The sequence below is a fragment of the Clarias gariepinus genome, chromosome 1, assembly GCF_024256425.1.
Source record: "Clarias gariepinus isolate MV-2021 ecotype Netherlands chromosome 1, CGAR_prim_01v2, whole genome shotgun sequence".
NCBI lineage: Eukaryota > Metazoa > Chordata > Actinopteri > Siluriformes > Clariidae > Clarias > Clarias gariepinus.
The window spans coordinates 42,447,952-42,520,040 of NC_071100.1; the positions used below are offsets into that span (position 1 = coordinate 42,447,952).

General features: G+C 37.0%; 3 protein-coding genes across 3 annotated transcripts in view; 2 read left to right on the forward strand and 1 right to left on the reverse strand.

Annotated features, from left to right (window-relative positions):
• The first annotated feature begins 480 nt into the window (after window positions 1-480).
• c1h14orf119 (chromosome 1 C14orf119 homolog) lies at window positions 481-10,035 on the forward strand. Its single transcript, XM_053495931.1, has 4 exons — window positions 481-764; window positions 8,190-8,264; window positions 8,442-8,855; window positions 9,479-10,035. The coding sequence occupies exons 3-4, from the start codon at window positions 8,445-8,447 to the stop codon at window positions 9,650-9,652; spliced, it is 585 nt and encodes a 194-aa protein (XP_053351906.1). The 5' UTR covers window positions 481-764; window positions 8,190-8,264; window positions 8,442-8,444; the 3' UTR covers window positions 9,653-10,035.
• A 5,953-nt stretch (window positions 10,036-15,988) lies between these two features.
• LOC128527738 (cilia- and flagella-associated protein 91-like) lies at window positions 15,989-33,476 on the forward strand. The gene is made up of 14 exons (XM_053500275.1): window positions 15,989-16,064; window positions 18,262-18,338; window positions 19,026-19,152; window positions 19,895-20,072; window positions 20,483-20,640; window positions 21,278-21,457; window positions 24,998-25,128; window positions 26,243-26,356; window positions 26,771-26,842; window positions 27,055-27,201; window positions 28,300-28,521; window positions 29,988-30,136; window positions 30,329-30,420; window positions 32,894-33,476. The coding sequence occupies exons 1-14, from the start codon at window positions 16,043-16,045 to the stop codon at window positions 33,085-33,087; spliced, it is 1,863 nt and encodes a 620-aa protein (XP_053356250.1). The 5' UTR covers window positions 15,989-16,042; the 3' UTR covers window positions 33,088-33,476.
• A 34,868-nt stretch (window positions 33,477-68,344) lies between these two features.
• Window positions 68,345-72,089, reverse strand: part of LOC128521291 (uncharacterized) — a 9,740-nt gene continuing 5,995 nt past the window's right edge. The window contains exons 2-3 of the mRNA XM_053495543.1: window positions 69,294-69,395; window positions 68,345-69,080 (exon numbers count right to left, since the gene is read on the reverse strand). Coding sequence (XP_053351518.1) covers window positions 68,544-69,080; window positions 69,294-69,395 — 639 coding nt within the window. The 3' untranslated portion in view covers window positions 68,345-68,543. The remainder of the gene's footprint in view (window positions 69,081-69,293; window positions 69,396-72,089) is intronic.

The following is a 72,089-nucleotide window of genomic DNA, read 5'->3' on the forward strand; positions in this document are numbered from 1 at the left end:
GCAATATAATCATGGGTGCAATAACAAATGTACAAGAGACAATTCTGCACCTTTGTGTACAGTCTGTAGTTTTTTAGTTTTCTCTATATATTTTTTTATTCTATTTATATCTGTCCCCCCCCAAAAAAAAAAAACCAACAACAAAAAAACTTTAACACTTTAACAATTAAATTTAACAATTTAACTGTAACAAATAACCAATTTACACATAAAATGTAGCAGTTGCACCCACTTACCATGCAGTAAAGAACACCAGAAATAAAGGTTTCAACGTCATTACTTTGCCACCAATGAGATGAGTTGTGGGAGTTACGTGTCTCGATATTATTAATTTGCCTACAACCAATGAGAAGACATGTGGGCGGGGCGACATGTGCAGCCCCGCTCCAGATTCAGCCCCCGGTACTTGGAATAAAGCGATATAGACGAGGAGTGAGTGAGTAAGCGACGAAAAGGTAGGATTTCGGCCAGAAGGGGCAGTAATGCACCCTTGTGGATGCAAACTGCCGCTAAACGCCAGAAAAGAAGAAGAGGAGCAGGAAGACGTGTATCTATGCATTGTTTTTTCCTGTTCTTGTTTGTTTTTGAGGAGACAAGTCCTAAAGATATAACGCAGCCTACAGGCTGTACCTGAGCAAACCGCCGTGTGGTGATTAGTGCCTCTTCTACATATTTTGCATATGAAAATTGGTTTGGTACAGAAAGCACATCTTCCTGAAAGAGAAACAAAGGGGACAAGTTGTTTTGTTCTGCATCCAGTGCATGTAAGTATTTTTTATCTCCGATTTAATTTAAAAGCTTCTGCATGCAGTTTATCAAGTGTTACTTTAAAACTTCTCCTGTAAAACACTCCAGACTCTCAGATGTCAGTGTTTTCCCTCACGGTTATTCATTTATTTGTTACGGGGGTTTAAACATTCAATTATTTATTAATCACTATAATTGTTAGTTTGATTATTAAACTGATTGTGTAGCAAATATTACACCCTAATAACCTTACTATTCTCATGCTTTTATGGACACAAAGTGACAAAAAAAATAATTTTAAATGTAAATTTTTAATGACATCCCTCACTGAGTTTCAGTTTTGTCTTCAGTAAATGAAAAGCATGGTCCTTTGGGCTAATTGGGTTAATTCAATTAAATTTTGTTTGTTTAGCGCTTTTGATCAATTGTCATTGTCGCTTCAGTCAAAAGAAAATTATAGAAATTTGTATAAAATGTAAAGAAATGTGTATGAATAAAAATGATCAGGTTGTCCCTGATGGGTTGCTCATGGCTGTTCAAGAACAGTCCATTTCTTTGACTTGTGTTGCTTTTGTGGTACGTTTGGGCTGTTATCCATCAGTTCTGTAAAGCTCTGTACTATCAATTTTGCAACATTTAACTGAACCTGGGCAGAAAGCATACTGCTTCAGAATTTGTCTATTTTTATCACTAGTCACATCAATGAAGTCTCCAAAATGTTTGACAGATGATGTGGTATGCTTTGGATCATGGGTCCTTCCTTTCTTTTGCCATATTTTCCTATTCCATTCTTTCTGGTACAAGTAGTCAGATACTACTAAATACTACTAACTATACTTTGGCATTAAGTGCTAATTTCCAGGTAGAATTAGGTAATTCTTTTTGTTAGCAACATGCTAACTTGGGTGAGTGATGTATATTTTTTTTCCCCAAAACAGCAAACTGTATAGACTTATAGGTTTAGCAGTCTGTATAGATTTAGCAAAAAAAAAAAAACATTAAATGAGTTATACTGTACATGCAAATATTAACCTTAGGATTAATTAAAATACAGTTTTGTATTTTAATTAATCCTGAGTTAATATTTGCATGTACAGTATAACTCATTTAATGGTAAGACGTTTTACTTTCTTTCTTCTTGGTGCTGTGTACATATGTAAATGATAACGACAAATCAGTCTGCAGTTTACCCCAAATCAATGTTTTGTGCTTTAAGTGAATTGTAAACAAGGGGGAAAAATAGTGTAACCGTCTACGTAGGGGCCTGGGAGTGCAGTTGAAATTCAGACAAAGACACAACGTCAGTTATATGGAAATGGTTTGGATATATTGAGTCAGTTTTTATTTAAAAAATAAAAACGTTTTTCACGATGGCCTATTTATTTCATAATGCAACTTTTCAGCAGAACGAGTCGTTCTGTCAATCAAGAGCGATAGGGCGGAGCCAGCTGTGTGATTGGTTGCTCCTTTATTCGAGACAATATTAAACGCTATTGTTTTTTCTAATGCGTTTTAGTAATGCAGCCAACATAATCCTTCATATTAAAATTCCATTCTTTTCCTGTAAAATATCGATATTACAAATATTCCTTTCTAAACATTCCACTGCGTTGCCACGGGTTACTGACGTCATCCTCGCGCGTTTGAGCCATGGTCGTGGCTAAAAGGGAAATATACCTCCTGTACAACATGTATACTTTTGGATGTTTATTTTCTAATAAAAATAGTTTACTCTAATTTTTCATCATAAACAATATATATATTTTTTTATATATATAAATGCTTATTTGTATATTCATGATAAAGCCCTTAAAAATAAATGTGCCACAAAATAAACATGAATTTGTATTCATGGTCTTGATGGCTGTCATGTAACTAGGGTTTATTTATTATAATATTAATATCATATTTGATAATAATAAACCTATGAATTTATGTTCTACTATAATATTTGATAGTGGTTATGTATGGGAGGGCAATCCATGGCAGGGGGGCATTTTAGCGCATAACACCGGAAAGTAACAATGAAATTAATTGGTATACCTATTGGATCATTTTTCTGTAATACAAAAAGTTTTATCGTTGTATAGTGAGAGAAAAAAAACGTTAGATTGATGTGCGCATGCCCAATAGAGCTCGAGCTGTATTCCTTCTAGCCTTAACTGTATTAAACCCATAATCAAAATCAAATTACAATTATTTAAAGAATATAGTACCACAAGCTGTTCATAAATTTTTGTTTATGTAATTTTAATATTTTTGGAATACTATTAACTGTGTATTGGTTAAACAAGACCAAAAAAAGTTACAGAATTAGTCATTCAGAAGGTTTTGAACTGACAGTTGTTTTCTGTAGTTTTACTAGAAGTGCAACTACATTAAAAAGTATAAACTTTCTTGTTTATACTGTTTTATATTGCTCTTTAAAATGTCACTTAACTTAACTAAAATAAGCACACTTGCACTATTCTTATTGCACTGTTCCATTTTTAACCATATCAGCCTTGTGTTGTAAACTGTCCCTTTTTGCAGAACAGTAACTCAATTATCTTACCTCTGTTGTTCTCCAGTGTTAAAGTTTTTTCAGTGTTACTTGTAACAAGGGTTGAGAGAAATGTAATTTCAATTCTCTATATGTATGTACTGTACATGTAGCAGAATTGACAATACTGTTAACTTTGCCTGATAAGGACAAATATTAGATTAGATTAGATTCAACTTTATTGTCATTACACATGTACAAGTACAAGGCAACGAAATGCAGTTTAGGTCTAACCAGAAATGTAATTAGCAGAAAGTGCAGGATAAAGGTATAAAGTCTAAGTACACTTAAGAGGGATATGTGCAGGGAGAAGCTATGGGTAACTATTACAGAAGGATATTATGGTAACTGGTATGGCTGGTAATTATACTTATGTGCAGGATATTATGTAAGCATAGTTTACATATTGCAAGTAACTATAATTATAAATTTACAGTGGGTGGTCAATATATATATACAAGTTGTTCTTAACTATTTACAAATAGATATGAGCATAATGAAAAATGTATAATGTAATAGTTCATAAAACACCACAATAAAGAGGAGGATGGGTACAGTTTAGTAACCTTTGAAGTGGCACTTATTCAGTAAACAGACACAATTTTAGCCAATAAAACATTTTATTTAGAGGCAGAGCTGCTCCGTTTAAGAGTGTACTCCACCCAACCTGTACACTCAATCTGCTCATTCATTCATTTATTTATGCTGTAGTAGCAGTCCATGGAACAGAATCCTTCAAACTCTCGGTCAGAATAAAATGACGAGACCTAAAACATTTCACGAGGCCTAAAAACATCTGTAGCGCAAAACGGACACCGATACAAACTGCAAAGTCTTACTTCGAGTGAAAGCCTGTCCGTGTTTCGTCTCATAGTAATATGTGTCTCTCGACAACAATTAAACAAACAATTAATTGACGAAAATAAAGAAACTAATTATTTATATTGACTAACCACACCAAGCCTTACCGCCGCCATGTTTTTCCACGCTAAAATAAAAGTACTTACATATAAATAAGATTACCGCTGATTGGCCAACGCAGAAGCTCCTTTCACCAATGAGAAACCTTTCGGCACGTCCTACCTTTCGACACGCCTTATTGCTCCAGCCTGCAGTTATCCCTACTTGCTTTATTCAGACGTAAGTACTTGCGCATGAAGTATCGAGTTAGGTCTAATGTTGCAATACATATTTTATGCAGTAGGTGGCAGTACAGTGTTTACTGGTAAATTATCCCTCTCTATCTGATCTGCTAAAATGAGCAGAACTGGCTGAAGTTCACACCAGTCCGCCATCTTCCGTGACTTTTGACTTAGCACACACCTTAGTATAAACATATATTGCAATACAGAAATAAATGCTTTTTAAGTATATTATTTAAAGTATCACTGAACATACACTACTGGTAAAAAAAGTTTAGGGTCACTTTCTAACTCCATGATCGTCCCTGAATTTGATTAATTTCTAGATTGTAAAGGAATGCTAAAGGCGTCCAAAAAATGCATTAATCTCTTTTGAACATTTAATGGTGAGATGTGTCTGCTACTTCTGCTCTGTAAAGACTTCATAACGCCTCTAATCTGAGGTGCTGTTAATTTGTCATTTTTCAGGCTGATAACTCTAAATGAATTTCTCGTCTGCGGCAGAGGTAGGTTTTGGTCTCACCCTCCTTGAATGGCCTTCATGAGAGCCAGTTACTTTATGGTGCTTCACGGATTTTGCAAATGCACTTGACAATACTGTTCTTGCAAGAACTATTACAGAAAGGCTGACCTCTGTGTATTAAAATTACAACTGTTGTTTTTGTTGTTGTTACGTGAAAACCTAATTCCATATGTGTTATTTTATAGTTTTGAAATCCCCAGTATTGTTGTAGAATGTAGAAAATAAATCACTAAAGAAAAACAAAGAAATTTGCAAGTGATCTAAAACTTTTGAACAGTAGTGTATATTGGGTCATATTTGTAAAACAAAGGAAAGAACATTAAGACAAACAACATATAAAACTATAAAGACAATATTTTAGCAGGTCAGGGAGGATCATCGTGATGCAGTCAGTGTAAGATACACCACTCAGTGTATCAGCAAGCAGGTATACACCAATCAGTGTAAGCTGCAAGTGCAGCAGGTCAGTGATGATGAATCAGTGCCTGCTGATGATGAACAACACCTCCCCCTTCTCTACCAAAGTGAAAATGATGCCAATCAAACTGAACAGGTAAGCTGGAATAAAATCAGTAGCAGCATCAGCTCATGCTAGTAATTATTATTGTAGTCAATATTATTTCAAAATAATATTTTCTCAGCCTTATTTTGAATTACACATTTTAATTAGTATTGTATACAATTTTAAGTTTACTAGCCCGAGCTAATGCTGCCTCTGATTTTATTCCAGTTTATCTGTTCAGTTGATTTTCACTTGGCTCGGGTACAGAAGGGGAGAGGTGCTGGTCATCATCATCACTGACTCTGAGGCTGCTGGATCCAGACTCGCTGTTCCTGACCGTATGTTAGAGCTGTCAGAGCCTGTGGAACTGTAATTTCCTTTCACGCAAAAGGGATAATCTGCTAATTTGAAGAATTTCACAGCATCTGCTTTTAAAGCTTTTTCTTCTTGTTGCATAAATTTGTAGCTTCACCTTTTCCTTTTTTTTTTTAATTTTCATCCATGACAATTATTCATTCTTTGCTGTATCAAGAAATGATCCATATCTCTCCCTCTGTAAATTAAAAGTGAATGGGGGCGTGGTTTTAGAACACGTATGGAATAGGATTACAATACATTCACATGCACACAAACTGTGCTGCTTTGGGCTGAATAGCTGGGGAAAAAAGAGCTCAGAGCCAACAATAGTGTTCAGCACAAAAACTTTATCAGCCTTTTTCAGCGTCACAAAATTATAATACAAAACATACAGAAAAAGTAAAGAAAAGGGTAAAACAATAGAGCATTTCGGTGGGGAGCAGCACAGCTAAGCTCCTGCTCTGTTCTCTCCTCCTCACGCGCACACATTCACCTCCTCACGCGCACTCCTCCTCAGTGGACACGCGCTGCAACTCATAAAGGGCAACATACTGTACATACATAATGTGATATACAACATAGTGATGGCCGTTACAAAACACACGCACTTTTTGCCGTACGATTAACGCAGTCATCTATCTGCGTAAAAAAGAGATGCAATATTATAGTTTCCGTGATTTTAAAAATAAATTCACATACTGACTGGGCCAGCCACATTGACCAGCGACCCACCGGGAGAACGCCCGGTACTCCAGACGGCCATTCCGCCACTGCCTAGCACTTTATTGCTAGCTGTAGCGGCGGTCCGCGAAGCAGGTATCCAGGTAAACAATAGGCGCGCAGGTCCAACCCACTGGCGCTGATTGACAGAACGACTCATTCTGCTGAAAAGTCATAAGATTTATTTCTTATGAAATAAATAGGCTATCGTGAAAAACGGGATTTTGAAATAAAAACTGACTTTAAAAAAATGACATCTTGAAATAAAAACAACATGATTAAATAAAATGCCTCTGCAATAATCTCTGTTATTGGGGAAAAATAATGACCATAAAAATTATTTCATAATAATAAGTAAATTTATATAGCAGAGTGCAATATATTTCACAGTAATAAGCTTTTTTTCAAAATATGTTTCATTATTTCACAATATCATTCATTCTCATATTACATATATGTGTCTTATTTATTCATAGAGTTATTTATTTCATCATGTCCTATTTGTTTATTTAATTTTGAACACTTTGGAGTTCCATATCTATGATGTGGCGGTGCGTGTTCACATGAATGATTAAGTTGAGGGTGAGTGTTATAGCAAAGATGATCTTATATAATCATGTAAAAGAAGGAGAAAATAGCAACATTAGAACATTATTGCAGGACCTGTAAAACGTGCACTATTTTGTGCAGCTGTTACAGGTCCTGCAATAATAAGTTTTTTAAACTACAGTACTCTGCTGTTTCTGAAAGGTTTGTTGAAATATATGTACAACAGTGACACACTGAGCCTAGGTCTGATTTTATTATCACTGTTTAACTAATGTTTATTGATTTTTCTTTTTAACCTTACCTCAAAATGATTAGCTGTTTTTTTTAATTTTTATTAGGTAGCATTAGGTAGCAACCCAGTTATAATCAGTGTTCTGCTAAGAGAATACTGGCAGCTTTGAAGGTGGAAGGATCTCTATGCCTATGCCATGCCGGAGAACCAATAAACTAAGGAAATGCTTTCTGGTTTAGAAATTTTAACGAACAGACTCTCTCTTTAGGCTTTAGTCATTTTCATGATAAATATCAAGACTAATTGAAATGGAAAAATATTGTGACCATATGTGTTTGTCATATTGGCCAGCCCTATCTGCTGGTACAACCTTCTTCCTATCTGTCCTCAGCTGATGCTTGACCTGCTGTCCCTGCCACATTCTCTATTTGAGATAAACATACTCTTTACTGGCTTCATTACTGAAACAAAAACAAATGTCATTAAGTGATTTATCATTACATGCAGATTGCTGTTGCATTAGCTGTTGGAGATGTTGACTCACCTCATAGCTTCCACAAATTTTATTTGCTAACTAGTGGTAGGTAGTTACTAACTAGTAAAGAAAATTCAGAAAGTACTAAAAATTATACAAATGATAATTAATTGTATAATTTAGTCAGGTTCTTTTCAATAAAGTATTACCTTACCTACAGTAATTGCCACTGTCTTTACCACTGACACTTTGCAAGTAAAATTCAGGTACACTTGTCAGATATTAAATTTTTTTTAACTTGATGATAGGATAACATAATTTTCAAACTAGCTACATCTTGCTTAATGTCTGTATCAAACTTGGATTGCTATGGCAAGGCTTTTTAATTTTTTTCTTTAAGGTGGCAGCACCCCAGCTCACTCCCATGACACCCTGCTAGGTCAATTCCTGGAGCTTATGTTGATAATGGTCAGAGGTGTGTATAAGAGAGATTCCACATTTGCATGTAAAATACAGATTTAACTAATATAATGTATGCAAAGCAGAATGTCTGTGTTAATTGATCGGATATCGGTTTGCATTAATTTATCAAATACTTGAGTATTATAATGGTCATCAGTTTTTTTTAATAGTGCACTTTTTTCCACCTTAGATAATGGCCTGGTTTCATCATGCCATGCAAGACGCAAGCCTACCTCAATCACATTCCATGAAGAACCATACACTGGACAATCATGCATGCCTTGAGTCAAATCCCAGATCAGCTATACCATTAGCTTTATCCGAGAGCCAAGCTTTGCCTCAGCTCCTTCAGTCCTCCAATACGTCCTACCCTACTGATTCAAATAAAATTGTATGCCCACAAGAGGGGGAGCAGATCTCTTCCCTTAACCAGACTAATGGTCCAGTGCATATGTCATACGTGACTCTCCAGGAACAGCGTTGTGTGATTAACTGGTTTCTTGGCTGGGGTTGCCCCCAAAAAGAATGCTTTCTTCAAGACCTAATTTCAAAGGCAGTACCAGGAAAAGTCTGCAGCTTACTGGAGCACCTTAACAAACTACAGGTGCTTTATTTCTTCTTCTTTTTTAAAGTAAATTAAATTAAATTTTGTTTGTATAGTGCTTTTAGCAATTGTCATAGTCACAAAAGAAGCTTTACACAATCAAAAGAAAATTATGGAAATTTGCATGAAATGTGAATTCTTCTTTTTTATTTTTAATAATAATAATAATAATAATAATAATAATAATATATTTTTTAGATAAAACACCATTAAACTAATACCTTCTATAATATTTCTCCTTTATTCATGAATAAAGTGGATAATATGAACTCAGTGGAGCTATTAAAACAAGTCTATGACAAGGTTCTGGAACAAAAAATATTCATAAAGGTTTGATAATAAAAATAAATAAATAAATAAATAAATAAAAATCTACTAACAGTCACTGGGAAGAGAAGGAAACCACAGAAGCAACCAAAAGCCCAAGAGTAATGTTCAACGTGATATTGCCACATGCTTCACTATGGGATCATTCTTTTAAGTTATTATTGACCCTTGGTTGTTTCTTTAAGTAATCTAATCCTTAGCCAGTCTGAATTTACCCTGTAGCAATTACACTTTATTACATATATGTAATTTGGCATGATGGCTGTTCAAAAATGTGTTTTTCCTCTGCACTTAAGGTAAAGGACCACTCTCCCAATATTTTTGACTGTCAGTTGAGGCTATGGACACAGTGGTTTGACACATGGACTGAGGAGGAAAGAAATGCCTTCTTGACCAGCCTGGAAGAAAAGGATCCAATGTTTGTTGGTCAGTTCTACAAAGAATTAGCTAGTACTGCTGGAAGAGATTAATTACTTCTAGATAAATATTTATAAAAATGTATTATTTCATGTATGCCTCATCTAAAAGTGCATTCAACAACGCCTTTTCTTTTGGAGGAGTAAATTCTTTTGGCAAAGTACTTAAGATTAATATTAGAAGGCAGCTGATCACCCAAAGGAGACTCAATGTAATGACATTTAAATGACAGACTGTAATAACATGAATGAATATTAACAGTGATCATAAATAAAATCTAAGGGCATGATGTAAAACATGATTAAAATAAAAGCATATGATTGCCAAATGGTCTGCATGGTCACTATCTTTTTAATGACAGGTAAACTGTTATTTTGTATTTTTATTTACATATACTTATAATATTAATTTATACACTTATTATAACAAATGTTATTTTAAATTTTTGTAGGGATTTTCCTTATATTATTTTTGTTGTTGTAATATGACATCCATAAATTGGGTTTTATTTATCTGTTTACTTTGCACATGCCTGCATTGACTAATTACTATTTGTATTAATTTTTTAATATGGTGATAATAAAAAAAAAATTATCTACAATTAATAGTTACAAAATTAATAGATGGCTGGAATTTGTTTGGTAATCAGAGCAGCTCTGTCGTTCAGTTGAATTTTTGTTATTGTCAAGAGCAAAGGGGCCAAAACATGTTGCATGTGAAAGTATGCCCCAGGCAAAAAGTGAGATCACTAGACATGTTATGCACTAAGTTACTTGATTTTTTTGCTAGTTTAAGGATGTGTTGATGAAATCTCAGCTTTGCAGATGACATCGCACTCCTATCAGCCATCAAAAAGGGCAAAAAGGCAAGGACGTCAAATCTGGAGAGGGAAGTGGCCAAGATTGGACTTCGGATTAGTGGGAGCAAGACCAAGATCATGAGAATTGGATACGCCTCTATAGACGATCCCACAATGGTGGGGCAGCAACAGAGGTCCCCAAACTCACCTACATGAATAGCATCATAGCTAGTGTTGGCGATGTCAAACACGGCGTAACTTGTCGTATTGCAAAGGCTGAGCCGATCTTCCAGCATCTGCAGCCCCTGACAAAAGTCTTGTTGCTTGGGTTCAAATTGACCTGAAGTGCCCCTCAAATATATTACTACTCAAATTTTTTTTTTTTTTTTACAAGAAATGGCTCATTTTAATCCCAACAGCTTTTGTAATAATGTTTCGGTGTAAAACTAAACTGTTGAAAAGTATTATAATATTCACAGCTTGGTAAAGCCCATTGAGTCAATTTTTGCAAAGACATACAGTGGTGTAAAAAACTATTTGCCCCCTTCCTGATTTCTTATTCTTTTGCATGTTTGTCACACAAAATGTTTCTGATCATTAAACACATTTAACTATTAGTCAAAGATAACACAAGTAAACACAAAATGCAGTTTTTAAATGATGGTTTTTATTATTTAGGGAAAAAAAAATCCAAACCTACATGGCCCTGTGTGAAAAAGTAATTGCCCCCTGAACCTAATAACTGGTTGGGCCACCCTTAGCAGCAATAACTGCAATCAAGCGTTTGCGATAACTTGCAACGAGTCTTTTACAGTGCTCTGGAGGAATTTTGGCCCACTCATCTTTGCAGAATTGTTGTAATTCAGCTTTATTTGAGGGTTTTCTAGCATGAACCGCCTTTTTAAGGTCATGCCACAACATCTCAATAGGATTCAGGTCAGGACTTTGACTAGGCCACTCCAAAGTCTTCATTTTGTTTTTCTTCAGCCATTCAGAGGTGGATTTGCTGGTGTGTTTTGGGTCATTGTCCTGCTGCAGCACCCAAGATCGCTTCAGCTTGAGTTGATATTCTCCTTCAGGATTTTTTGGTGGACAGTAGAATTCATGGTTCTATCACAGCAAGCCTTCCAGGTCCTGAAGCAGCAAAACAACCCCAGACCATCACACTACCATGTTCTTTTTCTGAAATGCTGTGTTACTTTTACGCCAGATGTAACGGGACACGCACCTTCCAAAAAGTTCAACTTTTGTCTCGTCGGTCCACAAGTATTTTCTCAAAAGTCTTGGCAATCATTGAGATGTTTTTTTAGCAAAATTGAGACAAGCCTTAATGTTCTTTTTGCTTAAAAGTGGTTTGCGCCTTGGAAATCTGCGATGCAGGCCATTTTTGCCCAGTCTCTTTCTTATGGTGGAGTTGTAAACACTGACCTTAATTGAGGCAAGTGAGGCCTGCAGTTCTTTAGATGTTGTCCTGGGGTCTTTTGTGGCCTCTCGGATGAGTAGTCTCTGCGCTCTTGGGGTAATTTTGGTCGGCCAACCATTTCTGGGAAGGTTCACCACTGTTCCATGTTTTTGCCATTTGTGGATAATGGCTCTCACTTTGGTTCGCTGGAGTCCCAAAGCTTTAGAAATGGCTTTATAACATTTACCAGACTGATAGATCTAAATTACTTTTGTTTGTTCCTGAATTTCTTTGGATCGTGGCTGATGTCTAGCTTTTGAGGTGCTTTTGGTCTACTTCTCTGTGTCAGGTAGCTCCTATTTAAGTGATTTCTTGATTGAAATAGGTGTGGCAGTAATCAGGCCTGGGGGTGACTACAGAAATTGAACTCAGGTGTGATAAACCACAGTTAAGTTATTTTTTAACAAGGGGGGCAATCACTTTTTCACAAAGGGCCATGTAGATTTGGAGTTTTTTTTCTCCCTTAATAACGTAAACCTTCATTTAAAAACTGCATTTTGTGTTCAATTATGTTATCTTTGACTAATAGTTAACGTTTTTTTTATGAGCAGAAACATTTAAGTGTGACAAACATGCAAAAGAATAAGAAATCAGGAAGGGGGCAAATAGTTTTTCACACCACTGTAAGTCTTGTCACCTGTGACTAATAATGGATCAGTTAAGTTTCAGGTGTGTATAAAAAGAGCCCAGTACACTAGACCTTCACATCATCTGCAACTAGACCTCTGACAACATGCCTAAGAGTCACCCTGAGACTATAAATATAATATCAACATCATTTATCAACGATAAAATGTTGAGTATCAAGAGGCTGAAGACCAGATCCACTGCTGACGTGGCAGACACCTTCAATGTGTCTCAGGATCAAGTACAAAGGATAAGAAAAATATATGAAGAGACTGGAGACGTTTTTGACAAGTCCAGGTCATGCAGACCCTGCAAGACAACTGCTTTGGAGGACCATTTGTTGGCTTTAAAATCCAAGGCCAGCCCATTTTCCACTGCAGCAGAGCTCCACATGACCTGGTCACCTAAAGTCCCTCTCTCAACCAGAACAGTTTGTAGAATTCTGTCTCGAAATGGCCTCCATGGTCGAATCAGTTCCCAGAAGCCAGCACTAAACAAAAGACAATTAAAAAACAGTGTGGCATTTGCCAAGGCCCACAGCCTGCCAAAAGGATGGACGGTGAAAAAGTGGAAGTAGGTGGATTTTTTTTTCAGATAATATCTTCTGTTGAATTACTTCACAGTTGCCGCGAATATTGCAGGAGACCTACTGGACCCCGGAAGGATCCGATATTCACCCAGAAAACAGTGAAGTTTGGTAATGGAAAAATCATAGTCTGGGGTTACATCCAGTATGGGGGTGTGTGAGAGATCTGTGGGGTCTAAGCCAACATCCATAGACTAAAATATCAAGAAATCTTAGCTACCTCCTATATTCCCAACCATAAAACAGGCAAAATTCTGGATGGTGTTCCATCACATACTTCCATCTCCATATCAAAGTTCCTCAAGGCGAAGAAGATCAAGACGCTCCAGGATTAGCCAGCCCAGTCACCAGACATGAACATCATTATATTTACATTTAGGCATTTGGCAGACGCTCTTATCCAGAGCGACTTACATTTTTATTTCATTATACATCTGAGCAGTTGAGGGTTAAGGGCCTTGCTCAAGGGCCCAACAGTGGCAACTTGGTGGTTGTGGGGTTTGAACCTGGAATCTTCCGAACCATAGTCCAATGCCTTAACCACTGAGCTACCCCTGGCCCTGGTTAAGGCATCATTGAGCATGTCTGGAGGAGGATGAAAGAGGAAGCATGGAAGACAAAACCAAAGAATGTTGATGAACTCTGAGAGGCATGCAAGACTGCTTTCTTAGCTATTTCTGATGACCTCATTAATAAATTATCTGAATCCTTGCCGAACCGCATGGATGCACTCCTTCAAGCTCATGGACGTCATACAAGATATGAAATTTAATTCGCTGATGATATGTAACACATTTTTGCATTTAAAGTATATTATTTGTTAAATTTTCAGATTACTTTATGTAGGCGACAAAAGTTTTGTCTTGCCAAAATTCAACCTTTCTGTATTCCATAAATGATAAATCGTTTTTAATTGAAACATAATTTGGGAGGGTTTTAGCTTTCATATAAGCTATTTCTGAAACCAATTGATTAGTTCAAAGTCAGGTGTTTCTACAAAATGAATAAGCGACAAGACTTTTGTCAGGGACTGTATGGCTAATTTGGTTGACTAAGAAGATCGACACGGCGACGAAAATTCATCTGCTCAATTATATTGTCATCCCAACTGCATCTATGGCATTCAAACGTGCCAGTGTCGCCCAGCAGTGGTGGATTCTGAGAATCTTAATTGTCTCTTGCTGGGACCGCATCACCAACACTTGCCTCCATGCCCCCACTTTTTTAAGTAGATGAAAAGTCAACCCCAGAGAAATATAATTAATTGAGGCCACAACCAATACTACTTAAGCTGATTTAAATACTTAAAATACAAGTTAAGTCAGCTTAAGAGTCAATGTTGTGTCAACCAAACATCTGCAATGTGATATATTTTTTTGGCCGGCAAATTTCTCTAAAAGTTGAGTAAACTTAAAAAAGCTGTGCAACTTCTCGGACAAGCTTCTGGCTTAGCTTGATTTTTTTTTTATTATTCATGCGGAAAGATGGAAGCGTAATCACAGCGCAAAAACTTGCGGTGAATCTTGATGAACCATATTTACGGCCACCGCGCGAAACTACGTAGGTGAAAAGTCCATCCAGTCATGAATGATGGCTAATGATCAGTGAAACATGTTTTAAACAAAAAGCAGCGAGCAGCTGAACATCGGGACGTAGAGCATAAGTACGACGCGTTGGCCTGGCAAGTGCAGGTCTGAGCAGGTCAAGAAGCTCCATAATCTGTTGCCTTAGAAGGCGAAACCTTTTTTTTAAATAGCCACCTTAGGGAAAATATAAAATGGGCTGAAGTTTTGGCTTAAGGAAAAAATGTACATGAACCACACGGCTCCGCGCACGGTGTCGTCTTCAGTTTATCACAACAACACGCTGTATCGCTGCCAAATTGTTTGCCACCTGTTCAATATTAAAAGTGATCGCCAATTTTAATGCATTAGTCACATTATGAAATAGGCTAATTAAAAGTCACTCTATTAGTTCTGATATCAAATAAAATAAAATTCTTAAACAGGCCTACAGTATATTCCATCATTAATACGACTTTGATAACGTGCCATAATGTGCTTGCATACACCGCTGATTTATAAAGACTGCTGCTCAGTGGCGGCGACTAGCGTTTTGAGCTGAAACTACGCTAAGAGTGAGTTAAGGTTGGTCCCAACCAACCTTACGAACATGTGACTTACCCAAGAGATACTTAGAGTACAAACATTTCGGGAACTGCACGTTAACGTTAAGAGAGAGGTTAAGGTACAACTTAAGAACTACTTAGCAATAAGAAGCCTTCGAGAAACCGGGCCCAGAATGATTTGCTCACCTCTCATATCTTTCAGTTTGAGTTGTTCTTTTAAGTCTGTTGCACTGCAAAGCGTCTATGGGAGTCAAGTGACAAAGGGATGAACGACTCGGGAATTGAAGACTAATTGAGGAGAACCGTTCAATTCTGTTTCCTGTGTACTGCACTGCATAGCATCTATGGGTGTCACGTGACTAAAGAACGAACAACTCGGAGTAGGAGTCATTGAGAAATGTCTGTTTCGTGTACATAACCTACAGGGGTTTTGCGATGATTTGCGCATGTGCGCCCAGTAGAAAATTAACAAATTAATCTCTCTGAGACTACTCGTTCTTCTGAGTCACGTTAAAGATTCGTTCAAAAAGAGCGCATCGTTCATGAACGACCATCACTAAACACGGTGTAGATTTAGACGGTAATCGAAAACGGGGGATAATCCAAAATGCACGTTATATGCGAACTCCGGGTCTTGACGTATGATGTTGATCACGTGACCTGAGCAGCGCCCGTACTTGACAGCTATTTATGCAGGTGACGATAAACGATGACGTCACAATGGGACAAACCTCTATATATACATATACACACACACACACACACGAGTATCCATAAAACACACACGCACACACGCGCGATTTACTAGACACATAAAGGCCAGAAGGCATTTAGAGCGCAGATGGCGTATCATTATCATTATGGTAAGTTTGTGTACTTATTAAACAATTTCAGTTTAGACTATTGTTTATTAATTGGCACAAGAAATTAGAAAGTTTCAAATGAGAATATAAATAAAATTACCTAAAATTGTGTTGACTTTTTAATAAATTACAAGGTGATGAGAAAGATCACTCCTTATAACAATAATAATAATAATAAGCTTAATAATAATTAAAATAATAATAAGCATTTGCCTGTCACTTCATCGAGTCTGCAGGTTTCAGTTAAAGAGGAGGAGAAACTCATTGTAAATTTAAGTTAACCTGCTAGGAATAGTTAACGCACTCAGATTTAAGCTGAGCTGGCTTTCAGAAAACCTGGAGTTCCCTTCAACTTAGAATTAACTAACTAAACTCGCTCATATGCATTCTGGTGGAAATTATTTTTAATAGTGGTATGGTCTGGTACGTATTATTATTATTTTAATTATTATTATTATTTTAATTATTATTAACAGAACCTTCTGTTTTACTTTTCTTGTGATTTATAAAGAAGAAATTTTTTTTAATAAGAGAAACATATCCTATATACATCTTTCCCCAAGAATACAGATATTTGCTAAAAAAAACAGCACATTCTTAATAACAGTCATTAAAATTGTATATTGTATGTTTAATATAATATAATTATACAATTAAGAATAAAATGTATTATTATTATCATTATTATTATTATTATTATTATTATTAAGAAAAAATACAGTATATATATTGTTAAATACAGTTTTATGATTTTATCACCTTATTCTTAATTATTTAGTTACGTATATATATTTTATTGTTACAATTGATTACTGTAGTATATATCATTTCCTTTTATATTTAGGGTCAAAGCACTATAGGTGCGCAGGACCCTCTTGTTTTCCTAAGAATTATTTTATTTTATTTTTTTAAACCTTTTGGACTTTTGGGTTTCTTAACATGTTCAAAATCTCATTAAAAAATTGGCAGACAGGTTGGAATCTGCTGTCATTAGGATGGCTGCGAGTCGTGTGGCCCGGGGCCCCAGGGGCCTCCAGAAAAGATTTTGCTGGATAGCTCATACATACTTTCACATAGACACATGAAACTCGGTACACATTTATTGCTCTTTGAGCAGAACAACGTTCACACTGCATGTCATGGGCTGAACTCAACAGGAGGCTGTTTTTTTAGGCTGTTCGCAAAAACGCACCTGATGGATTTTGATATACTCGTCCTATAAATCGTATCAATTTATACGATCGCCACCAAACCAGGCTGATGTGATCTAAAGACATTGAGGACGCAAAGTTGTCGAAGAATTTTTGATATGTGATAAAGTCCTAAACTTATGCTGAAAAATGGTTAATAACTTTCTGTGTGACAATATATTCAGTGACACATTCAGTGACATCACATTGAGTAACATCATAGTATGATACTTACTTTCCAGCATCTGCGGCCTATTGTACACATGTACACATCACAAATGTTAACACTCACACTCACACACAAACACACGTACACACACACTCATACATCACACACATGCCTACATACTGTACATATACACACATTACAAATGTTAACACTTACAGGCACCTCTCATGGCGCACATGTACGCACAAACACACATCACAATGTTAACACTCTTATACTCATACACACGCACACATGCACGCATATACCAACATGAATCACATGCCTGCACACACTAACAAGTCGCATGTTTCACACATACATCACTAATGTTAACACACAGATTCACAAACCACACGCAGAAACATGCACAAACACATTTACTTGCCACACACAGACTGACACATCCATGCGTCACACACACAACAAATATTTAGAGCTCAAACTGACATTAGCCCTGTATAGTGTGTGATGTGTGCAAGTTGTGCGGTGTAACTGGGTGGCGATATTTTTTTCGAGGTCTTAACACACTCAAATAACTCAAAGTTAGTGTGGTGCACCTGGGGTGGCGATGGCACAAAGTGCTTTGGCCCGTCATCGTTGCTTACTATATTTTAATTTATTGCCCTGCTGTATTCTGTAACTACCTTGGTCAAGTCTCTCTTGTAATATCATTTATATTTTAATGGAACTTAACCTGAAAATTAAATTAAGTTTATCATCATTGTACTATAATTCATGAATAAAGGTAAAGAATGGTAAATATGTTCTTGAATATGTAGTTTATTTGCTTTTTTAGGTACAGTTGTCACTGTAGCAGCAGAGATGGACCAAGTCCGAGTGAGCTACAAGGATCAGTGGTCTATGGACCGCCGGGTAAGAGATGATGCTTAAAGTCATAACACAGTCTTAAGTCTAATGTTGGAAAGACTTGGTGTAGTTTGTGTTTTTTTATATGGCAGTCATTTTATTTAAAAAAGAAAAATACACGATTTTACAAGATCATAAAAAATTAAATCTACTAGAACAAATTAACTTGATTAAATCTTTTTATTTTTTGATATGATATTATATTGGCTATTGGATTAGGCTCATTAGTATCAGCTTTTATCTGAAAAGAAATAATGACCAAAAGTGTGTTATTTGTATACATCACTAACTTGTCTAGACTTAGACAATAATTTATTAATGTTTAATGTTTATTTAATGTTGTAGAAATTTAATTGATTAAATTATTCTTTTACTATTTAAATTACAGCAACTCTAAACATTCGTTCCTTCACTTTCTTGTCTCTTCTTGTCACACTGAGGAAACACAAAGCCTTGTGTCTTAACGACTTTCCTGTGTCAGAAGACTTTTTTCTTTACATAGTGGCGACAGTTTTTTCTGCACTTTCCAAAAATGCTGTATAATATCCCCTTTAATCTGCTAATAATTGCTGCTATAATTGATATGTTGAAATAGTTTATATAGCTGTTGCATAACTGTCTACTGTAAATTGGTTATTATGTAAACTGATTATTTTAATTTAAATTTTTTTTTGGTCTGTTTTCTCTTTTCAGCGCACAGTAGGGATTCAGACAGATTACCGTGACAGTGAAACTCAGACTGATCCTTACAGCCCTCAATACATACTGCCTCCAGGAGCAGCGATACCAGAAGTCCTCACACTGGCCCTATTCTCTTGGGGTGTGCAAAGATAAAAAACAGAAGTGAAGTGCTATATTTAAATATAGAAGTGATTTGACACTATAAGTCTATTTATAGATGTATGACTTCATCAATAAGTTTATCATGCTGAGAATATTATGCAAGAGTTAGCTAGTTCAGTAGAGTATGGGGCAATGCCATAGTGGGTTGTAATTAGTTTCATGAAGCAACAATATACTCTATGTGAAGAATCATTACGAGTTATTTGTGTTTTAAGTGTTTCATTTTCTTACCTACAGTATTTTGTGCATGCGAAGCTGCATGAGAAACCTATTTCTATCTACAGTCACGAGGAGCTAAGGCACTAGATTATAAAACCCTAGTGCAGGCTTTAATTTCCTGTGGAAACTTTTATTTTTTAATCTGTCTCACAAAATAAAATGTTTTGCTGCCTTTTCATTTTTATTAGTTATTTTTATTAGTTAAAATTAGCTTAACTGTTCTATTTGTTTTTATTTATTCTCTTGCATGATATATGTTTCACTAGTGACTGGATGTTTAAGTGATTACATAACTGTATATGCTTTATCTATATAACTTGGAGAAAAGTAGGTGGTGGTTCAACAAAGCCATACACCAGGGAAAGTTACACCAGAAAAGAGACTTCTAGAAAAAAAACAAACAAAAAAAACTATGGGGCCAAAATGTTATCCAGACAATGAGTTTGCAGCGGTCACCTGTTGGGCACCAGAAAAATAACCTAAAGGAATTGTGTGTTTAGGTGATGGCCTTCCTGCTGGCCTGGATCAAGTGGAGATGATTGAAAGAGTGAGGAAGAAGAGGGCCTGGCATGCCACGCTACCACATCTGCATGATTTCACTCAGATAGACAAGAGGAAGAGAATGATGGATAAGATGGAGAGGGAGGAGTGGGCATTCAGGGAGCACGAGATCAAGAAGTAAGAGTAGTTCTCCTAGTACAGCTGTCTCTGCTCTGCGATCATTTTTTTGCTATGCACACTTACATAGCAACTTCATACAGACATTTCAGTATTTATGCAAGAAAAGGTTTTATAAGTCAGCACATAGATAGTTTTTCAGTAGTGTTTAGACTGCCCAAAACAATTTAATAAAAAAAAGTTTTAAAAAATAAACCACTATTATGGTGTTATATAAACAAGAACATGGCAAGCATTTAATTAAACATATAATTGGAGTCTAGTATATTGCTACCAGTCCTTTATTCCTCTGTACATTGTCTTACTCATAATTATTATGTATGTGAATAAAAAATTCATGTTAACTATAATTATATGTGTTTACCGTGGATACATCTAGGTCTGTGTGTGTTTGTCTTTATGTGCTGCAGGCTGCAAGAGGCTCACTTGGGTCTTCTTATACAGTTTTTACGCAACGCAGACTCACAACAAAACAACATCAAAGCACAGCGGCTGGGTGAACATTTTTCCAGACTTCAGACAGCGAAAGAAGACAGACTCCAGAAAATACACCACAACTACATACTCTGTAAGCCCACATGCACCTATGCATGAGCTTGACTTTTAGAAACAAATAAAGGAAAAACACTTTATTTCAATAAACGTCTTTTAATCGATTCTTTATAATGAATAACTTGTAATAGACTGGGTGAACTGTCGTGTGCATAATTCTGTGAGATGACTGGACAGGAGGTTCGTTTCCACATAGCTGAAGCTGAGTCTCAAACAGCTGTTAATTTGCTTACAATCATTAATAAATCAAACACAAATTCAATCAAGTGTCATTCATGATAAATGGAACATGATAAATAATAGGTATGTCATCTTTTAAAAAATGTAAATTTTATTCTATATAAAATTTAAGTCTAAATACTTTGACTTGGTCACATGTCTTAGTGATGCTACTCTAAGAGACATGTTTTTTAGATATATACTGTATAATTTTAAATGTTTCATTTATTATGTTGAAGTTGCCATAATTGCAAAACCAAGTTTACCGCAATAAAAAAAATTAATGTAGGCTACAAATAGCTCACTGGCCACCCAATTAACTAGTGTAATCAGTGTTGATGACATGCATTTATATCAGTGGAAAACGTAAGACAAAATAGTAGTTTTGCATAATTGTATTGCATCATTAATCTTTACTTTGCTTTGTGTCACAGCTTTGCGGAAAATCATGGCAAAGAGGAAGGCTGTGGAAGGGAAGTTGATGAAACGGCGCATTGTCAACAAGAATGTGGATTACAGCACTCAGACATGCGCTCCACTTTTCCAGTATGGAACCTTCCCTGATCGACACTCACAATTTGGAATCAAGAGCTACTTCCTCGATACCTACCAAGGTCTATAGTTTACTAATGATTAGTTTCCCCTAACTTTATGACCATGTTCAGATTTTATAGTACTGTATATATTATTATAATACAGCATAGTATTGTATAGTCCATATTAAATAGTATATAATATATAATATGTATATATAATAGTATGGTGGCTAAGTGGTTGACAGTGGCACCTTGCACCTCCAGGTCCTGTGTTCAATTCTTGTGTTTGATCTGTGTGCATGGAGTTTGCATGTTCTTCCCGTGCTTGGTGGGTTTCCCCTGAGTTATCCGGTTTCCTCCCACAGTTTAAAGACATGCAGATTAGGCTAATTGGCGATCTCAAAATGCCTGTAGTGTGTGAATCTACGTGTTGACCAGAGTTTGTACCACGGTCATAAATACAATGGTCACCATTGGTCTCTACAGTCCCTAGTTTGACTCAAGGATTAGTAGACGCCATTGAGATGGATGTAATACAGTACAGTATATACAATAATACAGTATAGAGTTAATTATTGTATAGCAAGCAAATTGCCAAAACTAATTGATTAAACATGGTAATTCTGCAGCAGAACTTGTAATTATATGTTTAAAAACTATCCATAGTTTATTAAATTAAACATTTAAAACATGCGTTGGCTACTGTACTTTTAAGGTCTGATTAGTGAAGACCTTAAAAGTAATTAAATAATTATGACTTATTTAAAATGTCTGTCATGAGAACCACAACACAACACAGGACTAATACCATCTTTTTAACATCCATCACTGACTGCGTTCATGGCCACTTTGGACACATTCATGCACACTTGCACTACATATTTATATTTCCATCTATGGACCACTGGAAAAATTACTTTAATAAAACACTTTAAGAAGTCAATTTCTTATGCATATTTGCACACCCTAGCCATTTCTAAATTTCTGTTTTTGACAAATTTCTATTTTCTTCTATATTTCTATATTTACTATATTGATATTTTGTTCTTATTTGTAAAGTATATTTTACTTTGTACAGTATATTTCACTATGTAATTTTATTTCTAACATATTTCTTTTATTCATATTGTATTCTTATGTATAAGCTTTTATTTTTAAAGGTCGTTTTAAGGTTTTTCATATCATACTATGTATGACTGTGTATGTGACAAATAAAATTTGAATTTGATTTGAATTTGAATGTAAACAGAAGTATGTATTCAAGTTTGGTTCAAAAAGCAACTACAGGTCCTTCTAAAAAAATTAGCATATTGTGATAAAGTTTATTATTTTCTGTAATGTACTGATAAACATTAGACTTTCATATATTTTAGATTCATTACACACAACTGAAGTAGTTCAAGCCTTTTAATTATTTTAATATTGATGATTTTGGCATACAGCTCATGAAAACCCAAAAATCAAAAAAAGAAATTAGCATATCATGAAAAGGTTCTCTAAACGAGCTATTAACCACATCATCTGAATCAACTAATTAACTCTAAACACCTGCAAAAGATTCCTGAGGCTTTTAAAAACTTCCAGCCTGGTTCATTACTCAGAGCCGCAATCATGGGTAAGACTGCCGACCTATTTCTGACCGAATAGGCTGTTCCCAGAGTGCTGTATCAAGGCACCTCAGTGGGAAGTCTGTGGGAAGGAAAAAGTGTGGCAGAAAACGCTGCACAACGAGAAGAGGTGACCGAACCCTGAGGAAGATTGTGGAGAAGGACCGATTCCAGGGGGGGACCTGCGGAAGCAGTGGACTGAGTCTGGAGTAGAAACATCCAGAGCCACCGTGTACAGGCGTGTGCAGGAAATGGGCTACAGGTGCCGCATTCCCCAGGTCAAGCCACTTTTGAACCAGAAACAGCGGCAGAAGCGCCTGACCTGGGCTACAGAGAAGCAGCACTGGACGGTTGCTCAGTTGTCCAAAGTACTTTTTTCGGATGAAAGCAAATTTTGCATGTCATTCGGAAATCAAGGTGCCAGAGTCTGGAGGAAGACTGGGGAGAGGGAAATGCCAAAATGCCTGAAGTCTAGTGTCAGGTACCCACAGTCAGTGATGGTCTGGGGTGCCATGTCAGCTGCTGGTGTTGGTCCACTGTGTTTTATCAAGGGCAGGGTCAATGCAGCTAGCTATCAGGAGATTTTGGAGCACTTTATGCTTCCATCTGCTGAAAAAGCTTTATGGAGATGAAGATTAAATTTTTCAGCACGACCTGGCACCTGCTCACTGTGCCAAAACCTATTACTGTGCTCAATTGGCCTGCCAACTCTCCTGACCTGAACCCTATAGAGAATCTGTGGGATATTGTGAAGAGAAAGTTGAGAGACACAAGACCCAACACTCTGGATGAGCTTGAGGCCGCTATCGAAGCATCCTGGGCCTCCATAACACCTCAGCAGTGCCACAGGCTGGTTGCCTCCATGCCACGCCGCATTGAAGCAGTCATTTCTGCAAAAGGATTCCCGACCAAGTATTGAGTGCATAAACAAACATAATTATTTAAAGGTTGACTTTTTTGTATTAAAAACACTTCTTTTATTGGTCAAATGAAATATGCTAATTTTTTGAGATAGGAATTTTGGGTTTTCATGAGCTGTATGCCAAAATCATCAATATTAAAACAATTAAAAGGCTTAAAATACTTCAGTTGTGTGTAATGAATCTAAAATTTATGAAAGTCTAATGTTTATCAGTACATTACAGAAAATAATGAACTTTATCACAATATGCTAAGTTTTTGAGAAGGACCTGTATATACAGCTGTTCCTTCACAGGGGTCTAATTTTTATGCGACAAAAATGCTTGTCATGAAACCACACAGCCAACATACAATTCCTTTCATATGTTCTGTCTACAAAAACAGTTTTATATTGGAAAGTATATTTGACATTTATTTATAGAAGTACTTCGATATGTAAACATCTGTTTTGCCTTTTGTTAAACACCTTTAGTCCTGTGGTGAAAATATAAGCAACATGGTAATATTTGTAATATGCAAATAGTATACTAGCTTGTACTTAAGCTGGCTAAAATAGTATTGCAAATCAAAAAGGCTGTGTACCCCATCATCTCTTCATTAAGACCCCTCATACATGTTTTATTTTTCTGTTTCTGTTTAGCCCACTCATTCATCGTTTAATTGTGCACCTTTTATCTGTTATTCTCTGGTGGTGTTCACTTTTTCTGCCTAGGGTGGTAGTTGACAACAACTTATATATTAGTATATTTTGTGTAGATTGATTTGTTTAATTTATTTGTTTGTTTGTTGGTTTCTTTTTTAAATTATTCATTCATTTGTTATTTCATTCATCTTTTTGCCCTTAATAAATTAGTTTAATCCATACCAAATGCCTATAAAATATCAAATCAGCATATTAAATCAGCTAAAATTTAAAATACTATATTGCAACAGACCAAAAGATTAAAAAAAAAAAGGAAAGGAAAAATTATTTATAATTAATTTAATTCACCTGGTTTATAAATCATTTTATCTGTAATGTTTGGGACTTTATCATCAAGATGTGACATCAAGCATGTCTTCAACTATATACTCTGTCCATGTGTTTAAGGTCTTTTGGAGCTGGAGTCAGATCTTTCATCATTGGTCATAGAGCCACAAATAAAAGCTTCAAGGCGAAAAAAGAAAAGCTTCATAAGTCGCTCAGACCGCAGGGAAATGGAGTTAATAAAGACGTATCAGGTAAGAAATCACACATTCTTCTGGGTAAGAGCAGAGGAACAGAGTGACCTTTTGTTAATCATATTCTGAATCAGTCTGATTATTAACTCAGGTGTTCTGAGGTGACCTTACCTTACTGCAATTCAACTTTTTAAATTGTAAAACAGTACAAAGAGTAATTATTAGACAGTCTCTTATAGCTAGAGGTGAAAAATACTAGTAATTATAATTTGTTACAATAACTGTACACTGATCAGCGATAACATTACATAACATTAATAATGTTCTAATGAATAACATTAACACTGCTTATCAATTTTATGCCAGTAAACTGGTGACAGGATCATAGGCACCATAGGTTCACCCTTGCCTTTCAGGGGCCAAGAGCCAGCCTGTTTGTTCCAATCCCATTAAAAAGCCAATGGTCAATGCTGCCCATGAAAACCCAGTTACAGCACATGGCCAAGGCCAAGATATGATGCCTAGATGACTGAGTCAGAGCATTTACAAAACACTTGTCTTACTTGAAATGTTACTGGTATGCATTGGTTAGACCCTACCATAAGTGCTACAAGGAAGGACAACTGGAGAATTGGTGAAGGTCATGAGCTCCCAAGCCTCAATGATGCATGTGGGGAGAGAAGGATTGCCTGATTGGTTCAATCCCACAGAAAAGCTACTATAGTACAAATTGCTGAAAAAGAATTTACTTGTACTGCTAGGAAGTTGTTGAAAACCCACAGTGCATCGCAGCTTGTTGTGTATGGAGCTGCGTAGTCACAGACTATTCAGAGTGCCCATGCTGACCCCTGCCAAATGTGCCTAAAAGGGCACTTAAGCATTAGAACCATTTATCAATATTATCCTGGTCTAATGAATCTTTGCTTTTTAACGCTTAGGTAGATTTTAAGGTGATTTTTATTAAAACTTTTATTCCAGTAATTTTTTGCCTATACGTTTGTAAAACATACATACTGTACCGTATGCTTTCAGTATAATTCCTCAGTAATTTGTTTACTCCTGCTTCCAGCTAAGAGAATATTAGAATTACTATCAAGATTTTATAATCTTCACAAATTGTCTATTTAAGCTTACAGACTGCAGACAGTAATGCCATTCCGTACATCTTCTGCAGGCATTGAAAGACAAGAAGGTTAAGGTGAAAGAAAAGAAGCCACTACGCTTCCTATGTAAGGTGGAGAAACCAGTGCCTCGTCCCATAACACCTGTGGTGGATGGGCCTCCTGAGGTAAGTCACTGACTACTTTAGCTGTAGGAAAGAAAAAACCTTTGTCTCTCCTGCATTTTGATTTTGCACTGAACTGGAAAACTTTTGAAAGACGGGTTTATATAATGCCGAATACATAGTTCCCATGGCAGATCCCACACCAGATCACAGCAGTGATATCTAGAACTTGGTTCTGAAAGTAAGTTCCATAAAGCACAGCAAATAATTTCTTAACATCTACTTACTGTATAGTACTGTAAATCACAGATCACCATTATTAAGTCATTATAACTAAAATAATGTAATTATTATACACATTTAAATAAATGTAATAATTTTACTATTTTAAGCTAAGTGCAAAAACTTTCCTTCTTTTCATTTATTTAGAGCAAAGTGCCAGCTTTTGCACATGGAAAATATTGTACATTTTTGCAGGGAGAAGAGGAAAAGGAGCTTGCCATCATTTTCCTACAGAAGCTCCTTAGAGGCAGATCTATCCAGAATCAGGTACACAGAGCAGTAATTGAAGGCCATGTGGAAAAAAAACCCCATAATTTTTATTTAGTCTTAAATTTTATTTTAGATGTGATTAGTGTATAAACGAATGTGTGTGTGTAAATGTGATATAAATGTGAGGTCTCTTTCTCAGCAACTGTTTATTAAGTCTTTATCTATCTTTAGAGCTGTTTAAAGATGTTCAATGACCTGGTATGTTCCAGATGCTGGAGGGCATGGAGAAGCAACAGGAGCTGATTCAGGAGATGCGCACCACCCACGGCCTGCAACACGAAGAGCAAGAAGTACAGAGAGCAGAAAAACAGGTCACATTGGCTCTGCAGAGACAGAGAGAGACGCACGAGAGAAGGGTAAGCAGATAAACAATTAGCTTATTCAACACTTTCTGAAATACTTGAATTAATTCTCATGTTAAAATTGCACATTATGCAAGGTAGAGAACAGTATTGTCTTTATTCCGATTAATGGTTTTGTGAGAATCACTCAAATCCTTTATAACAGCTCTGATCTGAGGTGCTGTAAATTAGTGATTTTTGAGGCTGATTAACTGTAAATGAACTTCTCCTCTCACCAGTCACCACCAAATACAATCAAGATACATAGGTGCCAATTAATATTGCGATTCTGCATCACGATTTTATACATTAAATTTTATTTATTTTAAATGGATATAAAGTTTTAAGCCCTTGACAAACATTGTTATACAGTAACTCAAAAATTTTATATCCTAGATTCATAGCTGATAGCTTCATAGCTGCATGGACATGAGTAATTAAAAGTAGCCCCTTTCTTACAGCATTAGTTTGTTAGAGTATACGTTCCTAACAACATTTAAAAAATACAAACTAAATTCAAAAAAGTTTTAATTAAATTAAACAAAAAGCTACATTGTTACTGAGCAGCACATATCTCTGTCATCCGCCATAATTATTATTTAATCCACAAAATTTTTGTCAAATTTTGTTTAGAAACAAAATGCCAGAGGAGGACTAGTTTGTGTACCGCCTGTAGGATTATAAACTCTTAGACACTGTGTTAAGCAGTTGTGATCATGTGGGCTCATGGTGTCCCATATACTGTACCTGGTTAAATATAATAAGTGAAATGTTGTAAAAGTATGCGTGAATAGATTTTATAGGAAAACTGACTATAACATAAAAATAAGCATAAAAATAGATATTTATGTATGCATATAGGATGTATACAGATATATGTGTGGTTTTGGGAATTTAGCTTGAAACATGATATGACTGTTTACCATTACTACCTCTTCATCTTGTCTTCATCTAAAGCAGCACGTTATGTCTTCAACATATCTACAATTATACATTTTCTTTAAATATCAACACATTTTTTCATCTGTTTATTATTAAATTATGTGGCATACCTAATCAATTTTAATGAGGTGTTATAAAAATTATATTATTAACCCCTGTTTTTTCTCTCAGATGTCTCAGATACAGAGCTGTGTGGACGACTTTTCAGGGGAGGTGATTGGTGACATGCTAGACTTCCTGGCGAAGGAGCTGATTCGCTTGCAGGAGGAAAGAAGGATCCATGCTTTCATGTTATTGGCAGAAAGACACCGCCGCCTTCGTGAGGCTGAAGACAGTGGACGGAGACAGATGGAAGAGCGGAGACGAAGAGAGGAAGACGAGATCTTTAGACAGGTGAACAATTCTTCTCCCTATTCATACTCCTGCACTTAGGCATCTTTCTTTAATTACTCACAAGCATGTCAAATATGTGTCATTTTACATCATGCTTTTCTCTTAATGAGGTGCTCGGACATGCCAATGCAGTAAATAATTGTACATATCCCTGCTAAAATAAAAAAATTAAAAACACAACTTCTTCCACATACAATTAAAAATAAGATAACTGTACAATTATACCAATTTCTACATTGTAGATTGTGTACGAATGTGTTAATTCACATTTACTTGAAGAAATATTGATGTGGAAGTTTCAAATTGACTAAATTAACTTTTTCGGCCCTTACTGATTTGAAAGCATGGATTGTTTAAAGTAAAAGTGTGTTTAGAATTGTAATACATTCCCTGACTTTTAAAACCTTGTGCTAAAATTGAACAACCATGGACTACTTCCAAACAGCTGGGACTGAGAATGTGAAAATGTAGCAAATTGATGGCTAACAATCAGAATGCTGAAATGTATGAATGATGAAAATGTAAATATTTCATTATTTATTAAATGTGTGACTGATGAAAAGAGCATGCTGCCATTTGTTAAGCATGGGGGTAAATTATGCCTTGTATGTAGTTGTGTGGCAGCTAGTGCTAGCTAAAACCCAGCACTTTTAAATGGGACAATGGATTCCAGTAAATATCAGCCAATTATGAAATCTAATGTGGAACAGTCAGCCAAGAAACTGAATCTAAAAAGAGTTTATCTTCTAGAACAGAACAATATCAAACATATACCTTAAAATTCACCATGAACTACTTAAGGAAATGCTGAAGCATAGCATTCAACTTTGAATATTATTGAAAATCTGTTGTTATAGTTTGAACATTCTGTAGATGGAAATGAGAAGAATCTCAGAACTAGTCATATCCTACAGTCGATACTTGATAGGTGAACTGTGACTCTGTACATTATTCTACACATTCTGCACAATATCTTGCTCATGTCTGGGCATGAATTCTATATTCCAGTTCAATTCTATATATTTTTTATTATTATTTTATCATTTGTTCATAATATAAATATTTTTTTTTACAGGGAAATTTTTTTCTATATTTTTCTATATTTCTAATTGGTAAAAGATTGTTATTTTATGCTTTATATTGTATTGAAAACTCTTTTTTTTTATTTGTAGGTCATCAGTGGTCATTTAAGCATTTCACTTCATATCATACTGTGCATGATTGTGTATGTGACAAATAAAATTTAAGTTAGAATTTGGTTAAAAAGGTGTTACTGACTGGTATTGACTTTGATAGGATGTCTGAATTTATGCATGTGACACAATTAGTATTTCCCCAATTTTTTCAAATATAACAAATGTACATTATTTGTGTTTTTTCCTTTAAATATTTTAATAACACTATCATGTGTCTGGATGCAATTATACATATGATGTCTGTATAGTAATTGTACTGTGTGCTCTCAGGTGATGAAGGTGCACCAGGCCACAGTGGATCTATACCTGGAGGATGTGATCCTGGACAACATTGATCAAGTGGCCGAGACTCAGGCCAGAGAAGAAATCCACCAAATGGCAGAGGAGCTCAACAACATTACCTATGCCATGGAGGAAAAGTAAGCAACAGAGCAATCACTACAAGTACTTTGTAGAGACGTAGCTATTTTAGATGTTAATTGTGAATGTTTTTTAATTCCAGAGTGGTTTTTAGATGTTCAGGAACCCATTATATTTCATATTTTTATACTTTTATATATAAAAGAAATTTTCTTTAGAGCTGTACATTTTCTTTTTGTGTGCACACACAGTAGGAACACTGAGCAGTCAGAGGACACTGTAGCTGAACTCGTCTACAGCTTCATCATTCCTTATGTACACAAGGCCACTACCCGTGACAGAGGTGGGTGATCCCTCCCAAAGCAAGAGACTAGTCTGATACAGTATTATTCACATAATACATTACAGTAAATCAGTCTACAGCCTGAACTACGGTGGGTTTACACTAGCTGAGCCTTTTAGATGAACATTAGTTAAAAGAAACAAAGGAAGCATTTTATTGCATTTTGAGTTCTGTATGTGATACATTGTAGATTGTGTATCTCATAAGCACAAGGAAAAAATAGACAAAAGAGAAAAAATGCTGGGGCACTGTATACATACAGTATGCAGATGAAAACCAGGTCACTGAGATTCAGTAACTGGCACTCTGGAAAATGAAATGTAAACATACAGGAAAATGTGCACAGGGATTATCTGTGGAATGAGGTCTGAATTAATTAGGGGCTTGCACAGCTATTGCAATTAATGCAATTTTTCAGTTTAGCCCCTTTGCCTAATAAATCTTTATAGAGCCTTAAATTTTGCATGTGATGCATGTAAACCATTTCTAAATGATCTGTCATTTTTGTCATCCCTTAGTATATTGTATGCAGTTTTCCCATTTACACATCATCCATAACAATCCACTAGGGTTACTGCAACAAGATGTAATATAATTAATAATAATAATAATAATAATAATAATAATAATAATACATTTTATTTATAAGCGCCTTTCATAACTCAAGGACACTGTACAAAAAAAACAATCAACAATACAAATGTGAAATACAAACAACCAAACAACACAGAAAGAACAAGCATGTACAAAAAACAGTGAATTCAAGAAAAATAAGCTTTAGTGAATAGTTAGGTTTTAAATCTGATTTTAAAGAGTGAAAGAGAATCTTAATCATGAATGTCAGGTGGGAGGGAGTCCCACAGAATGGGTGCAGAGCGACTGAATGCTCTACTCCCCATATTACTGAGACGGATCCAGGCAAATGGAAATGGCTGATCTAAGAGAATGAGACGAAGTGACAATTTGAAGTAGATTAAGTAGATAAGGAGGGGCCAGATTATGGATTACCTTGAAAGTGAGCAAAATGATTTTAAATTCAATTCTGTATTTTATGGGAAGCCAGTGAAGTTGCTGTAGAACAGGGGTGATGTGATGGAAAGAAGGGGTTTTGGTGATGATGCGAGCTGCTGAGTTTTGGACAAGTTGTAGCTTATGAAGGGATTTTTGGGGAAGACCAAAGAGAAGAGAATTGCAGTAATCAATACGAGAGGACACCAAACTGTGAACAAGGATAGAAGTAGAATGGGTGGAAAGAGAGGGGTGAGGGCGATTTATATTGCGCAGATGGAAGTAGGCAGAGCGAGTAATATTGTTAATGTGAGATTGGAATGATCATGAGCTATCGAGGATGACTCCCTAACTCTTAACCTGATGGGATGGAGAGACTAATGAACTGTCAATTGTGAGGGTAAAACTGTTGACTTTAAATAGTAAGGATTTGGTGCCGATGAGAAGGATTTCTGTTTTGTCCCTATTCAATTAAACGTTTTAAACATTTACTGTATCTCACTAATCAATCTGGCCAATGAGTAGGAAACTTTTCATGGACTCTAATATTCCACTAATACTTGAAATAACACCTTAGTCAGATCAGTCTAAGCCGATCTGTCTTGATCAGAATGAATTTTCAATTGGAATGATAGGGATGGCATAAACCTTGTTTGTGGTATAATCCTTTTAATAGGAAAATATTTGCCATATAAACAGTTGTTCTGATTGTGACTTTCTTGTTAGAATAAATATATTCTTTCCACAGGTTTGCAACAGGGGGGCAACATTAGTCGATGCGACAAGTTTCTGAAAGGAAACTTAGCTTTAATTTCTGATCGGTGACCTGATCCGGTAAACCGAGAGGCGCACCAAGTCTCTGCTACTGTTTTACAATCATGCAGCTATCCATGCAATAAGAAGCACTACTTGATCATATTTTATCTATCTTGTTGACGAGTGGCAAAAGAAAAAGAATAATTGCCTTTAAGACAATAGCGCAACACAAAACTTGCACTTAATCCTGAAGTGGTTACATCATGGTTGCAACAGTGTCTAAAATGAACAAAAGTGCATTATAACGCTAAGGAAATTATGGATAAACTACACAGTAACCTTCAAAATCTGGTTAAACTTGACAGTGAAAACTAAAAAAAAAATTTTTTTTTTATTTATCAATTTTTTAAAACTAACCCAATAAAACCTCAAAGTTTCCCAAGGAGATCCATGTCCTTAGACTAGTTTTTAACTCGCCTGCTTCACATTTAGCACCAGAACATTGCAGTGTGTGCCAGGTGTCCAGAATGTGGGGTTTAAGGCTGAGAAGGTGGAAATTGCAGGTTTTCTAGGAATAAAAAGTAGTATTAGCAATGTTTACAGTGAGGTACTTTCTGAATGAATTGCCCTAAACTTCTTCTGCAATAAATATTATCTGCAATTTCTCTCTATTTTTTAATCTTTATAACCATCGCTCTATTTTTTTCAGTGAGACACACTCAAAGGAGACACTTGACTGCAGCACGTACTCTTATCCATGCCCCTGACAGCTCCTCCACCATCCATCAATCCCTCTCTCCTTCGACCAGAGCCTCCATATCATTGCTTTCTCAGATAGTCGAGCAGGCCCAGGAAGCTTCTCATAACATCGAACCCCATCAGGAGAATGAACACACTGATTAGGTTATATTTGTAAGAATTTATGGTTGGTTCAATAAAACTGATTATTCCACATGCCTTATACATCAGATTCGACATCAAGACATGTCTAGTTTCCCAGTGTATCTACAATTTATTGCTTGTAAGTGCTCTTTTGCTGTTTAATATATGGTTATATTTTTTACGTCACACATATTAACACCATATGCATTGGCCTATCACATCATGGTTATTGTATACCTTGTTCTTGCATGTTTCCTTAGTCCCTTTTAAGCTTAACTCTGTACTTTCCTAGGTTCTTGTCTTATACTTGTGCAATTTGGTAAACCCCTGCACTGTTCCATTCATGATTCTTTATATTTTAGTGTTCATTTAGCTGTATGTATTAGGAGCCTATTAAAAAAATATTCTGGGGCCGCTACTTCATCTACCTCAAAGTTGGAAAAAATGGACGTCGAAATCTTAAATTCTTATGTCAACCCGCGCAGAGATGGACCAGATTAAGGCTTCTGTGAAGGACATGGAGGGCGGACTGTCTACATGGTCGGATGAAGTGGTCTCAAAGCAAACTACTATAACGAGCCTGCAGGCAGAAATGCCTGAACTGAAAGCCAGGTAGGATGACATGGAAGGGAAAATGCGGAGATGTAACATTCAAATCCTAGGCGTTCCGGAAGAACCGGGGTCAAGCTCCACCACGTCTGTCTCTAAATTAGTGACCGAAGTTCTGCAGATGGACAAGGACCTCCTTATTGATGATTCGTATAGAAGTTCTGGCCCCAAGAAGCAAGGAGGGAAACCGCGTCCCATTGTCGCCAAGATACACTACCATCAGGACTGTATGGAGGTACTGCGCCGTGCCCGGTCCCGAGGTCCACTTCGCTTTAACGAGGAGCAAATAGCTATATTTCCCGATTACACTTCAAGTGTGGCCAAGGCTTGTTGTTAAGCGTATTGTTATTACTTCTGCAGAAGCCAGTCCTTAACTCCTGAAGGATGTTCATATTTCCTATCGTTGGCACATGGACGGTAAACACAGTACTGACCGGGGGAAACTATAGTGGTTTATTATGTTGAAGTTTCTGTTTTAGTTTCAGTACAAAGTTATTAATGTTAAAGTTAGTGTTTAGACCTGTTTATATATTTTATTGTTACAAGCTCATAAGATGGTTGGCTCAGTAGGATCCAGATAAGCATAGTGTGTGGATTTGTTCGTGAGGGTTGGGTTAATCACCTGGTTTTAATGGGTAATTGGGTTAGGGTTAAGGCCAGTCAGCAGTACTTTTTAAAAAATCTTTCTTTCTTTCTTTCTTTCTTTCTTTCTTTCTTTCTTTTTTCCTGGCTCTATTCTATTTTTGTAAATCTGCAGCTTCACTATTGCTTTTAACTTTTCATGACAAAAACAGGTGTTTCTTTTAGACAGACTAATGGATGTTTGATCAATTTTGTTAGTTGGAATGTTAAATCCCTTAACCATCCTGTAAAGAGGAAAAAAGTCCTCATTCATTTGCAACACCTCAAAGCTGATATTGCTTTTCTTCAAGAGACCCATTTACGCACATGTGACCAATCTAAATTAAGGGAGGGATGGATTGGACAAGTATATCACTCCAACTTCCGCTTAAAGGCAAGGGGGGCTTCTATCCTGATTAATAAAAGCTTACCATTTGTAGCAACTACTGTAGATGCAGATACTGCTGGCCGCTATGTTATTGTAATTGGGCAAGTATACGGGCTCCCACTTATTCTAGCCAATGTGTATGCACCCAATTTGGATGATGAAGATTTTTTTGTTTTTTTTTGACAACCCACCACCTTATCATAGGAGGTGATATAAATTGTGTTAGATCGCAGTTCCCCTAAAAAAAACGCCCAAATCCAAATCAGCAAAAATGATACAAAGTTTCCTGGAGGCTTATGGATTGGCAGATGTTTGGCGTTTTCGAAATCCTAATACAAGAAAATTCTAATTTAATTCTCCAGTACATTATACATTTTCACGCATAGATTATTTTCTTGTAGATAAAAGGCTTCTGCCTCTTGTACTGTAACAGTTCGGATTATAAAGCCATAGTGATATCAGACTACTCTCCACTGACTCTGTCAATCCATATCCCCTAACCATCGTCCTTGGAGATTTAACTCCTCACTTCTGTCAGATAAGAAGTTTGTGAGCTTTATGAGTTCAAAGATAGAGTTTTTTTTAAATGTCAATCAAACTCCAGGTACAGTATGTCATCTTCTACAGTTTGGGAATCCTTAAAGGCATATCCAAGGGGGCAGATTATTTCTTTTTGTGCAAAACAAAATAAGGAGACCAGGGAACAATTTACAAAATTAGCAGATAAGATAAACTAATTGGATTCAATATGCAGCGTGTCACCTACACCAACCATACTGAAACAACGCTTATTATTACAAGCGGAATATAATTTAATTTCGACCAAACAAGCAAAATATCTGTTTTTAAAATCACACACCTCATTTTATGAGCCCGGGGAAAAAACGGGTAGACTGTTGGCCAATCTGTTGCGGCAGCGCTCGGCTAAACAAGCTATACCTGAATTAAAAATCATCATTGTATCAAGTGTACTGATAATTTAACAATCAATAGCTGTTTCCTACACTTATAAATTACTACATACTGCTCCTTCAGCAGAAGGAGCAGTATGTAGTAATTTATAAGTGTAGGAAACAGACACCTCGACATTAGAGGCCTTTTTCCAAAATGTAGGTTTTCCTACAATTAGTGCAGATACAGCATTACAATTAAATGAGTCTATCTAATACAGAAATAGCCCTAGCAATCCAAAGTATGCAATCTGCATACCTGATATTCTTCAGAATTTTTAAAAACCTTTTCCAATCAGCTCTCTCCTCTGTTGCCGTCAGTTTTCCGAGAAAGCTTTTCTTCTGGTTCATTACCTCCAACTATGCGGCAGCAGTTATCTCAAGTTTAGGTGTAAGTTGGCTTTATTGTCATTACAACCATATACAGTTAGTACACAGTGAAACGAAACAACGTTCCTCAAGGACCAAGGTGCTACATGCAACATAAATTTACAACATAAATTAACAGAAACACTAAACTAGCTAACCAAGAGGCCTAGTTAGCTGGCTAGCAGAGACAGGGCAGAAAGACCTAACATAAATTACAACATAAACTAACAAAAACTAACTAGCTAAGTATAACCATAGGTTTTATAGACAACATAAAGTGCACGTGCAAATGTGCCAACAAGAGCAACAAAAACAAAGTGACAGTGCGCAACCATGACATACTGTAACAGAACATAAAATATGGTGTTGAGGTAGTGGGTAAACATAAACATTCCTTAACACAGCAGCAAAAATTGAGTAATTAGTGCAAAAAGTAGTCCAGTAATGATCATTGGGCAAAAGAGATAAACAGTGAAGCATTTAATTCAATTCAATTCAATTTTATTTGTTTAGCTCTTTTAGCTATTGTCATTGCCGCAAAGCAGCTTTACACAGTCAAAAGAATTATTTAAGTTTGTATGAAATGTGAATGTGTATGAATCAAAATGGTCAGTTTGTCCCTGGTGAGCAAGCCGAGGGCAACAGTGGCAAGGAAAAACTCCCTAAGATGGTAAAAGGAAGAAACCTTGAGAGGAACCAGACTCAACAGGGAACCCATCCTCATCTGGGTGAAACAGAAAGCAGGAAATGATCTGCATTTATACAGTGTGTTAGGTGGCAGGCAGTTCAGCTATAATAGCTGATGTTAATTGATGTTAATATGGAGTTCAGGTCGTTATTGAAGAGCCAGGTAGACTTGTAGGAAGTTCCAGTCCTGAACTATCGAACTGTCAACTATCGAACTAACTATGACAGCATAACTAAAAGGGAGAGCCAGAAGGAAACACAAACATGAGGGCTTCCTGAGATGTAAAGCAAACAATCACCTCACCGTCAGCAAACCTGAGTGATCAATGAGAGTGAGGAAGACAGCATCTAAACATACCAGTTCACCATAATACTCTACGTCCATGAGTCCCCCAGATCTGCTCCTTTACCTATGGCAAATCTATTTATAAAAATGCTTGGCTAAATAAATAGGTTTTTAGCCTGGACTTAAACACTGAGACTGTGTTTGAGTCCCGAACACTATTTGGAAGACTATTTCATAATTTTGGGGCTTTGTAAGAAAAAGCTCTGCCCCCAGCTGTATTTTTCATAATACGCGGTACTGACAAGCAGCCTGCATCCTTTGATCGAAGTAGGCGTGGCGGATCGTAAGACACTAGCAGTTCGCTCAGGTACTGCGGCGCGAGACTATTTAATGTTTTATATGTCAAGAGTAGTATTTTAAAATCGATGCGAAATTTCACAGGGAGCCAATGAAGTGAAGATAAGATAGGGGTGATGTGCTCGTATCTTCTGGTTCTAGTGAGAACTCTCGCTGCTGCATTCTGGACTAGCTGAAGCTCATTTATGCATCTAGCTGAACAACCAGACAGTAAGGCGTTACAGTAGTCCAACCTAGAGGTGATAAACGCATGAACTAGTTTTTCTGCATTGTTTAGCGACAATAAATTTCTTATCTTGGCAATATTTCTAAGGTGAAAGAATGCTATCCTGGTAATATTATCTACATGAGCTTCAAATAAAAGGCTGGAATCAATAATCACACCAAGGTCTTTCACTGTTGCACTTGATGGAACAGAAAGGCCATCTAAAGTTACGGTGTGATCTAAAATTTTTCTTCCTAGCTGTATGCGGTCCTATGACTAGAACTTCTGTCTTATCCGGATTAAGCAGAAGGAAGTTAATTAGCATCCAATTTCTTATGTCCTGCACACATTGCTCAACTTTAGTAAGCTGTTTTTCCTCATCAGGTTTTGCTGAGATGTATTACTGTGTGTTGTCAGCATAACAATGAAAACTAATACCATGCTTATGGATTATGTTGCCCAGAGGAAGCATGTAAAGGGAAAAAAGCAGCGAACCTAAAACTGAACACTGCGTAACGCCAAACTCCACTAGAGAACATGCAGAATAATCACCATTGAAGTCTACATACTGATAACGATGGGTCAGATAGGATCTGAGCCAGAAGAGGGCTGTACCCTTAATTCCTACTACATTTTCTAATCTGTGAAAAAGAATAGCGTGATCAATGGTGTCAAAAGCTGCACTGAGGTCGAGTAATACAAGCATAGTTACACAACCCTGATCAGAGACCAATAGGAGGTCATTTACTACTTTAACAAGTGCTGTCTCTGTGCTGTAATGAGGCCTAAATCCTGACTGATACAGTTCATGTATGCCATTTCTATGTAGATATGAGCATAGCTGCTCCGCTACTATCTTTTCCAGAATCTTAGAGATAAAGGGGAGGTTTGATATTGGCCTGTAAATGAACAGCTGACAGGGGTCGAGGTCAGGTTTCTTAATTATTGGTTTGATAACTGCTAATTTAAAAGATTTTGGAACATAACCAATGCTGAGTGAGAAATTAATGATTCTCAACAGGGGTTCTGTTATTGCTGGTACTATCTGTTTAAGAAAATGTGCCAGTACAGGATCTTATATACAGGTGGATGAATTTGCAGAAGAGATGAGTGAAATTAGTTCATTCTCTTCAAGAGGAGTAAAGAATTCTAGGTTCTAATCTGACATGGCTAGATTAACATCTGCATGAATTACATTGTTCGGTTTCAAAACCTCAATTTTATGCCTAATATTTACAATTTTATTATTAAAAAAGTTCATGAAGTCCTCACTGTTGCATGATGTTGATTGATTTCTGCAGTGGTCTTATTTCTGCTTAATTTTGCTACAGCATTAAATAAAAATATAGGATTATTTTTGTTATTTTCTATAAGAGTGGAGAGATATGTTGATCTACTGTAGCTACACTAAGAGCTTTTCTATAGTTCAGGATGCTCTTCTTCCATGCTATTTGAAATACTAACAATTTAGTTTGACGTCATTTACGTTCTGATTTCCGAGCGGTCTGTTTTAAAGTGCGCGTGTGATCGTTATACCAGGGAGCAAGTTTCTTATCTCTAATAATTTTTCTTTTGACTGGAGCTACATTATCTAAGGTATAGCGAAATGTCGACTCTAAATATTCAGTCGCCTGATCGAGTTCTGTGGGGTCAGACGGTGATCTAATCGAAGTTGGGAACTCTGGGAGATTACTGATAAAACTATTTGGTAGTTGATGTGAATGTACGTTTCATACAGTAGCGCGGCGCTGTGCATACATTATTACTGTGACACACTTGAATTGAGACAATATAGTGATCTGAGATAACTTCAGATAGTGGAATTGTGAATAAATTTCTTATACTAAATCCGAATTATATTATGAAATCTAAAGTGCGACCTGCTTTATAAGTGGATCCTACTACACACTGATTTACTCCTACCGAGTCGAGTATAAAAATCTCCAGCAATTAACACTTTGTCTACAGAAACGACTAGGTTTGAGAGGAAATCTGCAAATTCACTAAGAAATTCAGAGTACGGCCCTGGAGGTCTGTAAATGACAATTAGTGGAATCGACTGAGCTGACTTAATATAGTTAAATACACTTATGTTACTAAAAGAATTTCAAATGAATTGAATTTGTGTCCGTGTTTTTGTACAATAGTCAAATTATCATTGTGAATAACTGCGACGCCTCCTTCTCTACCAGTTTACCGAGGCTGGTGTATGTAGCTGTATCCAGGAGGACTAGCTTCATTTAGAGCTACATACTCGTCCTGTTTAATCCAGGTTTCTGTTAAACAGAGTATATCAAACTCCTGATCCGTGATAATTTCATTAACTATAACTGCTTTAGATGCGAGAGACATTTACAGGTTGGTTTGTACGATAATTTGGTGGTGTAGGTCTGGATGTGTGTGCGGGAATGCTTCGGTACCTTTTTCCAGATGGCAGGAGTATGAAGTGTGTGTGAGAGGGGTGTGTCCGATTAGCCACAATGCTGGTGGCTTTGCGGATGCAGCGTGTGGTGTAGATGTCTTCAATAGAGGAAAGAGAGACCCCGATGATTTTCTCCGCTGTCCTCACTATCCGCTGTAGGGTTTTGCGGGTTCCGATATGGCACAATTCCCAAACCAGACAGTGATGCAGCCGCTCAGGATGCTCTCAATAGTCCCTCTATAGAAGGTGGTCAGGATCGGTGGTGGAAGCTGGGCCTTCCTCAGTCTTCTCAGAAAGAAGAGACGCTGTTGGGCTTTCTTGTGTAGGGAGCTGGTGTTGAGGGACCAGCTGAGGTCCTTCTTTAGGTGGACACCCAGGAATTTGGTGCTTTCGACGATTCCCACAGAGGAGCCGTTAATGCTCAGTGGAGAATGGTCGTCTTGTGTCCTCCTAAAGTCAACAACCATCTCCTTTGTCTTGTCAACATTTAGAGACAGGTTGTTGTCTTTACACCAGTCCGTTAGCCTCGGCACTTTCTCTCTGTACGCTGACTCGTCATTCTTGCTAATGAGACCCACCATGGTCGTGTCATCAGCGAACTTAATGATGTGGTTCGAACTGTGTGTTGCTACACAGTTGTGAGTCAGCAGTGTAAACAGCAGGGGATTAAGCACACAGCCTTGTGGTGCCCCAGTTCTCTGTGTGGTGTTGCTGGAAGTGCAGTTCCCGATCCGTACTGACTTAGGCCTACCAGTCAGAAAGTCCAGGATCCAGTTGCAGAGGGAGGTGTTCAGGCCCAACAGGTTCAGCTTCTCAATCAGGTGTTGGGGGATGATAGTGTTGAATGCTGAGCTGAAATCTATGTACAGCATTCGAACATATGTGTCCTACTTGTCCAAGTGTGTAAGGGCAAGATGAAGTAAAATTGCAAATTGGGTCTTGGGCAGCAGGGTCTTGATGTGTCTCATGACAAGCCGCTCAAAGCACTTCATGATGGTGGGTGTGAGTGCAACGGGACGGTAGTCATTGAGATGGGACACAGTAGACTTCTTGGGCACGGGGACGATGGTGGTGGCCTTGAAGCACGTGGAAACGACGGCGCTGCTCAGAGAGATGTTGAAGATGTCGGTGAGACAGGCCTGGTTCACGCAGCAAGCCGAGTTCGCATAGCTTTTCCCGCAGCTCATCGTGGATATCATTAACCGGGTTATTTAGGTTGAAAAGTGTCTGGCTGTTGTATGTACGGACACAAGTTGCGACGATATCCATACAGAGAGTACAATAAACGAGCTACACACAAAACGTAAATGACGTAGCACAATTTTGGCTCCGGAGCAGTCGCTGCGTGCTACTGCCGCGCCGCCATCTTGGATCATTGTGTGTGTGTGTGTGTCTCCTTAATTTTAAAGAAAAAAAAGAATTCCTTGACTGTAGTTCATATCGTCTGATTTCACTGTTGAATACAGATACAAAAATCTTAGCAAAAGTTTTGGCCCGCCGTCTGGAGAAAGTTATGCATTGTTATTATATTAATTTCACCTTATCAAACAGGCTTTATGAAAAACAGATGTTCTTTTTTTAATATCAGGCACCTGTTGAATTAGGGGTGGGCGATATGGAAAAAATATCATATCCTGATTTTTTCTGGGGAAATCACAATTCATGATTTTTATCCCGATTCTTTTTCAAGTTGTTTTTTTAAGACTATTTTGCAAATTACAAAGGTACAATACAACCAAACTAATGTCCCCATTTAAAAATATACACTTACCATGTATGTTTAAGAATATTTTAATCAAATGAAGATTTAATGCAAGTGCTATTCTGCAAAGAAAGAACATTCAACAAGACTTGCATTACAATTACTGTACCATCAAAATGAACATTTGTTTAACAAATCTTAGGTTAACAAGTCTAACAAATCAGATAGCTTATTAGACATAGATCCTCAGCAACACCTTCAAAACTGTAAATGGCTTATTATTATTATTTTTACAAAGTTAAATAAAGTTTAAATAAAAATATTAACTGTCAATGCAAGTGCACAGACTTTAGCATAACTCCCAAAATAAACATTGGCTTAGAAAAGAAAAATAAACATACAATCTGTAAACTACCTTTTATACTCTGTTAAGTACCATAGATTTTTGTGCAACATGTTTCAGAACCAAAAAAATAAAATAAAGATACAAAAATATTTCCTGACCTCATTCCTGAGTCTTGTAAACTTAGCTGCTTTGTAACATATACATTTCTAAAGCTTACAAAGTATGACAAATCACAATCACAAATTCTTAGAAAGGAAGACCAGCTGATTCACTTTCTCAGGCTTAAGAGATGCCCTTTGGCAGGTGACTATATTGCCACCAGTGCTGAAAGCCCTTTCCGAGGGAGCACTTGTGGCTGGAATGCAGAGATACTTTTTAGCAAGCTGGCTAATTCTTGGAAAGTTTGCCTCATGGACTTTCCACCATTCCAGCGGATCCACCTCACTTTCTGCATTTGGCGTGGACAAGTATCCCTTCAATTCTCCTTCTATTGCCTCTTTCACAGATGAGGAAACTGATGTGGTTGCAGGTTGCAGATGCACTCGCAACACCTAAGGCTTTTAAAAAGCTGGAAAGTGATTTCTTTGCTTTCTTGGGTGGTGTCTGATCCTCATTTTTGTAATGTGGAGGCTGAGGCACAGCTCTGGTTTGTATTCCCTCTACCTTGTCTTTGGCAATGAATTGTGTTTTGAATCTGGGATCGAAAAGCGAAGTCATATCCAGCAGGTCATCAGTGGTGGGGTCCTGATAATTGTCAGTGAGGTAATTGAGAATGGTTGTCTTCATTGTTTTTGTTAGTTCAGTGTCTTCATCATTCAGGCTCAAAATGTTGACTTTTAACATGTGAAGCACTGGCTTGACATAAGATACACTTACATAGTCCTCACCTAAGAGTGCATCAGTAAAGTCTCTCAGTGGACTCAGTGCTTTTTTCACAGACTCCATCACGTCAACATCTTGCCATGATGGGACCAAATGCCTTGCCTTCTTGTCTGCCTTTAGGACCTGAGAAATCGCCTTTTCCTGGTCAAGCACTTGCTCAATCATGCTGAGCCTCGAACCCCATCGTGTTGGGGACTCAGTGATGAGCTTCTGTTGAGGTAGCTTTAGCTCAGCTTGAGCATTACTTAGTTCCCTCTTTTTCTTCCAGCTGAAGGAGAATGTGCTGACAACTTTCTTGCAGACAGATGTTGCACGTTCAATACGAGGAAAAAAAAAAAGAACAATGCATCAATTAGATTTAACCTAATGCACAACACAATGTAAAAGTGTATATAAAATGTTTAAATGTATATATAACATTACATTTACAAAACATTCACTCATACCAGTGCAATAATTATAGCAAACTAATCTCATGATTTTACTATGTTCAAAGTTCCTTATGTAATTTGCAATGATTTATTATAATAGCTGAATATAATCACTTGAATATCGGTGACGATTATTATTAGTCCAGCTGTTCAGCTCCAATGCCTTCACCATATTGGCCCCACTATCTGTCGTCATACAGGTCATGTGTGCTTCTTTCATTCCCCAACATTCAAGCTTTTCCCTAGGACCTTGCGCTATGAGCTCGCCTGTGTGGTCTTGTGGAAAATATGTTGTTTCTAGACACGCACTGCACAACTTCCACTTATGTGAAACTTATGTGAATCGTCAGACTTAAATACGGCTCTGACGTACGCAAAAAACTTTACGTTTTGAATTTTATTTTGAATCTTGCTGCGGCACTCTGAATAAAGCTGTGGAATGGCAGTGGAGGAAAAATATTTGCGACTGGGTATTTCATAACGTGGATCTACAACTTTGAACAGTCTTTTAAAGCCCTCATTTTCCACAGTCTTTACAGGAATCATGTCCTTGGTCAGGTAAAATGTCACTGCATCAGTTACGTCTTTCCAGCGCTTGCTCGTTCTCTCATACGGAGTTCCTTTCTGATATGTTTTTTTTGTTAGAGTTGTTTGTTTAAGCCTTGTCGTTTCTGGCTGCTTGGTTGTACCCGGTGATGTACTCGCGTGGGGTCCTTTTAAAATTTGACTCTCTGCATATTCTTTCGGGTGTTTTCTCTTGAGGTGGTTAAAAAGATTCGTTGTGTTGCTATCCGTCGTGCAAATCTTATCATTGCAACATTTGCAAATAACTGTTGTTTGCGCTGTGTCTGTTAGTAAAAATCCGAACCATTTCCATATTATAGAAGTTGCATTTTTTTTAGGAACCAACTCCTCCGTGTTTCCCTCCATTGTCACTGACTCCGTCACTTAATCTCACTGAATTTACGAGCAACATATACGAGATTGTTAACCTGGCGCCGCCTATCGAACTGCTAAGGATACAACCTGTTGTGCACTACTGTATATATGGCGATACAACGATTTTTCTGAAAAAGTGGATCGTGCAGTAATTTTGATCGTCCACGATCAAATATCGTGTTATCGCACAGCCCTATGTTGAATGTTATCTATAACCCATCTCTATCTGACACTTTGGAAACAATTATTTCCCTCAATGCAGAAAAAGCATTTGATTGAGTGAATTGGAAATTCTTTTTCTTTTGGCCCTAAATTTATATCATGGATAAAAGTGCTAAACTCATCCCCACTGGCTCCCGTTCGGACAAATAACAACTGTCCCATCATAGTTCAGTGTCTTCATACCCTTTTTTGAGCTATAGCGTGGTACTAGACAGGGATGCCCTTTGTCACCTCTTCTCTTTGCTGTGGCTATTGAACCATTGGCTATCGCATTAAGGGAAAATGCCAATATTAAATGTATCTCTCGTGGGGGGGTGAAACACAAAGTTTCCCTGTATGCTGACGACATGCTGCTTTTCATATCCGATCCCACTCATAGCCTACCAAAACTTGTGGATTTACTGAAAGACTTTGGTGAAATATCTGACTACAAGGTTAATCTACAAAAAAGTGAAATGAGGCCAATTAAAAACATTAAAAACAATATAGCACAGTTTCCTAATTCAACCCCCTTTAAGATTAGTCCCAGAAAAATACCTAGGAGTTTGGGTAACACATAACCATGCAGATCTGTACAAGAACCTGAATTATCAGGTTCTACTTTCCAAAACTAAATTAGACCTTGAAAGATGGGACTTGCTCTTTGGGCGGAAGAATAAACACAATTAAAATGAATCTGTTTCCAAAATTCCTTTAACTATTTCAGTGTCTTCCAATCTTTTTAACAAAATCTTTTTTCAATAACTTAAGTATTCAGATTTCTACTTTTATCTGGAATAAAAAACAACCACGTATTAAAAAACGTATTCTACAGAGGCCCTGTGAATCGGGAGGAATGGCACTTCCAAACTTTCTTTATTATTACTGGGCTGCTAATGAAAGGGCGATGTTATTCTGGGCGCAGTATGCAGTCAACCCTCCCGTCTGTGTAGCTATATAGGAAGCATCCATGGGATCAATATCTCTCTCATCATTATTATGTGCTAAATTGCCACAAAAACAACCCACATCTTCTCTTACCTCAAACCCACTAGTTATACACTCAGTTTAAATTTGGAATCAGTTTCAGCATCATTTTAAGCTTACTGATCTATCCTTGATAGCACCATTAAATGGACATTGTATGTTTGCTCCGTCTTACACGGATAATGCTTTTGGGGTTTGGTTTAAGTGTGGTATTGTGTCATTATACGATCTTTACATTGACAATATCTTTAGCTCTTTTAAATGACGCCAAGGCCAATATGATTGCCTTTAGCTCCTTTCTCGATAGGAGACTGATCCTGTTTAAGTGAAAGGAGTCATCGCCACCAGTGGGTACTCACTGGATTAAAGAGGTCCTGTATTCTTCATCTAGAAATTCGTTATTCTATAAAGGGATCGACTCAGAAATTTTATGATACCTGGGAACCATTTATAAGCCATTTTAAAAATATAAATGCAAATCAAATAGATCTGTAATAAAAGATTGCTTATTTTTAGTCTTTGTTTCTAATACTTTCTTCGCTTTCTTTTCTGTTTGATGTGCAATTTATTTATTAATTTTTTTCCCTTTTTTTTCTGCTGACAGGTTTTTTTTTGTTTGTTTTTTTGTGAACAACTTGTACAAAAGTTTAACATTCCCAGGACACATTTTTATAGATATCTACAGCTAAAGAATTTCATTTCCTGTAACTCTGACTCCTTCCCTTTGTCTTCTTCTCCATCCCTTTTAGATTCTGTTTACAGCTGTAAACCAGATGCCAAACAGATGATTAGGGGTGTATACAAGTTATTAAACACAAGGAACTTGGAGGACGATCAAAATTACTGCACGATCCACTTTTTCAGAAAAATCGTTGTATCGCCATATATAGTGCACAACAGGTTGTATCCTTAGCAGTTCGATAGGCGGCGCCAGGTTAACAATCTCGTATATGTTGCTCGTAAATTCAGTGAGATTAATTGACGGAGTCAGTGACAATGGAGGGAAACACGGAGGAGTTGGTTCCTAAAAAAAATGCAACTTCTATAATATGGAAATGGTTCGGATTTTTACTAACAGACACAGCGCAAACAACAGTTATTTGCAAATGTTGCAATGATAAGATTCGCACGACGGATAGCAACACAACGAATCTTTTTAACCACCTCAAGAGAAAGCACCCGAAAGAATATGCAGAGAGTCAAATTTTAAAAGGACCCCACGCGAGTACATCACCGGGTACAACCAAGCAGCCAGAAACGACAAGGCTTAAACAAACAACTCTAACAAAAGAAACATATCAGAAAGGAACTCCGTATGAGAGAACGAGCAAGCGCTGGAAAGACGTAACACATGCAGTGACATTTTACCTGACCAAGGACATGATTCCTATAAAGATTGTGGAAAATGAGGGCTTTAAAAGACTGTTCAAAGTTGTAGATCCACGTTACAAAAAACCCAGTCGCAAATATTTTCCCTCCACTGCCATTCCACAGCTTTATTCAGAGTGCTGCAGCAAGATTCAAAATAAAATTCAAAACGTAAAGTTTTTTGCTACAACAGCTGATTTATGGTCTAGCCGTACGTCAGAGCCGTATTTAAGTCTGACGATTCACATAAGTTTCACATAAGTGGAAGTTGTGCAGTGCGTGTCTAGAAACAACATATTTTCCACAAGACCACACAGGCGAGCTCATAGCGCAAGGTCTTAGGGAAAAGCTTGAATGTTGGGGACTGAAAGAAGCACACATGACCTGTATGACGACAGATAGTGGGGCCAATATGGTAAAGGCATTGGAGCTGAACAGCTGGACTCGTCTGCAGTGTTTTGGGCACAGACTCCACCTAGCCATCGGTAAGTGCAACTAAAAATAATAATGGTCTCCGATATTCCAGTGATTATATTCAGCTATTATAATAAATCATTGCAAATTACATTAGAAACTTTGAACATAGTAGAATCATGAGATTAGTTTGCTATAATAATTGCACTGGTATGAGTAAATGTTCTGTAAATGAAATGTTATATATACATTTAAACATTTTATATACATTTTTACATTGTGTTGTGCATTAGGTTAAATCTATTTGATGCATTGTTCTTTTTTTTTTTTTTTTTTTTTTTTAGAAAAAAGTGCCCTCGTATTGAACGTGCAACATCTGTCTGCAAGAAAGTTGTCAGCACATTCTCCTTCAGCTGGAAGAAAAAGAGGGAACTAAGTAATGCTCAAGCTGAGCTAAAGCTACCTTAACAGAAGCTTATCACTGAGTCCCCAACATGGGATGTGGTGGAACGGGAGCTTTGTGCCCTGGATGTGCATCCCACAAATATCCATCAACTGCAATTGAACTTGCAAGATGCTATCCTATCAAAATGGGCCAACATTTCTAAAGAATGCTTTCAGCACCTTGTTGAATCAATGCCACGTAGAATTAGTATTAGTATTAGTATGGTGTTCCTGATAATTCTTTAGGTGAGTGTGTGTATATATATATATATATATATATATATATATATATATAATGTGTGTGTGTGTGTGTGTGTGTGTCTATGTATCTATGTATGTATATCATCAAGTACTCTGTACAAATCGTGTATGTTACTGTGCTTCATTTTTTCTAAGTAGTGCTTAGTTGTGTTATTTAAGATCTAAGAAAAATTACAATAAATATGACCTGATGCTGTGGAACTGCAGTTAAGTGACAGTCTTATTCCATGTACAATTCTGCCATCAAGTGGTAGAAAAGTGTCTTTATCTGAAAAGGGTTTTCGTTGATGCTAAAAGTTTTAATAATTAATGTAAAATCTTATCCACTCATGTTAAAGGTTTTTAATACCTGTTTGCCATATGCTAATTTGTGGAATGTAAATATTCCAATTAAAAAATGTTATTTGTTTTCTTAGACACAACCATCCACAGTATAATACGCAGTGAAATGCTTATATAACTGCAAATGCAAATATTGCACTAGGAAAATAATTAAATTAAAATAATTTTACAATGAAATTAATCTGAAAATTTAATTACAAAACTAAATTAAAACTGAAATTTTTAATTTCATACCAGAATAGCATTCTTTCAGCTCAAAAATATTGCCAAGATAAGGAATATATTGTCATTAAACGATGAGGAAAAACTCTCTCATCTGAATTATTTAAGTTTATAAGAAATGTGAATGTGTACAGGTTTGTCTTTTTGTGTATTTTGATGGTTCAGTCTGGAAGCAACAAGCATGAAATCATACAATCACACAGTCCTGACAATCCTTAAGTCCGACTAAGACACATGCATTTTATATTGTTCCTCAGTCAACTCCTCATCTTCACTGTCATCGATTCTGATGGCTTTAGCTGCCTTAAGTTACAGTAACATCCTGCTAAAATGCTAATTATCCATATTTCTTTAGGAGTATTGATACTAAAAATGTTCTAGAAGCATATGACCTGTAAAAATTTTTGCTTAAATTGTTTTTTGGTAAAAGCTTAAAATGCAAAAATCTGTAGTGCAATTTATTTATTAATTTTTTTTCCCTTTTTTTTTCTGCTGACAGGTTTTTTTTTGTTTGTTTTTTTGTGAACAACTTGTACAAAAGTTTAACATTCCCAGGACACATTTTTATAGATATCTACAGCTAAAGAATTTCATTTCCTGTAACTCTGACTCCTTCCCTTTGTCTTCTTCTCCATCCCTTTTAGATTCTGTTTACAGCTGTAAACCAGATGCCAAACAGATGATTAGGGGTGTATACAAGTTATTAAACACAAGGAACTTAGCCACATTAGATATACTTAAAGGCAAATGGGAAAATGATATAAAAGAAAAAATTTCTGATAAACTGTGGCAAAAGATAATACTTAGAAGTTACTTATCATCAGTTTGCCTTAAACATACAGTCATTTAGTTTAAAATTGTTCACTGGCTTTACTGGTCCAAGGTAAAACTGGCAAGGATTAGAGAGGACTTTGATCCCACATGTGACCAATGTAAGCAGGAACCAGCTACGCTACTACATATGATCTGGACATGCCCAAAGCTATACAAAGTTTTATTTTTGATACCTTGTTAAAAATATGCCAAATACCATTAGAACCATCCCCATTTATTGCACTTTTTGGTGTTGCACTCAAGTGGTGCCCACTTAAATGACGCCAAGGCCAATATGATTGCCTTTAGCTCCTTTCTCGATAGGAGACTGATCCTGTTTAAGTGAAAGGAGTCGTCGCCACCAGTGGGTACTCACTGGATTAAAGAGGTCCTGTATTCTTCATCTAGAAATTCGTTATTCTATAAAGGGATCGACTCAGAAATTTTATGATACCTGGCAACCATTTATAAGCCATTTTAAAAATATAAATGCAAATCAAATAGATCTGTAATAAAAGATTGCTTATTTTTAGTCTTTGTTTCTAATACTTTCTTCGCTTTCTTTTCTGTTTGATGTGCAATTTATTTATAAATTTTTTTTCCCTTTTTTTTTCTGCTGACAGGTTTTTTTTTGGTTGTTTTTTTGTGGGGTGAGGGGAGGGGTACGGTTAGAAAAAAAATAGTGTACAATGTATGTATGTATATGTAACTTGTTAATATTTACAATAAAAAAGACTTTGATAAAAAAATATATATATATATTCTTACGGCTGAAACGTGGTATTGGTGCTAAAAAGCGTCTCAACTAGAAAAAGTAACCTGAAAGTACTTTTTCTAGTTGAGACACTTTTTAGGTTATACACTATTTTACTTAAAACTTTCGTATCTCCCAATCTATGGTTTTTTTTTTTCATAAATATGCATACACATTTATATTTTATCAGAATTACTAAAAACAATTTCTTACCTTTTTGTTTCATTGATCTTAAGGGTCATTCAGATGAAACTTAGCCAATTTAGATTTCACATGAAAAGACATAACCCTGAAAAAGTGTATTATTCTAAAATGCTAAATTGTTAATACCGTAAGATACATTTAACATGGTTATGGGCACTACAGATTTTTGCATTTTAAGCTTTTACCAAAAAACAATTTAAGCAAAAATTTTTACAGGTCATATGCTTCTAGAAGCTTACAACATTTTTAGTATCAATACTCCTAAAGAAATATGGATAATTAGCATTTTAGCAGGATGTTACTGTAACTTAAGGCAGCTAAAGCCATCAGAATCGATGACAGTGAAGATGAGGAGTTGACTGAGGAACAATATAAAATGCATGTGTCTTAGTCGGACTTAAGGATTGTCAGGACTGTGTGAGTTTATGATTTTATGCTTGTTGCTTCCAGACTGAACCATCAAAATACACAAAAAGACAAACCTGTACACATTCACATTTCTTATAAACTTAAATAATTCAGATGAGAGAGTTTTTCCTCATCGTTTAATGACAATATATTCCTTATCTTGGCAATATTTTTGAGCTGAAAGAATGCTATTCTGGTATGAAATTAAAAATTTCAGTTTTAATTTAGTTTTGTAATTAAATTTTCAGATTAATTTCATTGTAAAATTATTTTAATTTAATTATTTTCCTAGTGCAATATTTGCATTTGCAGTTATATAAGCATTTCACTGCGTATTATACTGTGGATGGTTGTGTCTAAGAAAACAAATAACATTTTTTAATTGGAATATTTACATTCCACAAATTAGCATATGGCAAACAGGTATTAAAAACCTTTAACATGAGTGGATAAGATTTTACATTATGCAAATTAGCATTATGGGTGGTGGAGTAATTATTAAAACTTTTAGCATCAACGAAAACCCTTTTCAGATAAAGACACTTTTCTACCACTTGATGGCAGAATTGTACATGGAATAAGACTGTCACTTAACTGCAGTTCCACAGCATCAGGTCATATTTATTGTAATTTTTCTTAGATCTTAAATAACACAACTAAGCACTACTTAGAAAAAATGAAGCACAGTAACATACACGATTTGTACAGAGTACTTGATGATATACATACATAGATACATAGACACACACACACACACATATATATATATACACACTCACCTAAAGAATTATCAGGAACACCATACTAATACTAATACTAATTCTACGTGGCATTGATTCAACAAGGTGCTGAAAGCATTCTTTAGAAATGTTGGCCCATTTTAATAGGATAGCATCTTGCAAGTTCAATTGCAGTTGATGGATATTTGTGGGATGCACATCCAGGGCACAAAGCTCCCGTTCCACCACATCCCAAAGATGCTCTATTGAGTTGAGATCTGGAGACTGTGGGGGCCATTTTAGTACATTGTCATGTTCAAGAAACCAATTTGAAAGGATTCGAGCTTTGTGACACGGTGCATTATCCTGCTGGAAGTAGCCATCAGAGGATGGGTACATGGTGGTCATAAAGGGATGGACATGGTCAGAAACAATGCTCAGTGGCCCATGGCATTTAAACGATGCCCAATTGGCACTAAGGGGTCTAAAGTGTGCCAAGAAAACATCCCCCACACCATTACACCACCACCACCAGTCTGCACAGTGGTAACAAGGCATGATGGATTTATGTTCTCATTCTGTTTACGCCAAACTCTGACTCTACCATTTGAATGTCTCAACAGAAATCGAGACTCATCAGACCAGGCAACATTTTTCCAGTCTTCAACTGTCCAAGTTTGGTGAGCTCGTGCAAATTGTCGCCTCTTTTTCCTATTTGTAGTGGAGATGAGTGGTACCCGGTGGGGTTTTCTGTTGTTGTAGCCCATCCGCCTCAAGGTTGTGCATGTTGTGGCTTCACAAATGCTTTGCTGCATACCTCGGTTGTAACGAGTGGTTATTTCAGTCAAAGTTGCTCTTCCATCAGCTGGAATCAGTCAGCCCATTCCCCTCTGACCTCTAGCATCAACAAGGCTTCTTCGCCCACAGGACTGCCGCATACTGAAGGTTTTTCCTCTTTCACACCATTCTTTGTAAACCCTAGAAATGGTTGTGTGAGAAAATCCTAGTAACTGAGCAGATTGTGAAATACTCAGACCGGCCCGTCTGGCACCAACAACCATGCCACGCTCAAAATTGCTTAAATCACCTTTTTTTCCCCACTTTGACATTCAGTTTGGAGTTCAGGAGATTGTCTTGACCAGGACCACACCCCTAAATGCATTGAAGCAACTGCCATGTGATTGGTTGATTAGAGAATTGCAATAATGAGAAATTGAACAGGTGTTCCTAATAATCCTTTAGATGAGTATATATATATATATATATATATATATATATATATAAACACACACATACTACCGCTAAAAGGTTTGGGATCACTTGCAAATTTCTTTGTTTTTGTTTAGTGATTTATTTTCTACATTCCACATCAATAATGGGGATTTCAAAACTATTAAATAGGTCAGCCTTTCTGAAGTCTTGCAAGAACAGTATGGTCAAGTTTGCAAAAACCCATTAAGCACCATAATGAAACTTAAGACCATAAAGACTCATGAAGACCACCCCAGGAAAGCAAGACCAAAACCTTCCTCTGCTGCAGAGACGTTCATTTAGAGTTACCAGCCTCAGAATTTTTCTGATTAACACCCCCTCAGATTAGAACCGTTATAAAGCCTTTACAGGTCATAAGTAGCAGATACAGTACATCTCAACATTAACTGTTTAAATGAGATTACTGCATATTTTTCATGCCTTCAGCATTTCTTTACAATGTAGAAAGAAATAAAAACCAGGAACGACCATGGAGGTAAAAAGTGATCTCAAAACTTACATCAGACCTTACAGGAGCTGCACTAATAGGAAGTTTAGTGACTCTGTCCTGTACAATGAAGCGGCAGCTCACAGTTTTGAAGATCACTGTAAGGAAGCCAAAATCTGAATAAGCATGCTTTACTACTAGTTTAAAAAATGTGCAGCATGGTTCTTAACCCAGATTCTTAATTGATACAGTTTTTTGACTCTTTGAAAAGAGTATTTAGTGCTCCAACACCTAACCGTCATTTGTGTTACGAGTCCTTAAATGAAGTAGTGATATTATGAGTAGCAGAAATTGGACAGCTTTCTATTTTTTTCTTTTGCTCAATAAATTGATACAAGTGATGGACAATACACTTGTATATACTTGTTTTAAATGATTATTACTGGCTAAGGAATGATTTACAGTAACAGTGATGATGAATCCACAAACCAACATAAATCAACACAACAAAAGGTAGGCATATTACATTTACTTGTCTAAGCATTTTATTAATCAATATTTATTCAGGTTGAAGAAGAAGACTTAGAAATGGTTTTATACAAAATTGGGTTATCAATCTATGATATACATTAATACATCAAATGTAGGTAAATATTTAATAATTAAAGAATATAATGTGTAAATGCTTTTTATCGAAATTTTGCCCTGCCTTAACTTTCTGAACTGAAGACATGATGTGAAAAGAACACCATAAGGCAAATAAACTGATAACAGCTTGTGAAGAATTATTTCTTATTTCCATAGCATCTGGGCCTAGCACTCATCATCCCATAAATTGGCTCTGAATTTGCAACTCATCATCAATAAATTGAATTGTTTCCCTCAATTAGTTTCATTTTGTTAAAGATGTATGACCTACAACTTATTTGTCTCCAACATGGACAAGCACTTCAAGCTGCAGTTAAAAAATAACAGGTTCTGCACAGGCTCTCATGTGGTGGGGGTGTTTGTGGTAAAATAATTTAAATATTTTATTTGCTTACACATTTTCATGTAATTGACATCAAATAATCTTTTTGTTTGTTTGTTTTCAGTTCTATGGAGAAGAATAATGATAATAAAATCAAGTTAAATAACACTCACTCTCACTCATCTATATCGCTTTATCTTGGATTCAGGGTGGAAGGGGGCCTGGAGCCTTACCCAGGAGACTTAGGGCATGAGGCAGGGCAGGTTAAATAACACTGTTTATACAATAAATAATACTGTACATAGGTGTTAGCTCAGAAGGCACTGTGTTACTGATCAGAAGGTTGGCGGTTTGAGCTTCACAAGGTTGCAATTGCTGGGCCCTTGAGCAAGGCCCTTAACCCTATTTGCCCCAGGGGTGCATTATCATGGCTAACTCTGCGCTCTGACCCCAGTTACACTGGGACATGCCAAGAAAGAATTTCACTGTTCAGTAATATACTGTATATGTGACAAATAAAGGATTAACTCATAATAGATAAGAGAACAGGCCTGTCGATTCACTGGGGCACGATGAGAAAATATTAAAACATCCACACAATTTACCACACTCCAACTGAAATCCACTTCAGCATACCCTCAATTCACCAAACCCCACACACCCACTGTGCCCCATTCTTTTTTAAGTCTCTTGGCCTGCTAACATCTTTTAGTATTACCAAGAACAGCATCTGTCATGTTTCTTACCTTAGTGAAATACATGCTATTTAATAAACATGTTTTGTTATAAAAAAAAACATAAATGGACCAATAATATATGAATAGAACAATAACTTAGTATACTAAATTATTTATTATAACTCTAACACTTGTTCACAGCAATATCTGATGAGGCAAAATTCCTTGATGTTTCCTAATACTACACAAATCAGTAATTCCAACACTTTTTGAATGTGTTGAGTTACTGATTAGTTGATTTGTGTAGTATTAGAAAACAATGCAGAATGTGGGTCTGACTTATGAAACTCCGGTTTTAATTACCATATGTAAAGATTAAAAACATTATATTCTCTTCTCTAAAGCAGGAGACTTGTAAAATTCAGTAAAGCTATGTTGCACTCTTAAAGATGTATATGAAGGTGATGTACCCTGGTAGAGTGATACAAACCAAGTGCTGAAAAAAACTGCATACAATGGTACATACAATATCCAAATCTAACCCTGAATGTACACTGAATTTAGCTTACTTAAAAATGTCTCTGTACCACCACGTCTGTCTGCTGAGGCTTATTAAAATAATGAACAAATGAGTCTGCTCATCATTTCTGCTGCTGTATTCTTCTGGTGCCCACAGTGACAGGAAATCCAACTGCATTGCACAAAAACATTTATGTTAGATTGTGACAGCTTTGCTGGTGATTAGGAGAAATATACATGCTCTTTCACTCTCTCAAGATTTATATAGTTATTTTTGGCACAGAATGCATTAATCAGACACAGCATTAGTCTTATATTAACCACTTTTTTTGTTGCAGTTTTTAGTAAGCACAATGATGGGTACAGGGTCTGTCCAAGCATGTCCTCCATGTCCTGAGCAAAAGATGGCACAATCACTTATAATGGGTAAAATACCCGTAACAAAGCACCACACAACCCTGTGTAACTACAATGTTCAATAATATAATTATTAGATTATATTTTCATAAATTAAATGATCATGTTACATGTCCATCATCACATGAATAAACGTGTTTTCTAAAATGTGCTTAGAAAAAGTTCCACATGTGGACTGAACATAAATTCAGGTCGCTGCAACATGAATCAAGACTCTCCCAGTAACATTGGTGACGCCGTCATGTGATGTTGTGGGGTGGAGCTTCATAGAGATTTATGATATTATATTAGAGTACAGAAAGAGCTTAGAATATTTTCATTTAGCTAAAACTATGCATCAAGTTCACTTTTATGTTAATATGATAAGAGTCATGAAAAGAAAATGGAGAGTTTGGGTCTAAAGCTTATAGTAACGTGGTTTGCGAGTGTTCCGCAAGACAAGCAAAAATTTTTAATAAATTTTGACTTGGAAAACGAATAAGTCGTGGATTACGAGTACCGAGTATCATGTATCACGCATACGCTTCTTGTTTTGATGCCGAGCTTATGTGATCACAACTGAGACAATGATTTTTCTCTCTCTTGCACTGTGGAATTGTGGGTAATCGTCTCCCCTGCTCGGTCTTAGTGCGTGTCTCTTACTGGTATAATCAACATCCGTGCACGTGTGTACTGTTTACTATAACACTGTGACCATGTGAGTGTGTGTGTGTGTGTGTGTGCGCGTAAAACATTTTTTGTTGCGTTTGTTTGCGTGTGTGTACAGCACACATGTTCTATTTATTATAGCACACGTATGTGGGCGCGTTTAAAGCAAAATAAAGTAAATTTTCCCCCTTCCTCTCTGTATCAGCCTGCACTTTCAATTCAATTCAATTCAATTTTATTTATATAGCGCTTTTAACAGTGGTCATTGTCTCAAAGCAGCTTTAAAAAAATGAATAATAAGAAGAAAAATGTGTCTAGATAATAATGAGATAAATGAATGAAATGTCTCTGATGAGCAAGCCAAGGGTGACAGCGACAGTGGCAAGGAAAAACTCCCTGAGATAGCAATAGGAAGAAACCTTGAGAAGAACCAGACTCAACAGGGAACACATCCTCATTTGGGTGATAACAGATAGAGTTGATATAACACCATGTGTGTTATGCAGCTGAAAGTACAATATAACAGAAATTCTTTAAATTAACATGAAGTCCAGTTCAGCATAGGGATGAGTCAGTAGGTGCAGAGGGCAGATGAGGTCTGGATCACTGGGAGCACAGGAGCAGGATGTGTAGCTTCAACCATAATAAGGCAGAATCCAGCTGGAGCTGGTCCTTCTCTGGATGCCTCAGGATCCTCGCAGGGTTAGCCTTTGTCTACTGAAGCTGGTACAATTTCAAGATGCCTCGGGATGGGTAGAAAAGTACAGAACAGATGGAGAGAATAAGCGTAGTTGCCATTCAGGATAGATGTACTGACGTATGAAGTTATGGGATAAGTTACGCGTATGCCAGATTAAAGAAATGCGTCTTGAGTCTACTTTTAAACTGGGAAACTGTGTCTGAGCCCCGAACACTGTCTGGAAGGCTATTCCAAAGCTTTAAAGCTAAATATGAAAAAACCCTACCCTCTTTTGTAGATTTTGAAATTCTGGGAGTTACAAGAAGTCCAGAGTTTTGTGATCTTAAGGAGCGTGGTGGATTAGAGCGTATCAGAAGACTGGTTAGGTATGTTGGAGCTAAACCATTTAAAGCCTTGTATGCAAGTAATATGCTATTTTGTAATTAATTCTAAACTGAACAGGTAGCCAGTGCAGGGATGATAATTTTGGGGTTATATGATCATATTTTCTGGATCTAGTGAGAACCCTGGCGGCTGCATTTTGGACTAACTGAAGCTTGTTTATTGAGGATGCAGGACAACCACCTAGTAATGCATTACAATAGTCTAGTCTGGAGGTCATGAATGCATGAACTAGCTTTTCTGCATCAGATACGGATAAGATGCTCCTAAGTTTGGCGATATTTCCAAGATGGAAAAAGGCTGTTTTTGTGATATTGGAAATATGATTTTCAAAGGACAAGTTACTGTCTAATATTACGCCCAGGTCTTTTACTGTTGAGCTAGTAGTAACAGTACATCCTTCTAAACATAGGCTGAATTGTGAAAGCTGTTGTGTGCTGGTTTTTGGGCCGATGAGTAATATCTCTGTCTTGTCTGAGTTTAGTAAAAGGCATTACACCAGACAGTTCTCCATTTAGATCTACAAAATTGTATCGATCAGACAGGTATGATCTAAACTTTTTTAATGCTCGTCCCTGAATACCTATGTGATTTTGTAAGCGATCTATGAAAATGTTATGTATTATCTATAGTGTCGAATGCAGCACTAAGATCAAGCAAGACTAGTATTGAGATGCATCCTTGGTCCGAAGCTAAAAATAAGTCATTTGCAATCTTAACTAGTGCAGTTTCTGTACTATGATGGGGTCTGAAACCTGACTGAAATTCTTCAAGGATGTTGTTTTCCTGAGAAGAATGTGCATATTTGAGCTGATACTACTTTTTCTTATATTTTTGATATAAAGGGGAGGTTTGAAATCGGTCTATAATTTGTTATTTTATTTGCGTCCAAATTAGATTTTTTAAGAAGCGGCTTAATAACTGCCAACTTGAAAGGTTTAAGGACGTGACCTAGATATAATAATCAATACACAGAGACATTCACCGAGACATGGCTGAACCCAGCGGTGCCGGACCACGCCATCCAGCCGGCCGAGTTCTTTTTGGTTCACCGAATGGACAGGACACAGGACTCGGGGAAGTCAAGGGGAGGCGGCGTGTGTTTAATGGTGAACAGCAGCTGGTGCAACAGCGCAAGCGTTGTTCCTCTCACACGCTCCTGCACACCAAATCTGGAACTACTGTCCATCATGTGTCATCGGGAGTTCACATCGGTCATAATCAGCGCCGTTTATATTCCACCACAAGCGGACACGGACACTGACTTATGCGAGCTGCATGAGGCACTCACACAACAACAATCACAACACTTATTGTGGCGGGGGACTTTAACAGTGCCAACCTCAAACACACAGCGCCAAACTTTTATCAGCACATCACCTGCCCCACCAGAGGTGAAAGGACACTGGACCATTGTTACACTACGGTCAAGGATGGCTACAAGGCACAATCTCGCCCTCCGTTTGGCAAATCTGACCACGCCGCCATCTTCCTCATGCCAAAATACAAACAAAGGCTGAAACAGGAAGTTCCGGGTTAGAGGGAGGTCGCGCGCTGGACGGACCAATCGGTGGCCGCGTTACAGGACGCACTCGATGACGCAGACTGGGACATGTTCCGAAACAGCTCTGATGATGACGTCAGCATGTTTACGGAAGCGTTTGTGGGATTCATTGGGAAACTAGCGGATGATACCATGGAGAGAAAAAGACTATTAGAACGTTTCCCAACCAGAAGCTGTGGGTGGATAAAACCATCAACGACGCTCTGAGATCTCGCACCGTCTACAACACGCGACTCGCGTCGGGGGACATGAAACCATACAAGGCTGCATCATACAACGTCCGGAAGGCGGTGAAAGAGGCGAAGCAGCACTACGTGAGAAAACCATAATCACAGCTACAACAGAATGACTCTAGTAGCCTGTGGCAGGGACTAAGGACAATTACGAATTATAAAACACTAACATCCGGTATGACGAACACTTTCTATGCTCGCTTCGAGGCTGCAGCTAAAGACGCTAGAGATGCTAATGCTAGCGGCGCTAACGGCTACAAACAGGAAGACACTACCAGCACCGGAAACGCGTTCATCATCACCGAGCATGACGTGAGGAAAGCCTTCAAGAGAGTGAACACCAGGAAAGCGGCAGGACCAGATGGCATCTCAGGCCGTATTCTCAGAGCCTGCGCAGACCAGCTAACACCTGTGTTCACTGAGATATTCAACATCTCTTTATCTCAGTCGGTGATCCCCACATGCTCAGCCTCCATCACTCTCAGCACTGGAGCCCCCCAGGGGTGTGTTCTGAGCCCCCTGCTGTACTCTTTGTACACATATGACTGTGTAGCCACTACCAGCTCCACCACCATCATTAAGTTTGCTGACGACACCGTGGTGGGCCTGATCTCTGATAACAACGAAACGGCCTACCTGAAGGAGATTAGGAATCTGGAGAACTGGTGCAACCTCCTTCCAAACGTCAGTAAGACAAAGGAGTTGATAGTGGACTTCCTGCTGAGCGCATCATCCGCACCGAGCTCCCTGACCTGCACTCAATCTACAGCAGGCGGTGCTGGACCAAGGCCAGGAAGATTGTGAAGGACCTCAGCCATCCCAACAATAGACTATTCTCTCTGTTGAGGTTATAAAAATGAAATAAAATATTTACCCAGAATAAAGAGTCGAGAAAAAAAAAACAGCCATCTTCACCTCTTTAGTGCAGTTTGACAGCGTCAGTTCAGGGGGGAGAGGGGGTGTGTAATAGCCCTCCTCATGTGATTCCATCCAAGTGAAGACAAATTGCTGACTTAACTTGATTTTTGTTTTTTGTTTTGTTTATTTAGTCTGTGTCACCAAAGTTTTCAAGAACACAATTTCATGTGTTGTCTCAACAAATACCAGTGTAAAAAGCTGGGCCAACAATACAATATTAATTCATTCAACATTTATTCAGTTTTACAGTGTACTTGATGTCTCCACCTCAAAACTGGATGTTTCCTACAAACTGTAAAGTAATAAAGCTGTAACAATTTTAAGCATTAACAGTGCACACAGTTTACTGCATGACACCTTGTGCTTTACTGTTCTGCAGGATATGGTGTTCAGGCAGGAAGGCATGCGGAGAAGAGATGTTTTGATAACACTGAGTGACGTGGAGCTCAAAAAAAGGTTTGGACAAAAATAGAATACTTTATTTATTTTTTTTAACATTTTGTGCGGTATGTAACTGGTTAATTTACTATCATTCCGTATGCTATGTCCGCAGGTGAACGCTTCTGTATGTTTTTTTAGTAAACATACAGAAGCGTTTACTACGTGTTCAGAAGCATAGTAAAAATAATAAATCTAATAAAAAAAAATCAAACTTTGCTCATAAAATCAACAAAAGCAAGTTACATTCATGGAGTGGTGGGCATAATTCATGACACACTTTAAAATAATAAAATTTATATATACATTTTTTGAATGTACACAACAATCTTTTTAAGATTACCTCTGTGGTACTGGAAAACTGACAGGTGACACTGATGCTTTCACAAATTGCCGTTAACTCAAGATATTGTGACAGAAATTTAAAATAAAAGTTAAAAATAAAAACTACTTACTCGTATGTAAGTATGGCTAAAGTAAGGCGCAGCACATGAGTCATGATTTAATTCACATATATTGCACTTGGAATGAAAAAAGGAAAAGTTATTGCACAAATAGTACATTATCAGTACTGCACTTGTGGTGAGGCCTAGTAGGATTGGTAAATGACTTGGGAACAAGTATTGTACTAAAGTAATATTGTATCTTTACAGACAGTTACTACCCACAAAGTGTAAACATTACAGTGAATAGTTTTATGTCCATGTGTAGAAAATATCTTTTGTGACACTCTGTAGAACACTTAGTAGTGATCAGGACCTGGCTGAATTTGCTCCTTTGGTCGGAGAGCACACCCTATAGCGGCTGGGAAGGATTGTTCAAGATTGATTGTATTTTGGACAAAATCCGCCTCATTGCCACAACTTTAAAAGAGTCAAGCTCCCTGCCTAGCGTAGATCCACCGCTTTTAATGACCTTGTCTAGTCTAATTCTCAGACATTTTCATATTGCAACCCCAAACAAACCATAGCATAAAAAAAATTACGCTAGCCACAATGTATTCATAGAACATCCGAATCACAGAAAATACAACCTGCTCTGTCCTTTCTTGTAGAGTGCCATTATGTTAGGTGACCAGTCCAGTTTGTTTTTCCTGATATTTGTATTCTGAGACCTTATCCACTGTCTCCCCCTGGACAGATATACAGTAGGAGTCACAGGGGTCTTATTTGTCCTGAACCAGCTCCTTTGTTTTCCTTATGTTGAGTTGTATGAAGCAAAGGAGTTAATATGGGTCCTGCTCTTTTATCATACTGTACATGCTGCTCAACTGTTATTCTAACCGCTGTCCTGGTTACTCTTTAGTAGTTAAGCTAATTTCAGAGACTGTACAACCACTGTACAAGCCTTTGGAGACAGTGTTATGATCTGGGGTTGCTTCAGTTGGTCAGGTCTAGTCTCATTCAGCTGATGACCTAAATGTATTGAAATTCCAAGTTATCACATCTACTATGGAGTTTTTCTTCCCTGATGACACTGGGATATTCATATACTCAGATTGTGAAAGAGTGGCTCTGGGAGCACGAGGAATTACTGTTATACATGAACTGGCCACCCCATTAAACAAAAACTAAAGGCAGTTAAACAAATCTTTTTTGTGACTTTTTTGTCCAGGCAATGTACAGTATGCTGCACAGGTGTGTGTGTGTGTGTGTGTGTGTGATTACAAGTCAGGAGACCAGGGGTGTCACAAGTTGTGCTTACTCTTAAAAGTGTAGTTATCGTACAATATATGTGTAGGCCACATTCTGGTGGATTCTGATTAATCTCTAACACAAATTTAAACACAATTATAGAATAGAATTACAATGTTTTAAAATATTATTATTAGATTGTACTGTTTTAAATTAAAATCATCGTGCATCATCACATTTATAAAGTTTGCTAAAATGTGCTCAGAAAAAGTTCCACAGGTGGGTTGAATGTAAATCCAGGTCGCTGCAATATAAATAACATCGATCACACTGTCATGTGACGTTGTGGGGTGGAGCTTTATGGATATTTATGATGTTATCATATACTGTAAGAGTACAGCACGAGCTTAAAATATTTTCATGAATCAAGACTCTCCCAATAACATTGGTGACACTGTCATGTGACGCTGTAGGGTGGAGCTTCATGCAGATTTATAGAGCTCAGAATATATACAGTACAGAAAGAGCTTAGAATATTTTAATTCAGCTAAAACCATTCATCATGTTCACTTTTATGTTAATGTGTCTTTGCCTTTTACTTGGTGAGTGTACATTAACCTTTTAATTAAGTGTTACATTAATGATTAATTAGTCTGAGTCATAATAAAAAAATGGAGCGTTTGGGTGTGAAGCTTATAAACATTGTTTACCATTGTTACATTGTTTTCTTCTCTATGACAGGTGACTCCATGGCAGATTCAATAGAGGCACATTTCACTCATAAAACTGTAGATGAAGGTGATGATGCTATTCTGTCGTGTGACTACAAAATACTCAGTGGTGGATTAAACAACTACCTGCACTGGTACAGGCAAGATCCACAATCTAACCCAGAGTTCCTTCTTTATATTTCTGAAACTGGAGCTTTTTTAAGAAGTGCGAACACCCCCCATAAAATGTCTGCTAAAATTAATAATAATAAACGAGTGGATCTGAACATCTCCTCTGCTGCTGTATCAGACTCTGCACTATACTACTGTGCTCTGGCGCCCACAGTGACAGGAAATCCAACTGCACTGTACAAAAACTCTGACCCAGTTTTCATACAGGGAATGCAGTTCTAACAATGTTTTTTTTTTATGAGTGTTATTTTTTCTTTATCTTTTTTTAATTTGGGGGAAATTCTGACTTTTTCTGTATCATGATCCACTGGATAAAGATCTTTGTTTGATTAATTACATGTTTTGACACATATTAGCTCATTTATTTATTCCTCTTCAGTAAGCAACTTTATCCTGGTCAGAAATCCAGAGCCTTTTCTAGTAACACTGGGTGAGAGGCAGAAATTTAATAAAAACAGAAAAGCCAGAGAACGCAACACATTCTTACTCCCATTAGTACAAAGTGCACTAATAAACCTAAATGCAACATTATAACATGTAAATGTTAAAGTTCCATAACATGTTGAATTTCCTAAAACAGACCTGCAAAAACACACATGATAGACATATTTAATTTATGTGTGTTTCTGCAGGTCTGTTATTGGACCTTAAAGGATATATGAAAAACCTATTTAATACAGTACCTTATTCATTGTTACATGAAACTTTATTGTAGGATGTTTTAGTCGCTCTGAGTAAAACAGTGGTCTTGTGTCCTCCACACAATAACATTGGGTCTGATTACACACACCACCTCACGGTGCAGCAGCTGCAAAGCAAACAAAGAGAAAGAACTCCTCACTGCATGCAAAACCATATCATATTAACTATTTTAAGAACACAATATTTAAGATGACAAATATTACAAATTACAAGTCTGCCTTCCTTTCTGATGCAGAGCCTCAGGTTGTGCATGCGCCGCCATCTTGGTCTACTAATATGGGATGAACGTAAATCCAAGTTATGAATCAAGACTCTCCCAATAACATTGGTGACACTGTCATGTGACGCTGTAGGGTGGAGCTTCATGCAGATTTATAGAGCTCAGAATATATACAGTACAGAAAGAGCTTAGAATATTTTAATTCAGCAAAAAACATTCATCATGTTCACTTTTATGTTAATATGTCTTTGCCTTTTACTTGGTGAGTGTACATTAGCCTTTTAATTAGGTATTACATTAATAATTAATTAGTCTGAGTCATGATTAAAAAAATGAAGCGTTTGGGTGTGAAGCTTATAAACCTTGTGTTTTCTTCTCTATGACAGGTGACTCCATGGAAGATTCAATAGAGGCACATTTCACTCATAAAACTGTAGATGAAGGTGATGATGCTATTCTGTCGTGTGACTACAAAATACTCAGTGGTGCAACAAACAACTACCTGCACTGGTACAGGCAAGATCTACAATCTAACCCGGAGTTCCTTCTTTATATTTCTGAAACTGGAGCTTTTTTCAGAAGTGCGAACACCCCCCATAAAATGTCTGCTAAAATTAATAATAATAAACGAGTGGATCTGAACATCTCCTCTGCTGCTGTATCAGACTCTGCACTATACTACTGTGCTCTGGCGCCCACAGTGACAGGAAATCCAACTGCACTGTACAAAAACTCTGACAGTTTTTTTTTTTCATCAATGGAATTTTAATTTAATTTTGGATTCAATTTTGACTTTTTATATCATGATTGACTTTATAACAATCTTTTTAAAAAAATAAAACATTAAATACAAATTTTGACAAAAATTAGCTCATTTATTTATTCCACTTTGGTAACCACTTTATTCTGGTCAAAAATCCACTGCTCTATAATTTTGGAATTACTCACCCAAAGCAATGTGAAGACAACATATCCCTCTTCCATAAATGTTGAAATAGCAGAGAAAGGGAGGAAGACTTGTAATTTGTAATATTTGTCATTTTAAATATAGTGCATGTCATATGATATGGTTTTGCATGCAGTGAGGAGTTGTTTCTCTTTGTTTTTGTTTCCTTTGCAGCTGCTGCACTGTGAGGGGGGGTGTGTAATCAGACCCAATGTTATTGTGTGGAGGACACAGTGGTTTTGTTTTATTAACAGTGACTAAAACGCCCTGTTTCATGTAACTTTGAATAAAGCATTAAATAAGATTTTCAGATATAGGTCCAAAAAAAAAAAAATGACCTGTAACAAAACACATGATAGACTCAAGCACAATAAACAAAAAACCTGTACATGTTATAATAATGCATTTAGGTTTATTTAAACACTTTGTATTGATGACAGTGAATAAATGTGTGGTAAACTTGTGTAAAGTTGTGTTTTAGGTAGCTAGTGTTAGTTGAATAGGTTCACACAATTAGCATTGAAGATATACCTTTATTCAATCATACAATTAGCATTGAAGCCTAAGAAAACATGTAGAGGGTTAAATCTCTGCAAGCCTATGTGGGGGATTTGAGTTAAAAAGGTGTTCTTTATTGAGAGTGCTACACTCTAGGGATGGTCTTAAAAGTGTTCTTGGTTGATGTCACATATGTTGTGTAAAATACAACAGGCATTAACATCCAACAAAAACGCAGTAGAAAAACGTTCATTTCACTTGGCCAGGCATGTGCATTTACTTTTAAGACATCAAAAGTGTTTTCTACCACCATCCTTGCTGCTGTTGACCTAGCCCACATCTGCCATATACATCTATTGTCCCCTGATCCTGTGTACTAGTCGACAAGTAAACAAGATGTTTAAAAAGATTTCTCTTCAATGCTCTGACAGTGGCTTTAGCCTGCAAATGAACACTTTGCACTCAAATCTCCATCAGTGAACAATTGATAACTAAGCAGACTTAATGGTAACACTATGAAAAAATTCCTGTGTCCACAATTGCTTCATTTAACTATAAATCACAAAGTTAGAGAAGGAATTATGCATAATCACACTATCCAGTATTACTCGGATGACGATGGGTTTTATTGTAGGTCTGGTTTCTCTAAAGGTTTCTTACTTATGTTGTCTCAGGGAGGTTTCGCAGTTCTGCTGTTGCATCAGGCTTACTCGAACAAAAAATTTTGCTCAGAATTTATATATTTCTGTAAAGATGCTTTATGTTAACGTCCATGGTCTAAAGTTCTACATAAAAATTAATCTACATATATAAAAAGTTATACTACAACAGCAGCACTTCCTGGGTGTGGCCTTCTAGAGACGTGTATTTTTATGTGTAAAGTTCAGCACATACAGCACTATTATACAAAATTCTGACAGAGCTGTGTTCAGAAATTGTTCAACTACACTCCTAAAGGATTATTAGGAACACCTGTTCATTTTCTCATTAATGCAATGATCTCATCAACCAATCACATGGCAGTTGCTTCAATGCATTTAGGGGTGTGGTCCTGGTCAAGACAATCTCCTGAACTCCAAACTGAATGTCAGAATGGGAAAGAAAGGTGATTTAAGCAATTTTGAGCATGGCATGGTTGTTGGTGCCAGACGGGCCGGTCTGAGTATTTCACAATCTGCTCAGTTACTAGGATTTTCACGCACAACCATTTCCAGGGTTTACAAAAAATGGTGTAAAAAGAGAAACACATCCAGTATGCGGCAGTCCTGTGGGCGAAAATGCCTTGTTGATGCAAGAGGTCAAAGAAGAATGGGCCGACTGATTCAAGCTGATAGAAGAGCAACTGAAATAACCATTCGTTACATTTCGATGCAGCAAAGCATTTGTGAAGCCACAACATGCACAACCTTGAGGCAGATGGGTTACAACAGCAGAAGACCCCACCGGGTGCCACTCATCTCCACTACAAATAGGAAAAAGAGGCTACAATTTGCACAAGCTCACCAAAATTGGACAGTTGAAGACTGGAAAAATGTTGCCTGGTCTGATGAGTCTCGATTTCTGTTGAGACATTCAAATGGTAGAGTCAGAATTTGGCGTAAACAGAATGAGAACATGGATCCATCATGCCTTGTTACCACTGTGCAGGCTGGTGGTGGTGGTGTAATGGTGTGGGGGATGTTTTCTTGGCACACTTTAGGCCCCTTAGTGCCAATTGGGCATCGTTTAAATGCCACGGGCTACCTGAGCATTGTTTCTGACCATGTCCATCCCTTTATGACCACCATGTACCACCAGATGCTATCCTATCAACATGGGCCAACATTTCGAAAGAATGCTTTCGTCAATGCCACATAGAATTAAGGCAGTTCTGACGGCGAAAGGGGGTCAAACACCGTATTAGTTGCATCTGCATTAGCATCTGGTTCCTAATAATCCTTTAGGTGAGTGTATATACAGTAGAATACACAGCATTCAATCTTGTTATATTATCAGGTAATTCATCAAATATTTGTTTATATGAATTAATTAATACATGGTTTAATTATCAAGCTGGTAAAATGATTTCTTAATTTTATTTACACAAATTTATTTCTATTTACAGAAGTTTTTGCATTCACCTTTACTCTGTTACACTGTTTCAATGAATTAAGTAGCAATAATATTTCTGCTTTTAGGGTACAAACAGCGCACCACAATATTTACTGTATAAAGGTGCACAGTCAAGATCTGCCCAGAGCAGTCCTGCTTATCATTAGATTAAAAAACAAGAGACAGAGACTCTACTGAACTCACTATCAGAGGTGTAAAGCTCTCTAATTCAGCACATCATCACTGTGCTTTTAGACACGCAGCAATACAAAGTCAATAAAAGACTGCATGTAAAATAATTGTATACAGTATTTTAATTTTAAACCACAAAGTTCGAAGACAACAAAATAGCTTATGAGTTAACCTTAAACTCACACTAATTTGGTGATGAAATGTACGGTGGTTACTCACGCTGAATATCTATGACTGCCATGCACTCTGTCGCGGCAAACGGCAACAGCCAAAATAATTAAAAGTAATTTGTGAAATGACCGCCAGGTGGCGCAAGGGGAAATTTTGCAAACGGCTGCAATTAATTTTGTTTAAACAGACTTTATGTTTCTATCTGTCTATTGTTATTGTTATTATTAAAGAAAACAGCACAAACAGCTTAAGGACTTGTAAAAAGTTTTTTTTTATTTGGACAAGAATTTGCTGCAATTTTTAATATAGAAATAAAACAAATAGAGCAAACATATACATAATAGAATATAAAATTAGAATAAATCAAACATTTTAAATGTGAAACCACACATTATATACAGTAGGATAAAAATAAAACAATAAAAAAACTTGTAAAAATAAACTTTTAGAACTCGACAAAATAAAACAGAGCAAAAACTATATTTTGTATTGTAAGCGTCGGTGTGCAACAGTGATCCTCGGTGACCGAAGAAATTCGTTCACTCGGTTCTTGACCCGCTTGCTGTCTACGCTTGACAGGAAGGGAAACTTCTGGCCCACTGTCGCCATCAAAAAATGTCTTAGGTTTACGGGCAATCCACGTTTGCCTTTGGAACCATCCCAGTTCGTCCTGAATGCCCATTCTTCATAGACAGCCTGCGGTACCACTGTGCGGAACAGCAAGCAACCAAGCCGATCTGGCCGCCCTCGATCTGAAGAAGCTCCGTAGTGGGAGGAGTAAACGCAAATTCGGGATGGCAGCTTGTAACGGATGCTGTGGCTGAAGACATTTCCCTGCTCTCTGCATCCCCACTAGCAGTACACCTGATCGGTGTACGAAAGTCTGGGGTTGGGGTGTGTGCACAGTTCCAACGTGTACTATGAGCCTCTTTTAGTTGCGCTACAACACTAGAGTGGGTCTCAAGTCCTTTTTGTGTAGCTTGCAGATCTGTGTTTGCCTTTCTGCAGACGCGCAACTTCCTTCGAAGGGCATCCATCTTTGCCTTGCAGACGCGCAGCTGCTTTTTCAGCGCCCCAATCTCTGCGTCGCGTTTCTCCAGCGCCAGCCTCAAGTCCACCACAGTCTGTCTTTTTTCGGAAACTCCTTCAGACAGGGTTGCTCCCTATATTAGGATAAAGTTTATGTGTTAATACAAATCTGTCTGTGGTTCCGTATCTTGAGTCAACTGCGGAAATAATGGATTGTCTTAATAGCAATTTGCAAACTGGACAACCGAAAATATTTAACGTTGTTTTTCTTAGTTTCACATTTGCGATTTAATGTAGCCTTTGTAATGTCTATATTAAAATTCATACATAAACTTAAAGCAAGTTACCGCTTTTTTCTGCACCAAGCGTTTCTTTTTGGCAGCAGAAGGAGTTTTTGCTTTCCTCACTGTTAGTGGTTGAGGGCGAGGGGCTCTATTTTCCAAGGATTCCTGTCAACATAGTGCAATGATTAAAACATAGTAGGTAAAACTATAAAGAATGATAGAAGATTGTTTAATCGATCTGAAACAAAGTCTTTGTGCTCCTCAGCCTGCTGTAAAACGATGAGGTGTTCATTTTGTTCTGCCGGATCAATTACCTTGCAAAAAGAAGTTTGTCTTAGGTAAAGTTACTGTAGATTTATATACAGTATATATACAGTAATTCATTCATTTTAACATTTCCATTTCAGTCTAAGTCAAACGAGTAAAAGATAAAACGGTGATCAGCATAAAACAAGAAAATACAGGTTCTATTTTGCTTAGAGGTCAATTGTTGTACTAAATTATAATAATAATCATGCTATATCATCAGGGCCTCTTACAGTAATTCATTATTCGTTCGCACTTTGGATGGTTGTTGTTTTAGTGTTTTTTTGTGCTTGCCAATGGTGGACAGCGTTCAAATGCAAATAAGAGCCATCCCCCACTTTAAACTAAATCAAGTCAGCTCCTGGCACTCAAAACTGAGCCCAATATTTAACTCAAATAAGAAACAGTAACAAAATTATAGAGTTAAAATTGTCGTCAAGTAGTAGTCTGTATGAGGAGTTTTTAAAGAAAATAAGCACATGCCTAGGGTTAATTATAATAGTGACAATATATTCGATAATAATAAACCTATGAATGTATGTCCTGATATAATATTTGATAGAGATTATTAAGGGGGGGCAATCCGTGGCAGGGGGCATTTTAGCGCATAAAACCGGCGCTTGGACATCACATCTATTTAATTACCAAAATAAGACATTGTCAACCCAAGAAAAAGTGTATGGATCCAATATCACAAGTGTTAGAAAGTGTTAATTTAAATGCTGCGGGTCTCTTTTTTTATTGCTAGTCTACAGTATAAAATTATTGGAGCTCGAGCTTTCTGCCACACTATGGACCATGACGAAGAATTCCCCTGAGATGAGCATCAAGATTAGGTCTCTGTGGCTAGCGGGACACTTTTTCTCTGATATCAGGACATTCTTGATACAGTCAGGTGTTCATGTCTGTGACGACACGATCAGAAGACATTGGCGTTCTCGTCGTCTGACTCCTGTAATTAAAATACCAGCTCCATTGAAAGTGACCAGGTAGGTTACGTTATTTCTTGTTTCATATAAAATCTAAAATTGTAGATTAATCTAACATCGAATAAAATGGTATTTTTATTTGTATAGTGCTGTACTTCGATGCATCGAAGAAATGCTGGACAAGGATGATGAACGGTCTGCAAAACAGATTCAAGACGAGCTTCAGAACCAACTGCAATTGCAATTATCAATTAGCAGTATTAGAAGGTCAATAAAAAAACTTGGATGGACTTATGGCAAAGCCCGGTAAGCGACTAGAATAATTTAAGCGAGTGTAGATTATATTTTAGATTTAACACATTTATTTATAAACTGTATTGATTATTTAGCACAGATAGCACAGACCCTATGATTCGGGATGCCAACAAGGCTCAGCAGTGGATGGCTGTCAAAGAGACCTTTGACAACGTAATCTTTGCTGCGTTGATGTGCTGCAAAAAAAAGGGTCGGCACGTAGCGAAACCTAAGGCAAAACATCCCGTAAAACTTCATGTTTGGGGGGGCCATATCCCGTCAGGGACCAGGACCAATAGTTGTCTTTAAAGGTAAGTTCTACAGTATATGATGTACACCACATTTTTACTAGATGAGTTACAGTAGCTGTATAGTTGATTAATATTACTGAATATCGACTTACTATCAATTTACAGGAATAATGGACCGGCATTATTATGAAGAAAGCATAGTAAAATCTTCGCTGGCGCCATACATTCAACAACAGTTTAAAGGACCTCATCGCTTCTTCCAGGGTAAAGAAAATAACGAGCTTGTAATAGTTTGTAATTTCTGTTAGTGGAATATATATTTTATAGTGTTTATAATTTATCAATGTGTTTTATACCGTTTCTTTGATGTACGCTGTAGACAACAACCCAAAGCATACAGCAGCGAGACAGTGTATTGCTGAGGCGGGGATCAACTGGGTGAAAACACCAGCCGAGTATGTTTCTTACGCCCTGTGTTCCATAATTTTAGATCCGTTTGTTTATAAAATGTTCACATGAAAATTTCCTCTAACTTGTACTCCTTACATGCAGATCTCCTGATCTCAACCCGATAGAGATGGTTTGGCATGCGCTGAAGGAGTTCGTCAGACGTGAGGCTAAGCCACGGAACAAAGATGAGCTTCTTCAGGCCATTGTAACTTACTGGAATGATCGTTTGACCAAAACTGCGTGCAGTAAATATATTGATCATCTGCAGAAGGTTTTGCCGGCGGTGGTACAGCGCAGCGGGGGTGCTACTGGGATGTAAAATTGTAGTTTGTTAAAATGCTTTCATTATTTATTAAAGAAAATCATGCATACCAGCCTACTGCATTCCATTCTTACAATAACACAAAAACACAAGCGCTGCTGTATAACCTCATCTGACTCAAATTTTATGGTAATTTGGTTTTATTTATTTCAGTTAATACATCTGCTACAAATTTAAAGAACACAAAGTATAAGATGACACAAAACCTATTTTTTTTCTAATTATTCGATTCAGAATAGCGCACCCTGTGTGCTCTCATTATTAAAAAAACAAAACAAAACAATGTTTTGTCGTCATTGTGCGTGCA

What these genes read in the sequence shown, in the direction of transcription:
- c1h14orf119 (XM_053495931.1), top strand. Translation starts at nt 8,445, where the DNA reads ATGGCCTGGTTTCATCATGCCATGCAAGACGCAAGCCTACCTCAATCA. An exon ending in AGCACCTTAACAAACTACAG is followed by an intron (nt 8,856 to 9,478) that starts GTGCTTTATTTC and finishes TCTGCACTTAAG; the next exon opens with GTAAAGGACCACTCTCCCAA.
- LOC128527738 (XM_053500275.1), top strand. Translation starts at nt 16,043, where the DNA reads ATGGCGTATCATTATCATTATG. An exon ending in ACACCACAACTACATACTCT is followed by an intron (nt 20,641 to 21,277) that starts GTAAGCCCACAT and finishes TTTGTGTCACAG; the next exon opens with CTTTGCGGAAAATCATGGCA. An exon ending in CTTCCTCGATACCTACCAAG is followed by an intron (nt 21,458 to 24,997) that starts GTCTATAGTTTA and finishes CATGTGTTTAAG; the next exon opens with GTCTTTTGGAGCTGGAGTCA.